The sequence below is a fragment of the Symphalangus syndactylus genome, chromosome 10 (assembly GCF_028878055.3).
Source record: "Symphalangus syndactylus isolate Jambi chromosome 10, NHGRI_mSymSyn1-v2.1_pri, whole genome shotgun sequence".
NCBI lineage: Eukaryota > Metazoa > Chordata > Mammalia > Primates > Hylobatidae > Symphalangus > Symphalangus syndactylus.
The window spans coordinates 92950129-93022217 of record NC_072432.2 but is presented as its reverse complement, the minus strand read 5'-3'; the positions used below and the strand labels follow the sequence as shown (position 1 = coordinate 93022217).

Genomic DNA, 72089 nt, shown 5'->3' with positions numbered 1-72089 from the left:
GATCCAGTAGTTCAACTCTGTTTTCATTTGCATTTTCTCAGTGTCCCCAAGCCAGTATTTCCACTCCACTAATAGATTTAATGTCCCAAAAGGCAGTCCGTAGCTGCTGTGAGTCTCTTGCCTTTAGTGTCTAAATTATTTCCCAAAAAACAATTATTATTAATTTTCAGTAGTGCTCTGTTCAGTAGTGCTTCAAAACCTTGCATACGTTTTGAAGTCTGCGTCTCCCTTTGTTTTCTAATATACACTATTATTTTAGTGGAAGATTTACAAAATGCATTGTTTTTATTCCCAACAGGTGTTGTGGTGAGGAAAGCAATTGGTGAATATAGGCTAATAAGCATTTAATTTTTTCTATGGAATTAATAGTTAAACTTTCAAAAGTTTTTCCTTAAATATTATAGTTATCATGATGCAGCATTCCTTAATTTAAAAGTCTTATTACAATATTGTATGTGTTGTAATTTACTTTTTAAAAGCATTATACATTTTTGGATAAAATATAATGTTTGATCAATTATATTATCTGTGGCATTAATTATTCTCCATTTTTAAATATTGAGAGACACACTGAACACTGAGCAAAAAAGTTATTCTATATTCAACACAGAATCAATGTTTTTACACATAGTATCATTTATTAAATTAAAATCGAGTTAAAATTTTAACTGGTAAGATACCCATTATTCTTCATTACTTTTATTAAGAAAATGTGTCTAAATTATTTTTTCTTATAAAAATACCTATTCCATTAGTGCAAACATATTTATGAAAAAAGAAATTTTCTAAGTCTTTATTCTAGTAAAACTATTCTAATAGACATTCATGATTGTCCTCAAGGTTATATTTTTCTTCTTGCCAAGAGAAGTAGAAAAAAGCAACAGATTGTAAATGTTTGGCCTCTTTCCCTTCTCCCGAAGAGGAGAAAGGGGGAGGGAAGTGGAGAGATCCACGATGCTTTGGAATGGAAAAAAACACCAAGTCTGTGTGTAATGAAAGCATTTATTATGCCCTTGTGAGAGAAAAATGGGTTTTTGATGCAGCCACTAACACTGAAGTTATGAAAGGGCTACTTGTAGAAGTTGATTGAACATATTACATCCACTGTTAAATTACCCATGAAAGAAGTAAGAAAATGTTTGCATCCATTTGCCAAAGCCTCCTTGCATACTACTGCAGACAGATCTTGGCAAAGATGGTGAATTAGATCAATCATGCTTTCCAGAAAAAAAAAAACAAAACAGTAAAGCAATATCTCATGTCTAAGAAATGAAATGTAGGGTAATTTGGAGTAGCTGAGACAGTCCTGTATAGCTGGGAAGGCTCCAGACACCTTTCTGATGGACAGATCACAAGCCCCAAGTAAAAAGCACAGGACCCAGGCTGATGTCTGTGTAAAACAACTTTATGTACCTCAGTAATCCTGAGATACAGATTTTCAAATATCCTAACATATATGAGATCATAGCTTGTCTTTTGATGGCCTCTCACAATTGCTATTGTAGAATTGTGACATAGTTGTCATTACTGTTTGTGTGCAAACTTGGCTATATTTTCATTATTTCAGTTTAGTTTCATTCATTGAGTTTAATTGCCATTTACAATGATTTCCCGGTTGATGACTGAAAACTTTATTTTTATGCCATCTGTAAGGATTAAGAGAGTGCTGACATTAAAATTTTTATTAAGAGTGACAGCGGCTGAGAATAGAGTTTGAAAGCCCAAAGGTGAGCATTCTTTCATAAAACGCAGTATTAAAATGCTTTTGATAACACAGAGAACAAAAATGCACAGAAAAATTATGTGCAGTAAGAAAGCATTTTGTCATAGTTGAACTGATAACATTTTTTTCTTTCCTAGCATGTACAATAGGAGTGTATCTTAGTAATGACAACATAAGATTCAATGAAATCTAGTATTTTGGGGGAGAAGGATTCAGCAGCAATGGGTATTTAACAACAGTTAATGATCCCCTCACTACAAAGCTCTAACCGAAAACCAGTTGAATAAGCTGTTTCATGTTTAAATTTTAAATATTATTTTATATTTTTATCACACTAGTTTTCCTGTGAAATGGAAGCCTGCACTTCTAGGTTTTTGATTCCTTAAAAATTACTCACATCACTAATTGCCAAAATGCATAATAGAAGAATAAGAATGGGCTTTGGTTAGTTAATTTTCAAAAGTAAAGCCTTCTCTATACTTTACTAGATGGTTTACAAAATAAAGTAGATGCCATATAATTTGCTAATGACAAGAAAAGATACATCAGAGAGAAATAACGTCTAAGACAGAGAATATCAGAAAGAGAAAAACACCTTTAATTACCTCCTGCATTCATCCAACAATGATTTATTTATTAACCTATTTGGCAAGCAAAGCTAGAATATTATCTAATGCATAGGAACACTCTTTTCCAAGGTACATATCCACTGCATATTCATAGTAATAAAGCCTCAACTTGCAGATTAGGAGAAAATTATATATTCCTCGGACACTATGAGGGAGTAGCAAAAGTAAGAGCCGAAATGTCTTCACACCTCATTTGAAATTTCTAAATGGTTTCGTGTATATATGGAATCAGACCCTCAAATTTTTTATCATCTGGGCCTATGCAACTGACATGAAAGAAATGGGGGTCCTATGGCTTCTCCCAGGATTTTTTCTATCAATAACAAGAATGAGAAGATTCTTTTGGCATCACATTACTCTTAAATTTTTAACTGAGAAATCATTTCATAGTTTAAATGCCCAAATCATCTCTAGTTGGCAACTTTAAAGATGGTCCCTGGAGAGCTTTCTGAGAAGCAGCTCAGCAGTGGATTTATATGTGGTTTCCTAAGTTGAACTAGGAAAGAAAGCACCACTAGGTAATACCACATATTGATAACAAACTTGAATGAACATAAAATTATCTCTCTGCATGGAATCAATATATAAATAGAATAAATGCCCCTATGGACATCAATAATTTGGAGATTGGGACACTGAAACATCTTTCTGTCTGTTGTACATGGAAATGGGATGATTCCTTCCCAAAAAAATGAATGGTGCCGCACACTCACCAAGGGGGTATGAAAAAGTTTACGACTCATCTAATAAGCTATGTGGAGAGACGAAGCTCTCAGGCAGGTAGGAAAACGTCTTCAGAGAGCAAGGAAAGGAGACTGGCAGGGAGTTTTTATGGCGGTTATGGGGTGGGGCTGGGCTAAAAGTTCCCATGCGTGGTTTGGACTTCCCACTGGCACCAAAAGAGGGAGCCTCTGGACCTCACTGTCAGCCTGCCCACGTGTGGGGCAGAAGGGAAAGAGGGAGGAATGAGGCTTAAAAGATGTTAGCAGTCAAGGCCCAAAACATGGACTCAAACTATATTAGCCTTTTTCTGCCCTTTACCTCTTAAATTCTGAGTTCAGGCTCTTCAACTTGACTAGTAGTACTTGACTCTGCTTGTAGACTACTGTTCATTACTTATTTCCATGGATCGATGATTTTAACATGTCCTTGCTACTAGCCAGGGTCCAGTCAGAAAAACAAAGGCCACAGCAGCTAGCTCAAAAGAGAAATTTTTCTTTTCATTTTTCTTTTTTTTTTTTTCTCCTTCTTTTTTTTTTGAGACGGAGTCTCACTCTGTAGCCCAGGCTGGAGTGCAGTGTTGCCATCTCGGCTCACTGCAACCTCCACCTCCCGGGTTCAGGCGAGTCTCCTGCCTCTGCCTCCCGAGTAGTTGAGATTACAGGCATGCACCACCATGCCTGGCTAATTTTTGTATTTTTCGTAGAGATGGGGTTTCACCATGTTGGCCAGGCTGGTCTTGAACTCCTGACCTCAAGTGATCCTCCCACCTAGCCTCCCACAGTGCTGGGATTACAGGCATGAGCCACTGCGCCCAGCCAAAAAAAGGGAATTTAATGTAAGTAACTAGTCACACTGATACTGGAGTCACTGAGAAGCCAGCCTGCAGTTGGTGAAGGAACCTAGAGACTAGGAACAGGCAGCTGGAACCATGGCAGAGGCTACCCTGAGGGAGCAGGAGCTACAGAACTGGTATTTCCCATCATGGAGCTAGAACCAAGTGGAGACACAGACGCAACCAGAAATGTCAACATAGGCAAAGAACAAACATGGATTTGCTGGGAAGCCATTGAAACTTAAGCTTCTGGGCCCTCACAAGAATCCTCAGAAGTGTGTTTACATGATTCTGAGATTTGAAATGGTTAAGTTTGAGGAATTCAGTAGGACTTATTAACTGCAGTTGGTTAAGACCGTGGTCTACTTTTATTTCCGTTTTCCTGTTATCAAACTTTCCTCATGTCAGATGCCATGGAAGAAGCTGCTAGGATTTAGATCCAACTAAGGAAAAGTTGAGTTGGAGATACAATTAATGGAGTTTCAGTAAACTATAATCTGTGGCTTGTAGTGACTTTCATGTATAGTTAAGTTATTGCCAGCTACCCTGGTGTAAGATTGGCTTTTGGGTACTCCTCTACTACCCACTGAGCTGATTAATCTGTTGTCCTGATGGGAAAAGGATGTACTGCTATATGAAAGCATCGTAGGGTGCCCTGCTCCAAGTATATGGGTTGTGGAAGAAAAATTGCATTTGCAGTATGTGGAGCCAAAAATTTCTTTGTGAAAAATTCTTCTAATCATCAATCATATAAAATTCTAAGAAAATTAGGTTACCTATAAAAAACAGAAGTTTCCTTTTTTTCACGAATGTACTTGATTATGCATTGCATATATTCATACTTGTGTAATGCATTTTTAATAAAAATGTATGCAAAGTAGAAAAAATTAGAATTCCTTTGTTGTACAAAATCCATAGCAGGACTACAAATAATCAAAATGTCTGCTTGTAGAGTCACATGTCTGTGCATCTCAACTATAAATAATAAAAGAAGTTTTGATCAGCCATGCTAGAGGAAAAGCTGAATAAATGTGTACTCTCTTTAGATGAAATGTTACAAAATCATTGTCATATGAACAAGTGATTTAAGGTATGTAGTTAATATTTATAGGAAAAGAAAAGATTATGGATGTGTATCAGTAAGTTAATAAAATTTTTATGTCATTTTCCTTAGTATTTTTATGTTTGTGGTATTTGCTAGCTTTTTAAAATTATTAACTTGTAGTGATTTATTTCCTAATGCTAAATAAATATTCACTTTTCTATCTAATTTAATGTAAAATTGTACAAAGTTTTCCTGAAAGAAAGCTCAAAAAGTTATATGAACTTCAGGTCTCAACAATCTTTTATCCATGTCTGTCGCAAGAAAAATCCCAGACTGCCATCTTCCATTGGCTTCCAATCTCTCAATAACGCTTCATATTGACTGAATCTAGCTGTGAGTCTGTTGGCAGGGCAGCCTAGGAAAAGGAGATTGGAGGAGCCAGCCCCCTGAGATATAGAGCAGTGCTGGAGAAGGGCAGTGAGAAGTAGATTATCCACGAGCAAACGGAAACGGCCAGCACAGCCTCTGATTTGCAAACTGTATTTAGGAAATCCCCTGTCTTGCTGCCTCCACTGGCACTGACTGTAGTAACTGGCCACCAGAATTTTTCATGTTCTCTCTCAAATTTCTAAATCAATGCACAGTTTAATTTTTAGTCAGGTTCAGAGTAAGCTGACCTGTTTCATTACTGTTATTTATTTATTTATTTATTTACTGACTTATTTTGCAGAGCCTAAATGCAGGTTTGAAAAAAAGAAGAGGAGGATGAAATCTCACTTTCACCTTCACATTTCACCATCTTGGTCACCAATGTGAATCTAGTCTGTGAAAAAAAGCCAAGTAGGCAATGCTTTCCTGAGTTATGATGAGTTATTATTAATGACCCTTATTTAATAAGTAAAAATCACATTTATCTGAGCTCAAAAAGTCCTAAATTTCCTAAAATGAGTCTAATAAACTTCAGATCCTCCTATGCACATTTATAATGTCTTATAGATAATAAAAAGAATCCTTTGAAGACAAAAGTAAACATAAAACATTGCTTTGTTTAATTTTATTGCTCTCAAATAAGTTTACAGATGGTCAGGGAACATATTAGTGACCTAGTTAAATTTCAGTGTAATGGTCAAACTAATATCAGAAAAATAAGGGAAAAAATATGTTTACCATTAAAGAATCCACATATCAGTGTTTAACTTATCATTTTAAACACTGATGGTTATGAAAAATTTGTGATAAGAGTTTGTTATAAAATAACATTGGTTTTATGAGATGAAATTATAGAGTTCTCTGAAATATATAGCATTCATGAATGAATGTGATTAATATCATAAGTAAAATTCTAGTTTCCTTTGAATTATATTTAAAATTCTATAAATTTCAAATATATATTATATTTACTATATAATAAATATTATTTTATTAATCATAATATATATTTATATATTATTACTTTATCTATTATGTATTTATTATATATTATATTTATATATTATATATACATTATATTTTATATCTATAATATATATCATATATAATATATATATTTTTTGAGCTCAGATAGATTTTTACTTACTATATATAAAATAATATATATTAAATAAATATTTATTATCAAATTTAAATTGAAATTATATTTAAATTTTAAATATAATTTATATAATTTTATATGACTACAATGACTATATCTATATTTGTAATGTCCCCAATTCAGAGGTTTTAAATGTTGAGCACAAAGAATTAAAGATACCAATATTGTGAATCATGTTTTAATTTAAATATGGCTTTAAACGTGAGCAAAAACACTATGCTATATAAAAGATTCATTCATCATGTATTTAGAAACATGTTATCGCCTACAATGTACTGGACTGTTGAGGACTTTATGGAGCTCATGCTACTATTATTTTTCTTATTTTACAATCAGTATAGTTAAAACTAATGAAACTCAACTGATTCTTCCCAGGTCACAGAACTACTAAATTATAGACTTGGACCTCAAAAAAAAAGCAATATTTTTCTTATTCCCATATACTGATTCTTAGATAGGGTAAGCACTAAAAATTGTATGTTTATTGTATAAATATAAGTTGTTCCTCTTAGGGAGCATCATTAAAATTATACTTTTTTAATCTGTAAAGGACAATAGACAAACTTGGCTACAATTTTTACATAGTCCTCAACCATCTTTCTCAGGGGCTATGTTCATGCATAAGGAATCTATCATTCCTATGGGATTCATAAGCTCCTGAGGACCCAGTTCTGTATTCATTTTTTAAGACCTGAAATGCTGCTTAAGCTTTTCTTTTTTTATTTATTTTGTCCAAACGTGCTCCCTTAACCACTTGCATCAGAATTGGTCAGGGATCCTGGCAATTAAGAAAAGAAAAAAAATACTATACAGATTGGAAAGAAAGTTAAAGTATTTCTGTTTGTGATGATATAATCTAGTATTAGAAAACCCTAAGTGATTTATTAAAAACATTAGAACTAATAATTAAGCTTAGTAATGTTATAGGATACAAAATTAACATATAAAAATCAAGTGTATTTCTATAAACTAGCAATGACAACTCCAAAAAATATATTAGGAAAACAATTCAATTTACTATAGCAACAAAAAGAACAGAATGTATATGTATAAATTTAACCAAAAAATAGTAAAAGACTTATACACTAAAAACTAAAGGTAGGAATTAAGGAAGATCAAAATAAATGGAAAGGCATTACATTTTTAGCTATCAAAAGACTTGATATTTTTAATATGGCAATATTTTCCATATTGCTTCACAGAATCAAAGCATTTTTTTCTAAATCCCAGCTTCTTTGCAGAAACTGACAGGTTAATCCTAAAATTTCTATGGAATTACAAAGGATCCAGAATAGCAAAAAGCATTCTGGAAAAAACTTAACAAAATTGGAAGACACACACTTTTCAGTTTTAACACTTAATACAGAACTACAGTAATTGAGAGAGTGTGGTGCTGGCATAAGGATAGACATAGAGACTGACAGAAAAGAATGAGAGTTTCAACATAGATTCTGACATTAATGGTCTATTGACTTTGAACAACAGTGCCAAGGCTGTTCATTGGGGGAAAGAATAGTCTTTTGATGGGACAACTGGATATCTACATGAAGCGAGATAAAATTGGACTCATACTACACATCATATGCAAAAATTAACCCAAAATGAACTACAAAAATAAATGGAAAAGTTAAAATTATAAGAAAATGGAAGTCAACATTTATGATCTTAGTCAATGGTTTCTTGTATGTGACACACAAAAAAACACAAGCAACAAAAGAAAAAGCAAGATAAATTGGACTACATAAAAATTAAGAGTTTTGTGCTTCAAGAACTACCATTAAGTAAGTGAAAAGACAACCCACAAAATGATGGAAGAAAATATATGCAAATCACATAACTGATAAAGGACTTATATCCATAATACATAAAAATTCTTACAAGTCAATAACAGAAAGACAAATAAATTAACTAAATCCTGGGCAAAATTTTGAATAGACTTTTTTTTTTCCAAAGAAGACATACAAGTGGTTAAAGGCACATGAAATATGTTCAGCATCATTTGTTATCAGGGAGACGCAAATAAAATCACAGCCATTATGATGGCTAAATTTTTAAAAAATTGATAACAAGTGTTTATTATGACACAGAAAAATTGGAACTCTTATATATTGCTGGCAGAAATGTAAAATGGTACAGCTGCTTTGGAAAAAGAGTTTGGCAGTTCTTCAAAAAGTTAGTGTTAGCACATGACCCGGGAAAACCACTCTTAGGTTTACACCCGAAAGAAAACATATATCCACATAAAAACATTTATAACTGCTCATGGTAACGTTATTTACAATAGTCAACAAGTGGATACAACCCAAACATCCATCAACTTATGAATAGATAAATTAAATATAGTATATTCATACAAAATAATATTTTGGCAAATAGGAATGAAGTATCAATACACGCTGCATGATGCAATATGGCTGAACCTTGAAAACATTATGCTAACTGAAAGAAGCCAGTCACAAAAGATTGCACTATTCCATTTATATGAAATGTCCAGTTTAGGCAAATCTAAGGAGACAAAATTAGTGGTTGTCAAGAGTTGATGGAAAGGAAAATGTGTAGTGACTGCTAATGGGTACAGGTTTTCTTGAAGGAATGATAAAATGTTATCAAACTGACTGTGGTGATGGTTGCACAACTCTGTGAAAATACTAAAAGCCAGTGAATTGTAAATTTTATATGGGTGAATTATATCTCAGTGAAGCTACTTTGTAAAATGTCATAATTAAGAAAAAATTATAAAAGTAACTCTGGGAGCTTCTTTACTCCCAGATTACTTGACCCCACTACACACATCTGAAAACAGATTTCTCAGAATGCCGTTCAAAAAGTCCGCAATGGTTATCACAATTTCACCAAGCATTTTTCAGGTACCCTGAAACCTGAGAATCCTAATTCAATAATTTCAGTGAAATTATTTCAGTGAAATTATTTCCAGAGCAATGAATCTCCCTGTTGTTAACTATCAATCCACCCTCAGCATAATGATAACCCTCATGATGATTTGAGTTTTTTGATCTACAATAAGCTAAGAAACCGTCAAAAGAAGGAAGCCAGCACTTGTGGATGAGGAGCACTAAGAGTAGAGGGGACATAGAGTTGGAGTCTGGAGGTCTCAAGAGACAGAGTTACTCACTCACAACTATTCTCCTAGGTTAGCCACATGGCTTCAGAAGCATTAGCGGGCAGCACCACAGCCAGCGCCCTGGACTTCACTGCTCTATTGCTGGTCCAGCTTTTAGCAAAGATAAAAACACTGAACAAGAAGATCACCAAGGATGTGAAAGATCCCAATTGTGGATGTTAAGATAATGACAAAAAAAAAAAAAACCTTTAGCTTTATTTTTTTCATTATTATTATTAGTTTTTTTGTTGTTTTTTGTTTGTTGTTTGTTTTTTACTTTAAGTTCTGGGATACATGTGCTGAATGTGCAGGTTTGTTACATAGGTATACATGTGCCATGGTGGTTTGCTGCACCCATCAACCCATCCTCAAGGTTTTAAGCTCCGCACGCGTTAGGTATTTGTCCTAATGCTCTCCCTCCTGTTTCCTCCCATCCCCCAACAGGCCCCAGTGGGTGATGTTCCCTTCCCTGTGTCCATGTGTTCTCATTGTTCAGCTCCCACTTATGAATGAAAACATGCAGTGTTTGGTTTTCTGTTCCTGTGTTAGTTTGCTGAGGGTGGTGGTTTCCAGCTTCATCCATGTCCCTGCAAAGAACATGAACTCATTCTTTATTATGGCTGCATAGTATTCCATGGTGTATATGTGCCACATTTTCTTTATCCAGTCTATCATTGATGGGCATTTGGGTTGGTTCCAAGTCTTTGCTATGGTAAATAGTACTGCAATAAACATACAGATGTGTGCATGAGTCTTTATAGTAGGATGATTTATAATCCTTTGGGTATATTCCTATTGTTTCCAGATTTTTAATGATCACCATTCTAACTGGCATGAGATGGTATCTCATTGTGGTTTTGATTTGCATTTCTCCAATAACCAGTAATGATGAGCTTTTTTTCATATATTTCTTGGTCACATAAATGTGTTCTTTTGAGAAGTGTCTGTTCATATCCTTCCTCACTTTTTGATGGGGTTTTTTTTTCTTTTAAATTTGTACAAGTTCCTCGTAGATTCTGGATATTAGACCTTTGTCAGATGGATATATTGCAAAAATTTTCTCCCATTCTGTAGGTTGCCTGTTCACTCTGATGATAGTTTCTTTTGCAGAGCAGAAACTCTGTAGTTTAATTAGAACCCATTTGTGAATTTTGGCTTTTGTTGCAATTGCTGTTGGTGTTTTAGTCATGAAGTCTTTGCCCATGCCTATGTCCTAAATGTTATTGCCTAGGTTTTCTTCCGGGGTTTTTATAGTTTTAAGTTTTACATTTAAGTCTTTAATCCAACTTGAGTTGATTTTTGTATAAGGTGTAAAGAAAGGATCCAGTTTCTGTTTTCTGCATATGGCTAGCCAGTTTTCCCAGCACCACTTACTAAAGAGAATCCTTTCCCCATTGCTTGTTTTTGTCAAAGATCAGATGATTGTAGATGTGTGGTCTTATTTCTGAGGCCTCTGTTCTGTTCCATTGGTCTATATATCTGTTTTGGTACCAGTACCATGCTGTTTTGGTTACTGTAGCCTTGTAGTATAGTTTTAAGTCAAGTAGCGTGATGCCTCTAGATTTGTTCTTTTTGCTTAGGATTTCTTGGCTATATGGGCTCTTTTTTGGTTCCATATGAAATTTAAATTAGATTTTTCTAGTTCTGTGAAGAAACTCAATGGTAGCTTGATGGGAATGGCATTTAATTTATAAATTATTTCGGACAGTATGGCCATTTTCAAAATATTGATTCTTCCTATCCATGAGCATGGAAATTTTTTCCATTTGTTTGTGTCCTCTCTTACATCCTTGAGCAGTGGTTTGTAGTTCTCCTTGAAGAGGTCCTTTACATCCCTTGTCAGTTGTATTCCTAGGCATTTTATTTTCTTTGTAGCAATTGTGAATGGGAGTTCACTCACGATTTGATTCTCTGCTTGCCTATTATTGGTGTATAGGAATTATTGTGATTTTTTCACATTGATTTTGTATACTGAGACTTTGCTAAAATTGTTTATCAGATTAAGGAGTTTTTGGGTTGAGACGATGGGGTTTTCTAAATATACAATCATGTCATCTATAAACAGAGACAATTTGACTTCCTCTCTTCCTATCTGAATATGCTTTATTTCTTTCTCTTGCCTGATTGCTCTGTCCAGAACTTCCAATACTATGTTGAGAAGGAGTGGTGAGAGAGGGCATTCTTGTCTTGTGCTGGTTTACAAAGGGAATTCCTCCAGCTTTTGCCCATTCGGTATATTGGCTATGAGTTTATCATAAATAGCTCTTACCATTTTGAGATATGCTCCATCAATACCTAGTTTATTGAGAGTTTTTAGCATGAAGTGGTGTTGAATTTTATTGAAGACCTTTTCTCCATCTATTGAGATAATCATGGGATTTTTTTCATTGGTTCTGTTTATATGATGGATTACGTTTATTGATTTGCACATGTTGAACCAGCCTTGCATCCCAGGGATGAAGCCGACTTCATCATGGTGGATACACATTTTGATGTGTTGCTGGATTCGGTTTGCCAGTATTTTATTAAGGATTTAACATCGATGTTCATCAGCAATATTGGCCTCAAATTTTCTTTTTTTGTTGTGTCTCTGCCAAGTTTTGGAATCAGGATGATGCTGGCCTCATCAAATGAGTTAGGGAGGAGTCCCTCTTTTTCTACTGTTTGGAATAGTTTCAGAAGGAATGGTACCAGCTCCTCTTTGTCCCTCTGGTAGAATTTGGCTGTGAATCCATCTGGTCCCGGGGTTTTTTTGGTTGGTAGGCTATTAATTACTGCCTCAATTTCAGCACTTGTTACTGGTCTATTCAGGGAGTCGATTTCTTCCTGGTTTAGTCTTGGGAGGGTGTATGTGTCCAGGAATTTATCCATTTCTTCTAGATTTCCTAGTTTATTTGTGTAGAGGTGTTTATAGTATTCTCTGATGGTAGTTTGTATTTCTGTGGGATCTGTGATGATATCCCCTTTATCATTTTTTATTGTGTGTAGTTGATTCTTCTCTCTTTTCTTGTTTATTAGTCTGGCTAGTGGTCTATTTTGTTAATCTTTTCAAAAAATCATCTCCTGGATTCATTGATATTTTGAAGGGTTTTTCTTGTCTCTATGTCTTTCAGTTCTGCTCAGATCTTAGCTATTTCTTGTCTTCTGCCAGCTTTTGAATTTGTTTGCTTTTGCTTCTCTAGTTCTTTTAATTGTGATTTTAGGGTGTCAATTTTAGATCTTTCCTGCTTTCTGATGTGGGCATTTACTGCTATAAATTTCTCTCTAAACACTCCTTTAGCTGTGTCCCACAGATTCTGGTATGTTATGTCTTTGTTCTCATTGGTTTCAAAGAACTTCATTATTGCTTCCTTAATTTCATTATTTACCCAGCAGTCATTCAGGAGCAGGTTGTTCAGTTTCCATGTAGCTGCCTGGTTTTGAGTGAGTTTCTTAATCCTTAGTTCTAATTTGATTGCACTGTGGTCTGAGAGGCCGTTTGTTATGATTTCCGCTCATTTGCATTTGCTGAGGAGTGTTTTACTTCCAATTATGTGGTTGATTTTAGAAAAAAAGTGCTACGTGGTGCTGAGAAGTATGGATATTCTGTTGATTTGGGGTGGAGGATTCCGTAGATAGCTATTAGGTCCACTTGGTCCAGAGCTGAGTTCAAGTCCAGAATATCCTTGTCAATTTTCTGTCTTGTTGATCTAATATTGACAGTGGGGTGTTAAAGTCTCACACTATTATTGTGTAGGAATCTAAGTCTCTCTGTAGGTCTCTAAGTACTTGTTTTATGAATCTGGGTGCTCCTGTATTGGGTGCATATACATTTAGGACAGTTAGCACTTCTTGTTGCATTGATCTCTTTACTATTATGTAATGCCTTTCTTTGTCTTTTTATTTTTAAAAAAAAAATCTTTGTTGGTTTAAATTCTGTTTTATCAGAGACTAGGATTGCCAGCCCTGCTCGTTTTTTTTTTTGTTTTTTTTTTTTGCTTTTCATTTACTTGGTAAATATTCCTCCATCTCTTTATTTTGAGCTTATGTGTGTCTTTGCACATGAGATGTGTTTCCTGACTACAGCACACTGATGGGTCTTGACTCTTTATCCAATTTGCTAGTCTTTGTCTTTTAATTGGGGCTATTAGCCCATTTAAATTTAAGGTTAATATTGATATGTGTGAATTTAATCCTGTCATCATGATGCTAGCTTGTCATTTTAGCTGGTTAGTTGATACAGTTTCTTCATAGTGTCATTGGTCTTTATATTTCCGTGTGTTTTTGCAGTGGCTGGTACCTGTTTTTCCTTTCCATATTTAGTGCTTCCTTCAGGAGCTCTTGTAAGGCAGGCCTGGTGGTAACAAAATCCCTCAACATTTGCTTGGCTGGAAAGGATTTTATTTCTCCTTCACTTATGAAACTTAGTTTGGCTGGATATGAAATTCAGGTTGAAAATTCTTTTCTTTAAGAAGGTTGAATATTGGCCCCCTCTCTCTTCTGGCTTGTAGGGTTTCTACAGAGAGATCTACTGTTAGTCTTATGGGCTTCCCTTTGTAGGTAACCTGACCTTTCTCTCTGACTTCCCTTAACATTTTTTCTTCATTTCAAATTTGGAGAATTTGACAATTATCTGTCTTGGGATGGCTCTCTCAAGGGTAATCTTTGTGATGTTCTCTGTATTTCCTGATTTTGAATGTTGGCCCGTCTTGCTATGTTGGAGAAGTTCTCCTGGATAATATCCTGAAGTGTGTTTTCCAACTTGGTTCCATTCTCCCCATCACTTTCAGGGACCCCAATCAATCATAGGTTTGGTCTTTTCACATAGTCCCATATTTCTTGGAGGCTTTGTTTGTTCCTTTTCAATCTTTTTTTTTTTAATCTTGTCTTCACATCTCATTTCAGTAAGTTGATCTTCAATCTCTGATATCCTTTCTTCCGCTTGATCAATTCAGCTATTGATAGTTCATGAAGTATTGATACTTAATGCTTCACGAAGTTCTCATGCTGTGTTTTACAGCTCCATCAGGTCATTTATGTTCTTCTCTAAACTGGTTATTCTAGTTATTCTAGTTAGCAGTTCCTGTAACCTTTTGTCAAGGTTCTTAGCTTCCTTGCATTGGGTTAGGACATGCTCCTTTAGCTCGGAGGAGTTTGTTATTACCCACCTTTTGAAGCCTACCTCTGTCAGTTTGTCAACCTCATTCTCTATCCAGTTGTGTGCCTTTGCTGGAGAGGAGTTGCGATCATTTGGAGGAGAAGAGGCATTCTGGTTTTTGGAATTTTCAGCCTTTTTGCTCTGGTTTTTCCTTATCTTCATGGATTTATCTACCTTTGATCAGACCTTTGGATGGGGTTCCTGTGTGGAGGTTCTTTTTGTTGATGTTGATGTTAGCTATGCCCACAGCTGCCCCTTCCCCCAGTTGCTCTGTCCCAGTAAGATGGGAGTTTTATCTATAAGCCTTTCTCTCAGAGATGCCCTGCCCAGTGAAGAGGAATCTAGAGAGGCAGTCTGGCCACAGCCACTTTGCCGTGCTTTATTGAGTTCCACCCAGTCCTTAGCACTGTAAGGGGAAAAGCAAATACTCAAGCCTCAGTAATGGCAGTTGCCCCTCCCCACAACAAGCTCAATTGTTCCAGGTCGACTTCAGACTGCTATCCTGGCAGTGAGAAGTTCAAGTTCTTAGCTTTCTGGGCTCTGTGGGAGTGGGACCCACTGAGCGATACCACTTGGCTCCCTGGCTTCAGCCTCTTTACCAGAGGAGTGAACGATTCTGTCTCGCTGGGGTTCCAGGAACCACTGGGGTATGGGAAAAAAAAAAAAAAAAAAAAAAAAAAAAAACTCCTGCAGCTAGCTCAGTGTCTGCCTGAACAGCCTCCCAGTTTTGTGCTTGAAACCCAGGGCCTGGTGGTGTAGGCACACAAGGGAATCTCCTGGTCTGTGGATTGCAAAATCTGTGGGAAAAGCAGAGTATCTGGGCCCGATAGCACAGTCCCTCATGGCTTCCCTTGGCTGGGAAAGGGAGGCTGCCCAGCTCCTTGCACTTCCCAGGTGAGGCAATGCCCCACTCTGCTTCTGCTTGCCCTGCGAGGGCTGCACCCACTTCCTAACCAGTCCCAATGAGATGAACAGGGTACTTCAGTTGGAAATGCAGAAATCACCCACCTTTTGCATTGATCTTGCTGGGAGCTGCAGACTGAAGCTGTTCCTATTCAGCCATCTTGCCACACCAGCCTAGCTTTATTTTTTAAGATAGTCCCTTTTATAAGAGATTTATTTTCACTAGACAATGCACTGTACTTTCCAGGAGATTCATTAATTTCCTTTTACTTTTAAGTTTATTATCTTTGCAGAGTATTTTATGTATATATATATATATATATATACACACACACACACACACTATACTTTGCTGAGTATATATATACACATACACTATATATATGAGTGTGTGTGTGTGTGTGTCAGACAGTAAACTCTAAATTATCCATGGAGACTTCTGTAATCACCTCTTTTGATGGACCAAACTGGATTCACAAAATATAAAGTTTTGTTCTATTAATATGTACTGAAACACACTTGTTTCACGTCGTATTTAAAAAACTAATTTATTTAACAAATTGTAGCATATTCCTTTTGGCTCTCTGTCCCTAACAATCATTTTAATCAGTTTCTCAATGGAGGTTTGGAGAAATAGTATTTTTTAAGCTATGAATTTTTATTTTTTTAAGAGAGTAGCAAGAAGAAAGAAAACCTCTCCAGTCATTTTGTCAGTGTCAAGGTCAAATGTCAATGTGAAATTTAATAACTAATTTGTAAAAAGCAAATGAGTTACATTTATTGTCTCACCATCACACTAGGGCAGGCTTCCTCTGGCTTCACAAAATTACCATCATGTTGAAAAAGACTCAGGAATCAAGATCTTTGCCCAAGAATCTGAGATAATATTAGGACCTGTGAAAGCTTTAAAAAATGTAATGTAATAATTAATTTAACAGTTTGTATACTCAGAAGAGGCATTTCTTCTTAGGGCAACTTGAAAAGAATGAATTTTTATCATTGTTTCAGCTCACAGCAGGAACATTATAAGAACAAGAATTTTATAAAGCTGTCTACATCAAACTGAGTCTATTTATCATTGACTATTTTAAGTCCAACTCTTACCTCTTAATTTTGTAATTTAACATGAATTTAATTTGGGGTTCTCAGGCTCCTTTCAGGTTTATAAAAGGAACTTTCATGGAAAAAATTATGCTATTATTTATCAATTTGTTGTTGATTTAAAATAAAAAACTCCGGAATAGTTTAAAGGTCACTTTAAAATTTATACTTTGGTACCACTTTTGACATTTTAATGCAGTGATCCTCTTCTTTATATCTAGTAAAAATTTGAAAAAGGGATATTAAACAGTTCCCTATACATAGAGCATTTATCTGAATTTATTCAAAGAACCAGATTCATCAAAGTATAACTAGTAACTCTTTAGTAACTAGTGAGTAGTTAATACTTCTACAATTTTATATGTAGACAAAACCTACAATTGCCCTGCTTTGCAAAACAGTGATGGAGGACAGGTTGCTTTTGGAACACATATATTATGTATTTTATGTATGTCCTGTAATCTCTAACAACTTCCATAAAGATTTCCAATCAATAAAATATATTTAGTCAGTATAAAGACATTATAAAGAAACACAAAAGAGTGGTTTTGAAGATTAATAAAGTTTTTGCTTACACCTTAAATGTCATTCTAAACATACTGAATAGGAAAGGAAATAAAATTCATTATAAATGTTATATATCTTACTTTTTATAATTTTGTCAGTAGATTTTATTGAAAATAAATGTTAATTTGATATAAAAATTACCTATAATCTTACCTATGAAATTAAGTATAATTCTTATTTTCCTATAATTTTGTCTATTTGGATGTACATATAATTTCCATATTTATGTTTCAAATATATAATGTATATATTTTATATTTTGCATTGAAACAGGAAGATTTATTATTTTGTAATTAAGAAATTTTCAAATGTACATTGAATTAGATAAACTACTACAACGGACCACCATATACCCTTCCCTGGAGTGAACTCTTACCAGGATTTTGCTTCTTGTTTCACATGTCCCTTTCTCTCCTTTACTGCTGAATAATTTTAAGGCAAATGTCAGTTATCATATTATTTCACTCTTCCATAGTTTCATATGAAGGCATAAAAAATGGACCTTTATATTATATAACCTTAACTCTTAACAAATTATGAATAATATTTGAATATATTCTAATTTCCCATGTTGCCTCAAAAATGTTTTCACAGTTGTTTTGTTTGAATTAGGATTCAAACAAGATAAACACATGATATTTCAGTGTAATGTCTCAGAAGTCACTTTTAGTCTAAAATAGAGCACGCACCTTTCTTTTTTCTTATTTTCTGCTATTGACCTGTTAAAGAAATTGGGTCATTTGTCCTGTAGAGTGTCCCACATTCTGGATTTGTCTGTTTCCTTTCTTGTGACATGTTTCATTTGCCTATTGCTGAAAATCTAACAATCCCATAATTAAAAACAACAACATATTATTATCTCACTGCTGGGGGTCAACTGGGCTCAGCCTTGGGATTATTAGTCAGGGTGTCTCATGGAGTTTTTTAGTTAGATGATGACTACACGTGAAAGAATCAGAAGGCTTGACTAGGGTGGATATCCAGCTTGATTCACCCAAATGCCTGGAAGTCAACGCTGGCTGTCAGCCTGGAGCTCAGTGGGGCTGCCAACAAGAATGACATCTTTACGTGGCTTGAACTTCTTACAGCATGGAGGCTGGATTTAGAGAGGGTAGATGCCAAAGCAAATGTTCTAAGAGCAAATGCTGCAAAGCTTCTCGTCGTCTACCCTTTGATATCAAACAGTGTCACTTCTGCAGCATTCTGTGGTCTTAAAAGCAAGTCGCAAGACCACCTAGATGCCAGGGAAGAGGATTATTGCGAGAAAGTAAATGCAGGATGTATGCATTGTAGAGCAATGTGTCTTTAGCAAATACACTGTTGTTTTTTAATGTGTTCTTCTAGTATCAAGATTCTTAAATGAAAGTTAACTCTAGAGGCTTAATCATATTTAACCTTTCGGCCAAGAATATAGGCGAATGATACTGTGTACTTTAAAGCATATCAAAAGGTACATTGTGTCGGGTATGATTTTAGGCATCATACAGCGTTGTGTGAATATAGCAAAAAGTAAAAGAATGAGTGAAATATTAAAGATAAATATTAATAAGAGTATATAACATACTATGAAAATTGAGTGCATAAAAATATTCATAAGTGAAGAGTCTCCAGCTGCACCCCCTCCAGTTTCTATCCTTGCTATGGGAGGACACATCAGAATATACAAGAAGAATGGAACATGGGCCTTAAAGGTGTCTTTAAAGATTATCTTATTCACATGATTGAGCTCGTTAATAAGTGCATCTATATTGTTGGTAAAGAGAATCACATACATCACATATCAGATGGCCACTCAACGTGAGTCATTAAGAAGCTACCTTGTAATTTAGGCCAAGATGGAGGCCTGCCCAGTCCATCCCTGAGAGAAGTTACTGGCTGCATTGGGTGAAGGACATTATTTTTCTCAAAAGAAAGATTCTGAAACCACTTAATTCATTGAACAAGTGTTTTTTCAAGTACAATGAGACTCAACAGATAGATTTGTCAGGTAAAATACTTGATTTTCAATTACATTTGAATTTCAGATAAACGATGGTTTTATAGCCTAATTATATTTCATGAACTGTTTGGACATACTTATACCAAAACAAAATTGTTATTTATCTGAAACTCAAATTTAATCTGGTGTCTTAATATTTATCTTTGCTAAAGCTGGCAAGAATTATCCCTGAGGGCATAAAAAAGGCTACCTGGACTTGATAAATTTAAGAGCAGAACTATATTATATTGATTTAGTTATAAAATATATACATTATATGTATTTCATATATAGTATATAATCATATATGATTTCATTAGTTTCATATATAGAATTGTCTGTATATGAATATGCATATTCATGTATGTGTGTATATATATATGCATACATATGAAAGTTTTGCATTTCTCCTTTAGTGCATTTTGTTCCTAGAAAATATTATTGCAAGTCACTATTCAGTTCAAGACATTACAACCCAATTCAGGACACATAGCCATTCTAGAAGCAGTGTGTAATTAGCTATATGGTTGCTGATTATACCGTTGCCTAGTAACAGGAAAAGAACAAAAGCATGAGTAACAAAAATATAACATGACCAAATGAAGGATGGATAAAAGGGTTACTCTAATGATGAAGTAATTATGGTCCAAAATATCTTAGTAAACCAACTTTACCACAACCAGCATTCAAAAGATAAAACAGTTTGCACTGGAAAAAAAAAAGTAACACAAACATTACTGAGAGAGAAATATGTTCATTATGAGACCCTTACAAGATTTCAAACAATACCCAATTTAATACAATATAATCTCAAAAGTGAAGTTTAGGATTCAGTCTACCAAGTTTTATATTCTGCTTCTCCCAAAACTGTTTGTCTTTACATAAATTTCTTAACTTTTCTAACTCTCAATTTCTTTTTTTTGCAAAACTGAGAAAATAGTATCTACATAACGAAACTGCTTTGGGAATTAAGTGAGATACTCCATGCAAGGCATTTAAACTTGTGCTAGCACATAGTGGGCACTCAATCAACTTTGGCAATAATGATGATGGAGACGGAAATGGTTGGAAGGTAAAGATAGTGGTGGTGATACTGAAAATAAACATGTATCAAAAAGAAACATAGGAATGCTATCCATCATTATTTCTAGGCAGACTTGGTTTTCTTTCTTATTATTTCATTAATCATGAAATTTTCTAAAATTATGTAACTTTAATAATCAAGCAAAACTAATATTTTAACTGACCATACAATAAATAATTAGAGTACTTTTTTCTGGTACAGCTTGAGCACAAGAGCTGTCGTTTACCCAATCAATTTCCTAATCTTCTATAGTGTCTAACATGGCAATCAGGCCTTTAAAAACAGAAGTGGATCTGTGTCACCTGGAAAAAAAAAAGAGGGACTATAGATATAATCAAAGTAGTGTTCATTAGGATTGAGTAAATCATTCATTCGATGATTTAGCTGATGTGCAGGGAAGAAATAAGAGGAGAAATAGACAAAATATGAAGTTTGCATGGAGAACAACTGGAGTAAAGAGGCTAACCAGCAGAGCTCTGAAATCCCGGGGGCTCGGTGGTGTAAGCAGGTGGGGAAAAGGGAATGCTGGGTGTAGTCTGAAGGCAGAAGCATCTGGGAGTGACATGATGCTAGAAGGGTTTTGACCACAAAGTTGAAGTGCCAAGAAAGTTATCGATCGGATTCTCTGCTTTGCCTAGTGAAGCCATCAAAGTAATGAAGTTGGTAAAAATGATTATCCATGGTGTTTGGTTAATCTCAAACTACTCACATATTTTATGCTTTCAATTCCTTGTTTTCTTCTTAAACTTTGTTTGAAAGGCAGTGCATAACTTGGAGGCAGCTTTAAAAAAAATCTAATGTCTTGTTTTATGCACAAGCCTCTGAACACATGTTTTTCAGATTCTCTCAATTTATAACTCAAATAATATTCAATTATTTTCATATCACCTCTAAAACAATGATCTCCAAATCTTTTTCTCTAGCTTAAACTCCTCTTATGAGCTCCCGGCATATAGACATTTGTCTGGATAACCCTGAGACATCACAACTTCAGCATGTTCTAAAGATAACTCATGGTCTTCCTTTCCCACTATACTACACTCCACGTGAACAATATTAGAGACTGGAAACCCCCATTGTTTGTTTCTCTTTACACAATCCACAAAGCTGTAAATTTCCCACTTTCTTTTACGATTTTATTCCATGAAATTTTTTTGGTTGTTTTCTTTTTTTCCCAATGCGCAGTTATTTCGACCATAGGAAAAAATGTAAACTCCACCCTTGGAGACTACCCACATTTTTTTAAAATGTGGCACTGACATATATTTAGAAAATTTCATTTGTACTTTCCTAAACAACCCATTTTAAGCATCTCAGGACAACTTCATACAAACATATTTCTTTTAAAGGACACTTGGATATCTTTAGTGTTTTATAAAAGTCAGTTGACCAAGGAGATATTTTGGCACCAAAATTTCCAAACACATAGAATACTTCTATCAATAATTGAATGCAATCTTCCAATTTGAAAAATTATGTTCTTTTATTTTTAGATGAAGAAATAAATAGAATACAATGAAAATGTGGTAATATATAGACCAAGCAAGTCTTCATGTCGTGGATTTCAAAGAACATACTTTTTGAGGGGCAGACTTCATAAAGATCATCTGCCATTAGGTAGGTTAGTGACTTTTCTTTAAAAGAAACAATGCCTAGAAATAATGACTAACATCATTATATAAATTTCAAAATAATTACCAAAATAAAATTGATTGGCTATAATAATTTATACCTTGTTCATCCTAATGTGTACCTCAGCCTTCCTCTACCACCTTCTGAATTATCAGCCTTTGTAATGATTTATTTTGTAACAATCAGGCAGTACTTTTTCATTTGAATTATATGTATTATTTTCTATTCATATTTTTCTCATAATCACTGCATAAATTTTCTGAGGCAAATGAGGAAATTTGAGATGAAATGATATTGCGACGTATCACCCATTGCTCTTTCTCATATTTTTACTTACACTCTGTGACCTCCTCCAACTGAGCTGCAAGATATAACTACTTTTGTACTTCCAAGAAATTCTCAAAAATTAGTGGAAAGGGAGACAGCCAGTTATTACAAATGTTTTGTCCCTTGTGGTAAGCAAGAAAGGCCCTCTCAGTGAATGTGCTGGTTTTCATCTGACTGGAGAGCAGCTGGGGATGTGAACATTCATTCAGGTGCCAGTAACCATGATTCACTGCACCCAAGATCCAGACTGGATGATCTGTGTCTGAGCAAATGTCAGTGTGGCATACATAATGGTGCCAGCAACCACAATCCTTTTCTAAACAACTCACTACCCACCAATCCATGTGGCCAATTCTATAGAATCTCATGAACATCCTGAAATTTAGAGACCACTTCAAGAAGTAAGATGGTAGGGTGATCCTGAATAGCATGGACACATCCCTAAACTTAACCCATCTTCTGGGATCTTTCTACTCACAACGCTTCAAATGGAAACAAGACAATTTTCTTATTCTTTTACAACTTTGAATTGGTTTTCCTTTTACTATATGATACATTTAAATCCCTATTCAATGTAAGGAAAAGTATTATGTCCTCAGAACCAAAGAACAATGTTTTACACTTATCCTTATTCGTATTCCTCTTCTTCCAAGTATAATTGTAAGATGGTGACCATATACATCTAAATATCCTTTAGTTAGTAGCACAGTGATTTCCTGAAAAGAACTCTGAATTGGGAGCTGGGTGAATGCACCACCACTCCATCTTTGCCACAGCTCTGTGACCTTGTGTTGGGGAAATATTAATGAAAACAAAATCTCTCCCCTCCTAACCCAGAAAATTTCATCCCAAAAGTAGAAGAGAAAGAAAACAAATTTTATTTTTTTAATAACCATTAAACTAGAATGTGATGAGTATCCAGACAATCCACGAAAGAGATTGCAAAGACCTGTAGAAATCTCGCTCTTTTATATAGCCAAACAGATACAACGTATTCTGCACATGTTCTGAAGATAAAGAGTAACTAGTCCTCATCTGACAAAGGGCTAATATCCAGAATCTACAATGAACTCAAACAAATTTACAAGAAAAAAACAAACAACCCCATCAAAAAGTGGGCAAAGGACATGAACAGACACTTCTCAAAAGAAGACATTTATGCAGCCAAAAAACACATGAAGAAATGCTCATCATCACTGGCCATCAGAGAAATGCAAATCAAAACCACAGTGAGATACCATCTCACACCAGTTAGAATGGCCATCATTAAAAAATCAGGAAACAACAGGTGCTGGAGAGGATGTGGAGAAATAGGAACACTTTTACACTGTTGGTGGGACTGTAAACTAGTTCAACCATTGTGGAAGTCAGTGTGGCGATTCCTCAGGGATCTAGAACTACAAATACCATTTGACCCAGCCATCTCATTACTGGGTATATACCCAAAGGACTATAAATCATGCTGCTATAAAGACACATGCACACGTATGTTTATTGCGGCACTATTCACAATAGCAAAGACTTGGAACCAACCCAAATGTCCAACAACGATAGACTGGATTAAGAAAATGTGGCACATATACACCATAGAATACTATGCAGCCATAAAAAATGATGAGTTCATGTCCTTTGTAGGGACATGGATGAAACTGGAAAACATCATTCTCAGTAAACTATTGCAAGGACAAAAAACCAAACACCGCATGTTCTCACTCATAGGTGGGAATTGAACAATGAGAACTCATGGACACAGGAAGGGGAACATCACACTCCGGGGACTGTTGTGGGGTTGGGGGAGGGGGGAGGGACAGCATTAGGAGATATACCTAATGCTAAATGACGAGTTAATGGGTGCAGGAAATCAACATGGCACTTGGATACATATGTAACAAACCTGCACATTGTGCACATGTACCCTAAAACCTAAAGCATAATAAAAAAATAAATAAATAAAAAATAAAAAATAAAAAAAAATTTAAAAAAAAGAGTAACTAGTCCTCAAGTAAGAGGATTTGACAATATAATTTGTCACGCACAGGTCATCCTAAATTCACCTGGTAACTAAGATGATTATCTGTATTACTTAACTGACTTATCCAAAGGAAAATTAAATTTCATATGTCTTTATGACAGAAAGTAGTTTTGCAACTTTGTGGGAGCCGACGATAGCCTCCCACCCTCCCATAGAAACTGGGAGACAGGAACACTGTTGTCCTTGAGATTACATTTTACAGAGATGGCTCCCAGGTGCTTGAGAAAGACAATCCTGAATCATAATGTGGCAAGAAGTTTATTTAGCTTTTAAAAGGATTTATATATATTTCAAAGAGATGAAGAACTGACAAGTTTTTCAAACTATACGCTCTAATAAAATGGGAATGGAAGTCTCTCATTTTCAACAGGGAAAATAAGCCTCTTATTTTTCATTTGTATTTGACCTTATACTGGGACACATAATTAATTTACTCTAGACCTTTGTCACCGATTTATAAAAGGTAAGTTTGTATTTTATAATCTCTAACCTATGTTTTATCTCTAGTGTATACATTGTCTTTTTTTAAACTTTTTATTTCTAACTGTGGTTGTCTATCTTTTGTCAGCTTGATGTCATCTACAAATTTGATTAAGTTGCCCTCTAGGTACTTTTTTAAATAAGTCATTGAGAAAGAGAAAAGTGTCCCCTGACATCCTGGTCTGTTGCTTACAGCTAAGCCGTGTTGTTCTCTTGCTGAACATAAACCATCTCACAGTACAGCAACATCAGAAAGGTCACTCTGAGAGTATAATAAAGTGAAGCAAAACAAAGTCACTTGCAACTCACAACATAGTAAACTTTATCTGCTCCTGGCTAGTATGAGTGACTGCTGCTTCCTCATCAATTATGGCTTTATCCTCCTCTAGTGTGCTTTCTTTTTAGATAAGATTGATTGAGGTGCCTAATCATAAAATTGCCCCTGGATCCTAATAGCATCCAATCCAGAGCAAAGCTCCACTTCCTTAGAACCTCCTGAAAATTACTCAGCTAAAATCTGAATCCTATACAAGAATTCCCCATAATGAGCACTCTCACTCACTGAAACAAATAATAAATCCAAACAAATATTTTTTTAAACTACAGGTATGTTACTGGTGGTCTTCAGGCAAAGAGAATTGACATCATTGATTTAAAATATAATGTGGAATAGGACAAAACCAAGGGCAGATCCTGTGAAATAAGACTAGAGTCTTCACTGTGTATTGCCATTGATCCTTTAATCAATAACTTTGCGGTAATTCAACCCAACACATACCCACCTGACTATACAATTACTCACTTCATTATTCCATTTTCTTTACAAGGATATCAGTGGAGGCTTTCTCAAGTTAACTTGTTTGACAATTTATGTGGTATATTTGACATTGTCCTGACTTTTCACTTTTGAGTTTTTTATGTGTGTGTGTGTGTGTGTGTGTGTGTTTACAAATTGTACATATTCTTTAATTTGGGGTGAAAGGCAATCAAGGTAGTTTGGCTTAACATTTAACTTATTTTTATTAAACTCATGCCAATACTTACTGCCTTCATACATGATGTTTAATATGATGTCTTCTACCTTGGTGGTAAAAGTCTATATTTTCCATTTTTTCCTTTTTGCCCTATCCTATTCTTACCTAAAATATCTTGAGTTTCTTTTATTTCCTCATTCAGTTGGGCTCAATTCTTTTATTATTTGTTCTGTCCTTTCAATGTAAAGTTTTTTAAAAACAAAAAAGTAAAATGACTTGTTGAAAGGTTCTCTTTTTTTTCTATAATGTTAGGTTTGCAGTATCTATTATAATCAGTGGAGCTGAGTCCCTAATACCGTTAATATTCTGTTTATTACAAGAAACCCTTAACAATTTACTTAAGTTTTTCAGCAAAATTAATTTATTATGTGTTTAAGAATTGTTAACCAGATCTAAAGCTGTGAACCACAAAAGCATCAAAGTTTTCATGGAAGTAGCAACTGTGGGGAACAATGACCACTCCCATGAGTCAGGGAACAAAGGGAAACAGTTGTCATTATTGTGGCCTGGAAGCTTGGAAGAGCGATCAGTGGGCCTGGGACTCAGACTTCTGAAGAGGAGGTGTCAGCTGGCTGGTTCTGGTGTCCCCGAAGGAGTCCCTTGAAGCCAGTTCTGCAAGTGAGAAAGAAACTGCAAATTGGATTCAGGTGCCTCTGCCTGGGTGAAAAGCATTGCTGATGTAATGCTCACAGGAACAGGAAGCAGATACAAGGCCGCAGAAAGAAGAAAACCCCTTCTTCACCCTCCAGCTTGTGTGATCTGGTGTCCCTATTGCCAGAGTGTAGCAGGAAGCAGGTGTCAAGGCAGAAATACTGTCTGCAGAGTCCCAGCCCAGCCCCACAAGCTGAGTACAGAAGGGTGAGTTTGGAACTGAGAGCCAATCATCAATACCTGACACAAACACTCCTGAGGTGTCATGCCAGGCTTTTGTATTGGCCTTTGATTCAATGCGCCCCTTTTTCTTCTTATATATGTCCTATCACACACAATGAATTGTTTACGGTGCTTTACTAATGCCAAGAACCCGTCTGAACATTCCCAGTCAAGGCTGTGATTTCCAGTGTGGTCACTCTCTCCAGGGCTTTGTTTACTTCCTTTTGATCAAGTTTTCCCAGTAGGTCATAATTAAACATAATTACGCACAGGAAATAATTTCCTTCATCGTTTTTCCTTCTTTGTGAAATATGTCACTTTACATTTCCTCATAGTGACACATTTACTCACAAATCTGTTTATCTCCTGATTCCATCTCCGTGATCACACATCTTGCATCCTCAATGGTATGTCTCTGGAATATTCCCGAAAAGTGTTCATGAAAACCCTGGCTATCTTCTGAGAAGCTCTTTCGCTAGCAATACATATAAAATATCCTGATATTACTTCTTCATTGAAAATAAATTTTCTTTTTTTTTCTCTGCCATAATTGGATTTATTATATGTTAGAAACAGCAGTTACATACTAAATGTTTTATAAAATGTTTTTTATAATTTTTATTTCCTTAAATATTGCAATTTAGAAAATTTAGAGGTCAAACATTTATTTAAAATTTGGCTCTTGTAATTTACAAACAACAGAAAGCTTATATGAGTATCTATCTTTAAACCAATTAATTAAAAATGCCTTGGGGTTAACTGGGCACCAAAGTATAAGACCATTTTAGTTCAGTGAAAAAGCCTGAGTAATGACCAATTAAGAAAATAAAAAGGAAATTATACTTTCAACCCCATTTCCCCCAGTTGCTCTATTTTTTCTTTTGCTGAGTTGTACAATTTTATTTTTGTCCTTGATAATTGTACTATATTTTAATGCGACTAGATTTTTTTATTTATTTTATTTTATTTTACTGTATTTTATTTTATTTTATTATACTTTAAGTTCTAGGGTACATGTGCACAACGTGCAGGTTTGTTACATATGTATCCATGTGCCATGTTGGTGTGCTGCACCCATTAACTCGTCATTTACATTAGGTGTATCTCCTAATGCTATCCCTCCCCCCCCTCCCCACCCCACAACAGTCCCCGGTGTGTGATGTTCCCCTTCCTGTGTCCAAGTGTTCTCATTGTTCAATTCCCATCTATGAGTGAGAACATGCGGTGTTTGGTTTTTTGTCCTTGCGATAGTTTGCTGAGAATGATGGTTTCCAGCTTCATCCATGTCCCATTAAGCCATTTTTTGACTTAGTTACCTTGCATTAAAGCAATCTGCTTTTATTCTCTCAAAGTTTAGTAATTACATTTCCAGCCTTTTGAATATCTCTGTCAATTTGAGGATATGCTCCCCACCCCCAAATTCTATAGTTTCATTTTGTTTCTAATTCGGCTTTAGTATTTTCTCTGTTTGATGCCCTTTATGCTTAGATTCCACCAGCACTGTTCTTCCTGTTCCTATTTTGCTTGGTCTTGTCTTCTGTTACTATTTCTCCTACACCTTTTCTTTCTTCCTCTGTGGACTTCAGACAATACAACTCTTTAGAGCTTGACGTTCTATTTCTTTCCTTCAGCAAGAACTCTCTTCTCCTTGCTGTGTCCTCACCGCTCTTTTTGTGTCACCTCAGGAAGTTCGCTTGCATCTGTTCTCAGTGTTCTCACCACCACATCACCTGGAGCCATTTCTCCCACCTTTTTAATTTTTTCAAACTGAGGATTTGTTCTCACTGACCTCAGGTGTACAAGTTCCAACATTCTCTCTGCTATTTTGTTCTGCTTCATAGAAAACCATCCACTTGGCTATTTATTTTTATCAGTTGCTTTTCAGTAATGTCAGAAACAAATGCGTTCTTCATCACTAACAGAATACACAATTTAATGGATGACACTAACCTTCCTTTTATTTTACCTGTAAAACCTGTCCTCATTACATATTCAACTCAATTATTATTTTTACCTCACGTATATAATTTCTGTTTGGTTTTAATATATTGTGGCAATATTATGTTCTTTTTCAGAAAAATTTAAAGCTTTTGATAATTGCATAGCCTCATCTTCCCCTTTCCAAAACTATTACAGAGTTGGATTCCCCAGGACAAATCTAAGCTGGCCTACCATGTGATGGAATTGCTAAAATAATGCAATATTAAGAGACAAAAATGGGCAAATTCTGCCTTATGCAAGAATAGAATCAGCCTAAATTTCTCAGGCAACATAGAGCTATGTTCTCCTGATGCAGTTCAAAATAAATCAAACCTCTCTGATTACATAAATCAAACATCAGACTCTTCAATTCCCCTGTGTTGGATTACTACGATTCTCCTTTTCATTTTATTCTAACTGAACTAATAACGATTACAGTAGTTTGCATTTTCTAAAATTCCTTCAAGTATTTGATTAATACAGTACTCTGTAAACGGTAGAAAAGTAAATATTATTTCTGTGATATAGGTAGAAAAAGTAGAAAAAATAATTTTCAAGGTGTTAAATTATACCCCAACCTGCAAATAAAATGGGCTCCCTGTGGCTAACTCAGATGCTCAAGTGAAAGCAGAACCAGGCAGTCAAAGCAGGATAAGGGGCACTCATGACCTCTGTGTTCTGGAAAAATGTTGCAAAAATATCACAAAATTTCCCTTTCTGCAACTGAGCTACACTAGTTCCCCTCCTCAATGCATATTGATGCCGAAAGACTGTACCCAGAAATTCCCCAGCTGACCAACTAGAGTCAGTCAATGAAAGATACTTGTGGTTTTAGGCCTAAGGTTCAAGGTTCAATCAAGGTTGTTACTTACTCCCCAGATCCCCCTTCATGACCTTGCAGTTTTTTGCCTTTATAATCTCCAACTCTGCAACCTCTTCTTGGAGCACACTTTCACTTTGTCCCAAAGGCTGTGTTTCCCCAATCTATAGATTGCTTTAGGCAAATAAAGCACCCCTTTTTTGCCTCTGAAAATATTATGGTCTTCTGTTAGCAAAGGTCACGGAGAAGTGTCAAAGGCAATATTTAATTTTGCTTTTCTGAGTACACGCTCTTTGAACTACAAAAGGGAATTTCGGAGTCCTCACCACATTATCTTGCTAATGAGATCCCTACACAATTTGAGACACAAATTGAAATGAAAAAAAAAAATCTCCCATTAGATATTGCCATAAAACTCTGTTACAAATCCTTCTGGAAAGCTATTTGGCAATGGCCATCCAATATCATAAATATTTTCTTACTATTTAATCTAATTATCTCACTTCCAAAAATCCATCTTGAGAGAATAATCTGAAATACAAAAGCAATTCATGCACAAATATATCCATTCAGAGTTATTTATAACTGAAATCAAACCACATGCCAACAATTGTGAAGGTTAAACAAATATGGGAAATCCACAAGGCGGAATTGTGCACAGCTGTTAAAATAAGGCTTATTATGAGTTTCTATTACCATGAAAAATTATTGTTCTATAAATGTTTATTGAACAGAACAGGATTCCTTTGAATGCACAAATTATGATCACGAGTACCATATATCCTCATCCAATATATGTTTTCATTCATATAAATTCAAAGTTTTCAGTTTTTTCCTGTTTTGTTTTCTTAAAATGTACTATTAAATTAACGCTACATCTTATAATCCATAGAGTTTTATACTCAAGGGAAACTATTTTTAAAAATTTACAAAAAAAGCCTTCTGAAATAAAAGTTAAAAAATGTTAAAAGTTATCTGAAGTAGTGGAATTGCGGATGAGTTCTTCCTTTTACTTTTCTGTATAACTTAACAAACAGTATTAACAACACAAACTGTCTCAGAGGAGTCTGCCTATTGTCCATTCTGTCACATAATAGAACACCTTTTTGTATCATCTATTTTCGTTCCAATCGGCAATATTTTATTTTTTAGTTAATTCTTCTAATATCCCACATTTTTCCTCCCCTTTTTCAGTTTAAATTCTGGTCTTTGTTTGTTTGTCTGCTTGTTTATTTTCTTCCTATTTGTTTCCCAAGACTGCAGTAACTCACTAAAGTTTACTCTTGATCCTCCCTTTATTCTCCTCATGGAAGCCTTTCTCTGATCTAGTCTCACAGGTCTCTAGACTGATAATTTCTCACATGATCTCAAAAAGTGACATCTTGGCTGGGCGCAGTGGCTCATGCCTGTAATCCCAGCACTTTGGGAGGCTGAGGCAGGTGGATCACCTGAGGTCAGGAGTCCAAGACCAGCCTGGCCAACACGGTGAAACCCCATCTCTACCAAAAATATAAAATATTAGTCAGGTGTAGTGGCACGTGCCTGTAATCCCAGCTACTGGGGAGGCTAAGGCAGGAGAATTGCTTGGACCCGGGGGGTGGAGGTTGCATTGAGTCGAGCTCCTGCCAATGCACTCCAGTGTGGATGACAGAGTGAGACTCCTTCTCAAAAAAAAAAAAAAAAAAGTAACATCTCAAACTGACAAAATTCTTTAGTGTCATAGCTCAGTTCCTGACATCCTGTAAGAACAAACCACCAGGAGTCTGTTTTCATGAAGAAATGAGGAGTCTATTGGGAAGAAGTTTATATGAAGTGGAGAGAATATCCTGCTTATGTCTATGAATAATAGGAAAGCTTAAGTTTATATTATAAAAGGCGTGTGTTTGTCACTCAAACATGTCTTAGAAGGCTAGCACTCATCCGTAAAACATGCCAGCACATAAGATTACTTTTTCACCGTTGAACTTTCATAGTTATGTACAATGCCCCTCCAAGCAGAACAAAACAGATTTCATAGAAAGTAAATTTTATGTAAGGAGTGGAGGAGAGTCGTCATCTAGGATATTAACTTACAGTATGATAACTAGCTGAGCCTCTAAACTAGCTTAATTATACTGAGGCTAGAGTACAATTTCCCTTGTCTGTGAGATTGCTGGAAAAATGGTAATGAGTAACAAGTGTTGATGGCTCATCAAATAGCACCAAACCCCAAACAAACGTAGTAAATGTGATCTGAGAGTCACAGTTGTAAAATGAGGAGAATATTCTGTCCAGCACTGAACCGACACTATACTATATATTACGTCAATGTAATAATTAAGAAAATATTTTAAAATTTATTCCTAAAATGGATGAATAAAAATTACTATTTTCTCAAACTCCACAGAAATGCAGTTTTTAAAGAAATTCGAATGTACTTGAACCCACAAAGGACTGCGAGGCATAGTAGTAAGTACAAGAGTTTAAGTGTGGGACTGTCTGCATTCTCTATTCGCTCTGCTAACTTGGGCAACTTGCTTAACCTCTCTATACCTCGATCTCTTCATTGGTGAAATGGGAATAATAATAATAAAACCTAATTCAAAGCATAATTATATTAATTAAATAATTCGTTAGTTATGAATTACTTAGAAAAATGTCTAGTATATTGTATTAGTCAACGTTCTCCAGAAAAACAAAACCAAGAGGAGAGTTACTATGGAAATTAGCTCACATGATTATTCAGGCCTGGAAGCCCCATAATATGTCATTTGCAGCTGGAAATCCAGGAAACTATAAAGTATAATTCAGTCTGAGTTCAAAGGCATGAGAACCAGCTGAGCCAAGGTTGTAACCCTCAGTCCAAGGTCGAAGTGATGAGAACTGGAGGAGGAGGGGTGCTGGTGTTAAGTCCTAAGATCTGAAGGTTTGAGACCAGGAGCTTTGATGTCTGATTTCCAAGGGCAAAAGGTGATGGATGTCCAGCTCAAGAAAAGACAAAGAATCCACCCTTTCTCTGCCTTTTCGTTCCATCTTCAATAACTGAGGGTCAGGATTGGATGATAGTCACCTAAATTGGTAAGGGTGACCTTCTTGATTCATTCTATTGTCCCAAATGCTAATCTCTTCCAGGACGCTCTCATAGACACACCCAGAAATGATGTTTTACCCACTGAGCATTCCTTAGCCGGATCATGTTGACACATACAATTAACCATCACATAGGTAACACATACTAAATAAGTTTTGTTAAATCAATTAAGAAAGGAACCTTGAAAGAAGGTTAAGGTTTTGTTTTAGATTATGTTTCACTGGTTGAGGTAATCACCCAGAGGAGTCTGGACCCAGCAATGGACTATATTACTGATGTGGTCTACCTGTTAACAGATATGGCAGAAAAATTACTGTAATGGTCATTTGTATGTGTCAGCCTGACTATGTTATAGTACTCAGTTGTTTAATGAAATACTAATCTTGGTATTGCTATAAAGATATTTTGTAGAGGAGATTAACACATACAATCAATCAACTTTATGTAAAAGAGAATATCTTTCATAATCTATCTAGAGCTGACTCAATCTGTTGAAAGGCAAAGCAGAACTGCAGTTTTCCTAGGAAGAAATTCTACCTGAGGGCAGTAGTTTTAGCACCTGCCCAAGTTTGCAGCCTGCCCTTCCTCCAGGTTTTTACTGCTACAGACTTCAGATTTGCCTAGCCAGCTGTGACCCTTGCATAAGCCAATTCCTTGCACTAAGTCTCTCTCTCTCTCTCTCTCTCCATCTTTCTCTCTCCCTTTTACTAGTTCTGTTTCTCTAGTAGAACACTCACTGATGTAATTGTCAAAACTGCTAAACCAGATATTTGTGTTGGACTTAAAACATATTGCTAGGAGAAGAGAAGAATAGACCAGTCCAGAGGGTTGTTTGTGGGGTTAACCATAAATGTTGATGTTTTTGTGAGGAATATGTCACTGTTTTGAGCAATTTACAGCAAGATGAACACGACTGGGATCTAGGCACTGAATTCATAACCGTGAATCAATTACTTACAGAAAATATATGTTTGGCCTAGGAGATAATACTACAGTAGCCATCCACGGGTTGGCAGTGATTGTGTTTCCTATAGGCAGGGAGATGGGGAGATACAGTGTGAGAAGAAAGGAGTCAGAAGTGACCATTGTTGAACTTCACTAGTTGGATAATCTGCTTGAATTATACTCTTTAGGGAAAGTAATCAGGCTGACACATTTCTGTAAGCTTCTAAGAATCAAAACAACAAAATACAAACCCAAAAGCCAGAAGTAAACTAGGTACAACAGAAGAGTAGTTGGTTTTACTTTTCCCCTTGAAGACAGAACCCGGCAGGTAAGGCCCCTAGTGGGTGGAGTTAAGCCCTGATTTCAGCCTAGAGCAGCCCCAAATCCGGTTAAAGTATTATGTTGGTGCAAAAGTTATTGAGGTTTTTGCCATTACTTTCAATAGCAGAAACTGCAATTACTTTTGTACCAACCTAATAGTTTACCTTTACATTGCTTCCACTGTAAGAGTTGATCATGGGTTTAAATTCTCTTGGCAAGTAGGAATTTTCCAAATGTAAATATTTTCCAGGACATGTTAATAAATGTCACCCACTAAAAATAAAATTATTCTGAAATAATATTGTGATCATGAGATTTTGAAAATTACCACTTTAGAGCAGGATTGGATTCAAGCAAGTAATACCTAATTCTTATATTTTGGTATATTTTTCCATTCTAGGTATTTTTAATCTGCTAAATTTCATACTCTAAAACATTTTATATTCAGCGTTTCAACTTTAAATATCAAATTCAATATTATTCAATATATAGTAGAGAAATTATTTTATACAACACTGACAATTCATTTTTTTTCTCTTTTAAATATTAATCTATCAGTTTTAAGCACTTTGGGTGTAAAATACTGACTCAATGTCATCAAGAAAAAATAAACAAAAAAAACCCACAATTTAAAAAAATGTTTTCTTTAAGGGGTAAACTTAAGTTTAAAAATCCTGCCTTATGTCACAAAAAGCAAATACAATCTGAAATTAAAATTAAAGTTATTTTTTAGAAATCCTGAGTCTGAAATATTCAAATTCCAAATTAACTGGACTATTTTAAAAAGGAAGAATGCAAAATCTGCAAGATCAAAGTCATAAGTAAGACTGAATCCAAAATCTCACCTCATATAAAACGGGCCACTGAGTTAATGTATCCCCAGAGTCCGAATCTGAAGAAAGAGAGAGAGAAAAAAAGGACATGTTGCCAGCTACAAAAATGCCTGGAACAAAGTTACATTTTTACAGGTCTTATGGAAATCCAAAGTGGGTGATTTGTAGGCTTTATAAAGTATGCATCACCAAAAGTTACTTTCTCAGGTATGAAATAAAACAGGTTTCTACAAATTCAAAGCATATGCTGCTCTCAGGTGAAAAAAATAAAATAAAATAAAAAGAAAGCCATTTTGATCACTGTGAGAAAGTGTGGTTTATCTTTTTATTTTCAGTGAAGCATTATGTAGGGGATTCTATATTTTAGAACTATCACTGAATAATTAGTGAAGGCTGTATTTACAGCTAAAAATGGGTAACAGTGAACAAATATTCTGACTGAATAAAGTTCGGGTTTATTCTGATGAAGAACCATAGTTCCTGCCTTTGATAAAGAAATAACAGTAACTTGACTTATTTTGTACTGTCAGAGGTTTGGAATTGCCCTGTAATTCAAGAATTATCTTTTGAAATGCAAACCTTTACAAATCTACATCTTTTCAGTGGCCCAACATATGCTCCCAGTTAGAGGGTTAGCTAACTGTGAAATGTTACTTTCACTCTTTCAGAATCTCCTGATGGTCAGAATCCCGTGACAGGGGCTTGCCTTGGACTGTGTGTTTCATGACTGCCTAATTCAGCATAATTAATCTGATGCTCTGATTTGTTTTGACCTCTTTTGTTGTTTTAGAGGCAACAAGAAGTGATGACTAATATATCTTATTATATGTTTAACAAAAAAGATTGTCTAGACATTAAGGTTAGAGAGTTAACCTCTGTCTAGAGCTTTCTGAAAGACTATAGTGTTATTGTTCCTTCTATAGTAACAGCCATACTTTCCCATTCGCCTCTGCCAGGCATTGCCTGCCACTGTATGTCTCTTTCTCTGAGACTTCCCAGTTCCACCAATGCCCCTAGCCTGCCAGGAAGAAACATTCTTTGCCACCTATAAAGCTAAGAATCTATAAATACTAGAACTATACTAGACAGATTGCCTGGAAGAATTAAAGGCCTTGTCTCCAAAAGCCCTGTCCTTCATAATTCTCAATGTAATAAGATTTGCATTTCAAATAATTTTTATTATGATGAAATATAGTGTAATTTGCCATTTGTTTAAGTTGTTGTAAGAACATTTAGCGTGAGATCTATCCTCTTAACACATTTTTAAGTGTAGAATACAGTACTGTTAGCTCTAGGCACAATGCCGTACACCAGATTTCTAGAACTTACTCATCTTGCATAACAGAAACTTTATACCTATTGAATAACAATTCCCCATTTCCGCCTCCTCTTCTAGCCCCTGGCAAAGAATATTCTACTCTCTGTGTCTATGTGTTTTTAAGAGTACAATTCAGTGGCATTAATTACATTTGCGGTATTGTGCAACCATCACCAGGATCTATTTCCAAAACATTTTCACAGCCCCATACACAAACTCTATCCATTAAGCAACAGCTGCCAATTCCCCCTTCCCACCAGCCCTTGGTAACTTCTAATCTACTTTTTGTAATGAAATTTACTGTTAAATGATAACTTCTGGAATGGTCCTGTTTATACATCTTGGTTTGTTAAATCAAATTCTGATGGAAAAACTGATAGAAATGTTATTGAATGTATGCAAATAACTGCATTGCTACAAAAAGTTTTTTTAATAATATTTGACCATTTATCTGATTAGTATTGAAGACAAAGATAATCAATATATGGTTACTATTTTTTATAGATGAACCATTTTTAAGTTGTGATGATGATCATTAGATTAAAAATTATATTAAAATTTTCCTATAGGATGTTTTCTCTCAAATTCTGAGGTTAGTTGGGGAAAGGCACCATTTAAAGAGGCTGTTGATTTCAGTTTGCACAAATATGACCTGTTAATCTGTGTGCTAAAAATAAGCCAAGGAGAAAGAATATTGTTTTATAATATATCCATCAGAAAATGTAACATTACCTATAATTAAATTTCTCTCATATTAGTTATAATCTATCCTACATAATTAAGTCTTTACTGTCAAGACTTGGCTGAGCAGGCTGCTTTCAATGAGTCATCTGTTTCTTGACCAAAGGTCTCCTGGGGGCCCTGATACAGTCCCCTGATACTTTGAGAAGCATCTGTTCATGACCATGAAGTCAACTGACACCTGGAAACCTGCACTCTGAATTTGGGAGGGTCAATATCAATAGCAGGTATCAGAGGAGACACCCAAAGATGAGAAAAATGGTTACAGTTTTGACGATAATTGTAACCAGAGTGACAGTATTTTGAAATAAAAATGGCAGAAAGGAACAATAATTGCCAGGAGTGTGAGCTCTTTCTGAAGAAAAGAATTGATTTTGGCTTTGAAATGTTTCGTAAGCATGACACAGTCAGCACAAAGGCACAAAGAGGTAATAGATCCCTAAACACAGACAGTCTCAAACACCCAAGTGTGACCGGACTAAAATCATTCCCGTGATACAGTTACAAACGAGTATGTGCAGGCGCTGGGGTTTTCTTGAAGTTCTATAAACAAAACACAGAGTAAAGGCAGACCCAAATATAATGTTAGTGGGGTAAACTCACATGATACCTAAGACAAAACCAATCCAGATCTGTACAAAGAAGAAATACACTAGAAATAGATGGAAGGAAAGCAACAGCTCTATCACCCTTTTTAGATTTTTCTATCTGAAAATCACCTCAGAGATCAAGAAAGAAGCCTGGGCACCAAATGTCCATGAGATGTCTCTACTGAACAACTTATTTTGGTTAGTTTCATTGGGTAAATCTTTACGGGAATCTTGATAGGTCCTTCAGAAACTATAAAACAAACAAACAGATAAATAAATAAAGAAGCAAGCCAACAGGGGAATTCATAAACAATTTAAATCAATGAGTGAAGATTGTCTTACCTGCGATAAAGTATTGTTCAAGCCAGTTCAGCTTTCAGAACAACTGGGTTCCTGGAATAAGGAGCAAAGGCTGTATTTGGAATTTAAAGAAATATATTCTAATTCTTACTGGAGAGCATTTGGGTCAGTGTCTATACAAAAATAAGTTATATAGCCTTTCATAAGAAAAAAACTAATCACAGCATACTTCAGCTTGTAGTTTTCAAAATTATAGATAGTAAGAACTAATTGAGGCAAAGAGAAAAAGAAAAAATGCACACACATATACATATTTAATATACGTTCTATTTCACATATAATGTGTGTGTATGTATATATATATACATACATACATTATATATATATATACACACACATATATAATGAAATGTGAATGCATTTTATTTTAAACTTCTGTATATGTGTTATATAGGTAAAGACTTTTTTAAAACAATATTATAAAAATTTAAAATAAAATCTGAGCTAAAAAATATTTTACATTAATTTTATATCCAAACCACAGTTTTTCTAACTATTCAAGCATAAAATAATACACTGGGCCTAATACCTTTATCTGGATTTTGGAAACAAATACATGTTTTTCCATGGTTGTTTACAATTCTTCCCTTCAGCTGTCCCACAAAATAGCTCTAGATCTGAAGGGAGTTTGCATTCTAAAACCAAACTGAATCTGTCTAACTTCATCACTGCCACATTAAAATTATTCTTAATGATCATTTTTTATTTAACAATATATCTAACTTCGTTACTCATTTTCTTCAAAAAATGTAATGTGACAAGTATGTTTCTACATATAAATCTGCAATGAATTGCTTATTTAAAATATTCTGTTCTTCCAAGAAGAGACAAGCCTCATTAATTCAGACATTCAAAGGGGCAAAGATCAAAACAGTGACATATTTACAAATACATAAAGAAGTTATCACTTAGAAGACATTTACTGAGCACTTATTTTGTGCCAGCCATTATGCCAAACACCATTAATATGCAAATGTGAAACTAGCAACATTATCCTTGAATAGCTTCTCCATAGTAAAGAACACAAACATAACCAAGAGTAAGCAAAATACACAGAAAGTACCACAAAGCAAATATAAATGAAAAGCTGTGCATGCTCAGAATGATGACAAACTACCTCAGCCTTAGAACTTTTGAAATTACTTTATAAGGTCTTCAAGAGTAGTAATGATATTGCCATCCATGAGCAGGGGAAAGTACTCCAAGGAGAGGCATGAAGAAAATGAAATGATCTAATATATTCCCTCATTTAAAAAATCTCAAGTATGCCCATTCCTATCGACAGCCACTGTCTAGTGTAAGCCACTGCCATCTCTCACCAAGATTCCTATAATTCTTGCTAACTGGTCTCCATCATTCAATCTAGCATCCTCCATCCCCACTGCCATAAATACTATACATAGCAGCCAAAATAATTTTTTCATTTTGATTTTTTAGTATATATTGGATCTTGTCTCTGCTCTGCTTAAAATCCATCAAGGTTTTCCACTGCATTAGAATAAAATCTATCTTTATAAGAGCATACGTAATCTGCTAATTCTTCTCACTTCAAGCTCTATAATACTACTACTCAGGCCTCATATAGGGATCTTCTTTAAACTCTATTCCTCAACAAACTTACTTATTTGTAAAGCCATATTTTTAAATGCTCACATACATTGTAGAATCAGAATCTATTCTGAATAACATTTTTTAAGTTGTTCAGTTGATTGTTCAGTACCTTCTTTTTTATTCTATTAGCAACATAAACTTGAGAGAAAAGGTTGAATTATGGGAATCTACATTTATTTGCCAGATGTGCTTCTGAAAAACAAATAGAAATAGTATTTCTTTAAACTTAGAATCATAGCAGAATTGCAAAACAAGACTTCCTGTACTCATGGACTAGTTAATTCAGACAGATATTTCCAGTGAGAATAACTAGAAAAGGCACTCTAAAAATTATATGTCTAAGCTTATAGAAAATAGCAAGCTAAAATGGCCATCATATAGAATTATTGGGCTAAAGTATGAGAGACGATGGGAATTCAGGGATGTAATTCAAGTATTTGAGAGCATGTTCCTTTTGGGACTTCATTATTCCAGAGGCAGGAGGGAGGCTGAATGGCTGAGCAGGTTCATGAGGCTAGGGAGAAAAATGTGAGTACAAAGCAGCCGAGAGGTTTGTTTCTAAACTCTCATGCTCAGGATAGGAGCTGAAGGGTTACACATTAGCGATCTATCAGACCACATAGGGATTGATTGCATCCCAACTTGGAATTACTTCACTTATTAAAATTGGATTACAGAGATCCCCAGGTGGTGTAGTTACTATAAGTATCATGCATAAGCAAACAAAAGCCCTCTGCGAGGAGGCTAATATCATCTTAGGCCTCAAGTTAATACTGTAAATAATTTTTCAAATACAATGTTTGGCATGAAATGAAAAATAATCAAGTCTATCGATGGCAGCAGCGGGCAGTCTGGAGTGGCAGCTGCCATCACACCAGCTGCAGCAGGGAGACATGGCTGGGGCTGCATGCTCCATGGAGCCTGCAGGAGCTGGAGAAGAGTGAGCCCCAGACTTTCCAAGTTGGAGCAGGAGCCCCCTGGGTGCCGCCGCTGCAGCCACCCAAGCCATGGCTGCAGACCGGGTATCCCTGTGCTCTCGGGGCCTGGGAGCAGGTGGGAACCCAGGGTTCCCGGGTGCAACTGCAGCTGCTCAAACCATGCTGCGACCTGGGCCTCCTGCTCCACAGAGCAGGCAGGACCCCCACACCCCTGTCCTGCCCGTGCAGCTGCATCCACCCAAACCGTGACTGTGGACCCAGGCATCTCTACACTCTAGGGGGCCCAGGAAGTCCCCCTCTGCCCTTACGGGCTTGGAATTTCTTGTTCCCACTGCCTGGCTTTTCCCTGATGTCGGCACTCGTTCCAATCTTGAAGCAAAATTGGGCCAAGCCCAGGGCTGTCACAGCCTGGCTGGGTGTGCACACGCTGGAGGCACTGTTGACATGCCAGCCCGCTACATCAGCCTCCTCCAGACTTTGGGCACCAATGAGCAAAGGAGGGATGCCAATGGGGAGCTGAGAGCAGCTCAGCGCTGGCCTGCAGGCACCCCATGGCACCTACAGCCTGGGTGCCATGAATGGCAGCAGCAGTCAGACAGGTTCCTGGGCAGAAGGTTGTTGTCTCCAGTGAGGGCCCACCTTCAGGCCATGGACGGCGTGAAGGCTGGGGCCAGGCTGCAGACTGGGGACATGTGATGCCCTTTCCTGGTCTGCCCGTGGTTGCCCATGGACCCAACTGCACACACTTCCTCCCCTCTGAAGTCCATAACAGCGGCTCAGCCAGAGCTGAGCAGACGTCAGAATGACCGACTGCAGAGAGGGACAACCCATTCTAGGGCCTCCTCTCTGCCGAGAGCTGCACAGACGATGGGATGACCAGCTGCAGAGAGGAGCTTCCCTCTCTGCTGATAGCTGAACACTTGTTGGAATGACTTGCCTAGCAGAAAGGAGCTACCGTCTCTGCTAGGAGCTGAACACTCGTTGGGACACCCGGGCTGTGGAAAGGAGCTGACCCCTGTGGGTTTCCTCTGAGCTGTTCTATCACTCAATAAAGCTCCTCTTCATCTTGCTCAGCTGCCACTTGTCTGCATACCTCATTCTTTCTGGTGGCAGGACCAAAACTCTGGACCAACTGAATGGTGAGGCTAAAAGAGCTGTAATACAAAAAGGGCTGAACCATGACCCTTGCTTGCCACGTTGTGGGTGAAGACTGGGAAGGAAGAACTGCAGCCCTTCAGAGAACCACATCTGGGCACTCTCCGAACCAAGGCTGTGACCCCTCTTTAGGGCCCTGCGGTTCCTGGCATCTCCAAGTTTCTGCGTTCCTCTGTATTCCCCAGGTCACTGTTGAAGCTCCTTGTGGTGCGCCTAGCCTGGCCACAGCCTCACAAAGAACCAGCACTCCTGCCGGCAACAGGAGCTGCACACCCCTCTGCAGCACTCGGTATGTCTGATTGGGCCCAGTGGCCATAACCCATGCTTGTTCACACACCCCTCACCATTCCATGCCTGACTCGCCCTTAGCCGGCATAGGACAAAGGCTGGTAGTGTGATCCAAGTACAACCTGTCAGACTGAGTGAGTGAAATAAGCCCAGTGGGCTGAAGCAAAACTCAGGCAAAGGCGTCACTGGCCATGCAGATTTCTGGCCAGAAAAATGACACCCCAAAGATTGCATAACACTGTGAAGAGATTAAGCACCATGAAACGAGAACTATAGAAATAACAAACAATAGAAATAGATCCATTATCTGGTAATGGAGCAAAAGTACCAAAACACATTAAACTTTGCTAAGTAAAGGATAAATGCCGTAATTCCTAAAATAATAACTAAAGAAAATTGAACGAATGTATCACTTCTAAGGTTAACGAAGGCAAAAAAATTAGAATAATAAATCAAATGCAAAGCAGTGTGGAAAAAAGAGAAAAGAAAATATCAAACAAGTGAGAGCAATAGAAAACAAACAGTAGTGTAATGTATTTAAAATAAACTATACCTGAAATTACAATTAATGTGAGTGAGTGCATTAAATACTCAACTTCAAAAACAAAACTTGTCAAAATGGATAGATGCTGGAAAGAATGAAGGTAGGGACAGAGTCCCTGGGGTTAAAGGACAATCAATGCCTTTTGATAGATTTGTAATGTTGGGAAAATTGTATCACCTCTCTAAGTCTCTCTTTTCTCTCTGTAATCTTATGAATAAAATATATACAATCCACATCCCTGGGGATAGTTAGACTGTGAGTTCATTTAGGTAAGGCCACTAATAGCTCCTAGTCTTCATCCTGTAAGATAAACATATTAGTTAAGATCAAATTTTCTTATTTCAGATTCACTTAAATTGAGGTGCATCTTTAATTTTAACAAGGCTTCACCTGATGAGGTCTACTCAGCTCTAAAGAGGACTAAAGCTATTATAATATGTTAATTGGGTCATTGAAGTACATGGCATGAAGCTTGGTAAATAATTAATATGACTAAGTAAATGCTAATATATCCCTTTACATGTTTTATTGATATCATAGACTGAGTGTGGGAAGTAAGTGTGATTTTGCTGTTTTTGTGGGTCAGATTTTATCATATAAACATTTCAGTTTTAATCAGGCTGTTATTATGTTAATATATTCCATTAACAGTGGATATTTATTTTCTACACCTAGCAGTCTACAATCTTGAAAACTAATTTAAATAGATCTTTTTATAGCAAATCTGTGAAAACTGTATATATTCATTAAATTAAGGATCACTTTGCATGCCAGTACAACCAAATTGTATTTTGAAATGATGCAGGATAAACAACAGATGTGTCCAATATATTTTTTCTTCAGTTGCTAAGGCAACATTGTTCAGTCTTTAAAGGAGTTTCAAAAAATAATTCCTTTGAGCATTTGATTCAGTAAGAATGTGTCCTTTATATTTGCCATTTCAAAGTGGCCACTGTGGTTCTGAAATATTCTAGTATTATATTATCTCTCCTAGATTATATGTATTTGATTATTTTTGTCAATATAACAAGTTCTGATTCCCTTGGTACAATTTTGAACAGCTCTCCATATGTTTCCACCTTTCATCCACTATTTATTTACCACCCCAAAGGTGATCTAATATTAGTCTTACCATTCCTCATGCTGAGGATGGTAATTCTGATCATGGCCACGAAAAATTCTGAGAATTACTGACTACATGCTGATAACATGCAAATTATCACGCAGTCACTATTTTCTTTTTTGTTGGCAGGGTGAGATGGGTTAGCAACAAACATGGGGCCTCCCCCAAGAGCCCAGAGTGGAAACTTTCTGAGAACTAGTGAGTGGCTCCAAGTTCTCTGAAAATAACAACATAGCCTAAGGGAAGTAATGAGAAGAGAACCATCTCCCTTAACATAAAAAGCTTTTACAAAGCTAGACAATATCAGTAGAAAATCAGATAACATAACCATGACTCTAGAAAGAATCTGTTGGCTTACACAATTTGGCCTTATTACTTGAATGTCCTTGAGATCATTTTGGAATTTAAGAAAGACTTATTTGAACCATATTATAGAAAGGAGGTAAGAAAGAATTTTTTAAATTGTGCACAGAGTCAATATGCTTATATGCACAAGGCAAACTTAGGGTTAAATATCCCAAAATATTTTTTAGAAATAATTTTACCATAAAAGAAAAGCTCTTTATAAGTGGTATTACTCTGTGTGAGATTGTGTGATATTAATACTTAGTTCTTTTCTGAGATACTTAAAGCTTCAGATAAAAATGATGTGTTATTTTAACCTCTACACATATTACCTGTGTTAAGCATATTTTCATAATTTCATTACCATGTTAAACAATTTCTTTGCTCTTGGAAAGTAAAAATAAATAAATAAATAAATAAACTCATTAGAATTGCCTTTTACTAAAATGTGCATAATGCTAACAATTTTAGAAGGTGAATAATACATTTCATTATGAAAACATTAAAACCCTTTATCTGTTGCATATCAGTATAAGATTTATAAACAATACATTACATATCTTCTTCATCATGCAAATTTTAAAGGTAGAAATTCAGAAATATGCAGAATATTTTGAAGACTTCTCACTTATATAATGGGGGGAGAAAAAGTTCTGTTCATTTGTTAGTTTATTTGAGTTTTCAGATTAAATTTAACGTGTTTTAGAGGTGAGATTTTGACAGTTGCATTTTCTCTAAAATGAATTCCTTTTTCCAAATTGGGATTTCAATATTTGTAACAAATCAAGATGTCTGGGGTTTATAAGAACAAAATAATTACTGGGGTAATGATAGCAAGACAGCCCTAAATTTTAGCTAAACAATTTGTGGGTTAAATTCCAATAGAAAAATAAAGAAATATTAACAGAGATGCTGAAATACAAGATAATAAGCCATTTCTTTGAAATAGATAAAAATAATCAGCTAGAGAGATAAGAGAAAAAGAAAATGAAAAAATTAGAATTTAAATATCTATTTTGAGGATAATTAAACTAAGAATTATAATTATTTTTATTGACTTGGAACAGTTCAAAAAACTTGCAACCCATTAATTCTTTAAAAGTTCTAAAATCACATGGAAAATGTGACACATTATTTACAAATTTCTATATATTTAACCTTAGAGACTTGTTAGAAATCCTTTTTAATGTAGGGAAGAAGGATGTTTTAGAAGCTATTCAGCCCAACTAAGTCCCATATTCCCACACAGACAGGAAGAAAATAATAAGGAATAGGATAAAAGGAAGGTGAGAACGGTAAAAGATTTTGGGGGCAAAAAGAGAAAATAAAAAGGAAGGAAATAAAGAAGGATGTGATAGAGGCCTCATGGAATACAAGCCAGCTCTTGTGCATCACTAGATACTACAGATAATCTTGCAAATTTGATCAAGGAAAAAAAAGAAAGAAACAAACAATTTAGAAATTAAACGGAAGACCTAACAATATACAATTTTTTTCTAACTTAAGTACCTTTCATAGCTTTACAACAATAAATTTGAAATTCTATCTAGAATCTTTTTTAAAAAATACCAAATTCAAAATTTATCTCATGAAGAATAAGCAAGGTACTCACTATGGAAAATAAAAGATTATGGTTAAATGCTCCCCAAACCATGAATGAAAATTCAAGTTATTATTGACAAGTTCTACCAAACCTTCAGAAACAGATTCCAGAGCAGAGAATATATATGAACCAATGGCAAGTTCCAGAATTCCTGTTAAGACTCCTGTTATGGAAAAGGTGAACTTAGGATTTATTAAAAATTCCGAAACTGTCAAGGAGATGGCACATGCCACCATGACACACGCCAATGCAGTAAGATCAAAAACAGACAAAAACACACAGGCATAAATATTTGAAAGTATTAGTCTTCTTAAATATAATACTCTATTTAGCAAATCCAGGAGAATAGTGTGTTGAATAAAATAGAACGAATGCAAGACTTCAGCCAACTCACTTGCTTCAGAATAAACATATAATTGGCTAGTTTCCTATATAGTATTAACAAGAATCAATCAAAAATGTATTATTCAAAAGGAATCCGATTAAAGTAGCAACAGAATATATTTCTGAAAAACTCATTGTAGTACATCTAAAAAGAAAGATCTAATAAGGATATAAATCTCAACTGAAGGACATTAGAAAGGCACAAAATAACGGAGATGCAGAACATGACTAGGAAAAATACTCAATATTTTAAAGAGATCAATTTTTTCTCCATGAAAACTCAACAATAATTCAAACATCTTTTAAAACAAAACTTATCAAATCGATGTCCAACTTTATAAAAAAATTCAATCTGAGCCAGAAAAGATTTGAAGAGAAAAATGAGAAAGAATTTGCGCTACCAAAATTTAAAACAGGCTATAAAATAATAAAATTTACACACTAATCTGGTTTTTGGTGAATAGCAGACAAATATCAATGAAATAGGATAAAGGTGAAGAAACATATTTATATATTTGAATTTAATTAATAATAAAAATTACATTTTACATCAGTGTGTAAAATAAAGACTACTCAATCACAATTGTTTGATAACCTATCTATGTGAAGAAAAATAAAGTTAGACTGTTATTTTGTTTTCAAAAACTTAACTCTCAATGGATTTAACATCTAAACAAAAAATTTTGAAATGAAATATAGAAATATTAAACTGAAATATAGGCCAATTTGTTTATGTCCTTGGCATCAGAAAAGCTTTCAATGACAAAATATTAAGTGCAAAGTTTATGGAGCATAAGGTTTATAATTTTATGTATCCCTAACTTTAAAATGTCGACATGACTAAATAAATCTTAAATAAAGTTCTAAAGTAAATGAAAAAAAAGGGGAAGATACGTTAAATGGATAAAGAAAATATATTCCGTCAAAAAGGTAGAGGTTAGGCAAACAAATTTTATTATCAGTAAATTCACAGAGGAAAAAATGTGAACTGAGTTATATTGTGTTATTTTTGCTCACTGGATGAGCAAAAATGATAGACCACATCAAGTGTTTCTGAGCAAGTAGAAAAAAGTGTACTCATACTCTGATGATGCAACTTTAATTCATACATAGCCACATTGGCCAGCTCTATTAACATTTAGAAAGTGTAACCCAGAAATCTAGTAGTTATCCATCCTACATGATTATGCATATACGTAAAAGACAGCAAACACAACAGAATAAAAAAAAGAAACAAGAGAAATTTCTATCCATAGGGATATCTAACTAACCTATGGTATACCCAAATGTTGAAATACGATGCAGCAGTAAAAAGGAACACAACAATATCATATTGTGATGTGAAACAATTCTTCAAGATTTGTAGGAAATAAAGTTATGAAAAAAATTTCAACATTTTTTCGAATATATACAAAATACTTCTCTATATGTATTTATGTCTCTCAAGTTATGTAGGAAATAATAACAATACTGAGGTTAACTTTTGAAGAGAGACTGGAATTTTTAAGTGGGCATGCATACTTTGATTTATCTTCATGGTCTAACAGTTTTAAATGGAAAATATTCAAAATATTATTTTTATAAATCAAAAATAAATGATAAAATAACTTTTACAATGTCAGGACTGAGGGTAAATTTTACAAAATTAAATCCATCAGGCATTTAATGAGCTGGTAACTATGGGAAAAATTGTATCTCATTACTTAAAAAAGCAATTCATTTTTATATGGCAATCCACACAAATTATGTTATATCAAGGCCATGCTTTCATGCATGGAGACCATCTAAAAATATTCAAAGTTATTATTTATACCTCCATTTGGAGTACACACAGTACATCTGGACTTATTTTTAATGTTATAGCAGGGCTTTTTGCAATTAAAGAGGGTTAATGAAAACAAAATAAAACTTAAATGACTTATCTTTACTCTGAAAGGTCCAAGAGAAAAACATACTGTTAAAAAATGTTACTCCTTGGGGTAATTGACTATTGTAATATTGTTCAATAGACCAAGAGAGAAGTGAGTTGATTACTTGGAGCAAGCAACTTATGTAAAGGAGGGTGATTTTTTTTTTAATAGAGATTGTGTCCTTGAGGAAATACAAAGGAAGGTGAAAGTGATAGTTCCAGAATCAGTGGGGAAAATTACTTTTTAAATTATGAAGTAGCCGCTTAAAGCTTTGTCAAAGATTTATGTAACTATTTCAGTTCAAGCAGTGTTTATATAGTGGATGTCTGTCAAGATACATAGGCATGATTATTCTTAGAATCTGTAATTCATAATCTGGCTGGGGAGATGAAGACTACAAGTACTAAATAATTAAGGAACATTAGAAGACTATATAATATTCTCAAGTATTAATTGATACGATGAACTATGCAACGCTATAGTAGGTCCATACTGGAATGCATCATTGTTATCTGGAAATATTAATTTAATGAATAAATTGAAATGAGACAAGTTCTTATAGTCAAACCACCTACCTAAATTTTGATTCCTACCATATCCTTGTGGAAAGCATACTCATCCTTGGATTGACTAATTCCAGTGTGTTTCAGGAACTCACAAACCACAGGGGTCCAGCTGAGAAGATTTTTTCTTATGTGAGTCAAAATCTGTTTCCCTATGGTTTTCAGCCAAATATCCAAACATAACATTTCAGAACTGATCTATGCAATATGGTAGGTAGCATAACATGATGTCAGAGATGAAACTACTGTATTTCATTTAACAGATTAGTAAACTAGAGATAAAAGGAAATTGAATGTCTTAAAAATTTCCTAGTTGATTTTGTGGCAGAATAATGATGGTAACACGTTTCTTCTGAATCCTACTATAGCCCCACTGAAGAGTCTTCATGAAGAGATTTATCTTAAAAAAATGTTTCTGCCACCAAAATTTGAAAAAATAATAAACATTAGACTTCATGATGTAAAGGGAAGGCCAGAGAACACAGCCAAAGCCCTAATATTAAAATTATTTCATGGTGAAATATTATTGCTAGGACTCTTATCAACATACAAAATGTCAGGTACATGAAGACTTGCCTAACATAAATATACAACAAATTTTAAACTATACTAATATTTTGAATTAGAGAACTAATGCTTCTTTCCTATAGGCATTGTAAATGAGTTACATAGTGAAAACATCCAATAATTTTTAAAAGCCAAAGGGTTAAAATTGGAAAGGAAAAAGACAATTATTTTCTACATAATTTGTGAGTCTGATTTTGACTTTCTCTCACATTAATTATGTTTGCTTGTTCATTTTCTTATATTTCTTCTATATTGACTATATTTCCTATATTGTATTCTTCATATTCTGGTATTTAGGGCCTTAATCCTGTAGAGACTCCCTCTCCTCAGGCTAGCTTATTCATAGAGATGAAAAATTACTCCACTTTGAGTGTGCATTTCATAAGCACACCAACCAATCCAGAGCCCACACACCCAACCATCTCCTTTATCAAATTACCTCACACCAAGCCAATATTCTCTCTGCCCTAAATCGCCCCAGGATAAAGTACTGGAAAGTAGTTTCCACCCCTATAGCCCAGAGCCTGTTAAACTCTTTCAAACTAGCCTGTACTAAGCTTACTCAGTGCACTTACCCTGCCTTACCCATTTCTTCCCGTAAAAACCCCAATAAAACCTCGGGCCATGCTCTCCCTCTCCCTCTTCTGCCTTCTAACAGACGCTGTTGCTTTCCCATGCAGCCCTGCATAGAATGGTGTGTTTTCTTTTTCTAGGATCTGTAAGTATAATCTTTTTCCTTTATGACAATTATTTCCATGTCTACTGTCTTACCATACTGAATTAAAACACATCCCAGCTACACTGTAGAACACTTCTCTAACCTTAGAGATTTGGAATAAAAAATGGTAAAACTATAGTACTCAAAAGTGTACGTATTGGTCTGAAAAGATATTTATCCAGCTTAAGATTAAGAACTCCCAAACACATTTTTAAAAAATCTATTTCGTTTTTAAGGACCTCTAGGAAAGAAATTGTTCAAACTCCTTTCAATATGTTTTGAGTTTATTGACCTCTTTCTCAAGCAATTTGTCTTTACAGTTAACCTAAATCCCCCAGTTTTCTATTTAAAGTCTATGTGATGAGTTTTATTGTCTCCCTCAAGGCCAAAAAAAGTTAGCTTTCACCATGAGTTATATGATGGAAAAGAGAAAAAAAGTCCAGTTCTTCCTCCTGTCTTTTGCTCTCCTGAGTAGCTAGTTTGGGGCTTGTGTTTCACAGAGATCAAGTTCCTAAATGCTGATTAAAAAAAAAAAAAAATCCAGCTACTTTTTCAAACAAATCACTTTAGAGGCCTCGGCATTAATCATTCATGGCCAGCATGGTCAATGTGCGCATTCTACCCTAAAATGCAGGACAAGGAAAGCTGTTCTCTAACCCACACACCCTCAACTCATCAGAGGCACATCAGTAGAATCTTCACACACATTTTTACTTATCTAATGTAGATGTAGATACAACATAATTCATGTTAAAGGTTAAGAGAGAGAACAAATAATCTCTGTGCAGAATATGACAGATTTTTTTCTGACCTAGTAAAATCTTTTGATCCATAAAATGTGTTTTGACCATCCACTTGATATTTAGTACTTTACATTTACATTTTGACAATTTTAATTTTATATACATGTTAAATAAAGGAAACCATTTAATTACTTGAGGTTATTTAATTTTTATACTAAAATGTGATTTAGATATATTTAGGACATACTGTAGAATTTTGTATAAGCTGACAGCCTCCTGAAAATGCATTTAAAATAACCAATAATATTAAAGCCAAGCTATGGGCCCCATCCTCATAGAGTTTCTAAGTCAGTAAGTCATACGGCAGAAGATATGCAGGGGACTGTAAAAGCACACAGTGATGGCATGCAACCCAATCTAGGAGGGGCAGGGAAGACTTTGTTAAGAAATGGCAGTAAAAGGTGGAGCCAAGATGGCCGAATAGGAACAGCTCCGGTCTACAGCACCCAGCCTGAGCGAGACAGAAGACAGGTGATTTCTGCATTTCAGTTTAAGGTACCAGGTTCATCTCACTAGGGAGTGCCAAACAGTGGGTGCAGGACAGTCGGTGAAGCGCACTGTGCACGAGCCGAAGCAGGGCGAGGCATTGCCTCACTCGGGAAGTGCAAGAGGTCAGGGAGTTCCCTTTCCTAGTCAAAGAAAGGGGTAACAGATGGCACCTGGAATATCGGGTCAGTCTCACCCTAATACTTCGCTTTTCCAATGGGCCTGGAAAACAGCACACTAGGAGATTGTGTCCCGCACCTGGCTCGGAGGGTCCTATGCCCACGGAGTCTCGCTGATTGCTAGCACAGCAGTCTGAGATCACGCTGCAAGGCAGCAGCGAGACTGGGGGAGGGGCGCCCGCCATTGCCCAGGCTTGCTTAGGTAAACAAAGCAGCCAGGAAGCTCGAACTGGGTGGATCCCACCACAGCTCAAGGAGGCCTGCCTGCCTCTGTAGGCTCCACCTCTGGGGGCAGGACACAGACAAACAAAAACTCAGCAAGAACCTCCACAGACTTAAATGTCCCTGTCTGACTGACAGCTTTGAAGAGAGTAGTGGTTCCCCCAGCACGCAGCTGGAGATCTGAGAACGGACAGACTGCCTCCTAAAGTGGGTCCCTCACCCCTGAGCAGCCTAACTGGGAGGCACCCCCCTAGTAGGGACAGACTGACACCTCATTCGGCCGGGTACTCCTCCGAGACAAAACTTCCAGAGGAACTATCAGACAGCTGAATTTGTGGTCTCACGAAAATCTGCTGTTCTGCAGCCACTGCTGCTGACACCCAGCCAAACAGGGTCTGGAGTGGACCTCTAGCAAACTCCAACAGACCATCGAGGCTAGGAAGAAACTGCATCAACTAATGAGCAAAATAAACAGCTAACATCATGACAGGATCAAATTCACACATAACAATATTAACTTTAAATGTAAAGGGACTAAATGCTCCAGACTGGCAAATTGGATAAGGAGTCAAGACCCATCAGTGTGCTGTGTTCAGGAAACCCATCTCACATGCAGAGACACACATAGACTCAAAATAAAGGGATGGAGGAAGATCTATCAAGCAACTGGAAATCAAAAAAAGGCAGGGGTTGCAATCCTAGTCTCTGATAAAATAGACTTTAAACCAACAAAGAAGGCCATTACATAATGGTAAAGGGATCAATTCAACAAGAAGAGCTAACTATCCTAAATATATATGCACCCAACACAGGAGCACCCAGATTCATAAGGCAAGTCCTGAGTGACCTACAAAGGGACTTAGACTCCCACACAATAATAATGGGAGATTTTAACACCCCACTGTCAACATTAGACAGATCAATGAGACAGAAAGTTAACAAGGATATCCAGGAATTGAACTCAGCTCTGCACAAAGTGGACCTAATAGACATCTACAGAACTCTCCACCCCAAATCAACAGAATATACTTTTTTTTTCAGCACCACACCACACCTATTCCAAAATTGACCACATAGTTGGAAGTAAAGCTCTCCTCAGCAAATGTAAAAGAACAGAAATTATACCAAACTGTCTCTCAGACCACAGTGCAATCAAACAAGAACTCAGGATTAAGAAGCTCACTCAAAACCACTCAACTACATGGAAACTGAACCACCTGCTCCTGAATGATTATTGGGTACATAATGAAATGAAGGCAGAAATAAAGATGTTCTTTGAAACCAGCGAGAACAAAGACACAACATACCAGAATCTCTGGGACACGTTCAAAGCACTGTGTAGAGGGAAATTTATAGCACTAAATGCCCACAAGAGAAAGCAGGAAAGATCCAAAATTGACACCCTAACATCACAATTAAAAGAACTAGAAATGCAAGAGCAAACACACTCAAAAGCTAGCAGAAGGCTAGAAATAACTAAAATCAGAGCAGAACTGAAGGAAATAGAGACACAAAAAACCCTTCAAAAAATTAATGAATCCAGGAGCTGGTTTTTTGAAAAGATCAGCAAAATTGATAGACCGCTAGCAAGACTAATAAAGAAGAAAAGAGAGAAGAATCAAATAGATGCAATAAAAAATGAAAAAGGGGATATCATCACCGATCCCACAGAAATATAATCTACCATCAGAGAATACTACAAACACCTCTATGCAAATAAACTCGAAAGTCTAGAAGAAATGGATAAATTCCTCGACAAATACACCCTCCCAAGACTAAACCAGGAAGAAGTTGAATCTCTGAATAGACCAATAACAGGCTCTGAAATTGTGGCAATAATCAATAGCTTACCAACCAAAAAGAGTCCAGGACCTGATGGATTCACAGCCGAATTCTACCAGAGGTACAAGGAGGAACTGGTACCATTCCTTCTGAAACTATTCCAATCGATAGAAAAAGAGGGAATCCTCCCTAACACATTTTATGAAGCCAGCATCGTCCTGATACCAAAGCCTGGCAGAGACATAACCAAAAAAGAGAATTTCAGACCAATATCCTTGATGAACATTGATGCAAAAATCCTCAATAAAATACTGGCAAACCAAATCCAGCAGCACATCAAAAAGCTTATACACCATGATCAAGTGGGCTTCATCCCTGGGATGCAAGGCTGGTTCAACATACGCAAATCAATAAATGTAATCCAGCATAAAAACAGAACCAAAGACAAAAACCACATGATTATCTCAATATATGCAGAAAAGGCCTTTGACAAAATTCAACAACCCTTCATGCTAAAAACTCTCAATAAATTAGGTATTGATGGGACGTATCTCAAAATAATAAGAGCTATCTACAACAAACCCACAGCCAATATCATACTGAATGGGCAAAAACTGGAAGCATTCCCTCTGAAAACTGGCACAAGACAGGGATGCCCTCTCTCACCACTCCTATTCAACATAGTGCTGGAAGTTCTGGCCAGAGCAATCAGGAAGGAGAAGGAAATAAAGGGTATTCAATTAGGAAAAGAGGAAGTCAAATTGTCCCTGTTTGCAGATGACATGATTGTGTATCTAGAAAACCCCATTGTCTCAGCCCAAAAATCTCCTTAAGCTGATTAGCAACTTCAGCAAAGTCTCAGGATACAAAATCAATGTACAAAAATCACAAGCATTCTTGTACACCAATAACAGACAGAGAGCCAAATCATGAGTGAACTCCCATTCACAATTGCTTCAAAGAGAATAAAATACCTAGGAATCCAACTTACAAGGGATGTGAAGGACCTCTTCAAGGAGAACTACAAACCACTGCTCAATGAAATAAAAGAGGATACAAACAAATGGAAGAACATTCCATGCTCATGGGTTGGAAGAATCAATATCGTGAAAATGGCCATACTGCCCAAGGTAATTTATAGATTCAATGCCATCCCCATCAAGCTACCAATGACTTCCTTCACAGAATTGGAAAAAACTACTTTAAAGTTCATATGGAACCAAAAAAGAGCCCGCATCGCCAAGTCAATCCTAAGCCAAAAGAACAAAGCTGGAGGCATCACGATACCTGACTTCAAACTATACTACAAGGCTACAGTAACCAAAACAGCATGGTACTGGTACCACAACAGAGACATAGATCAATGGAACAGAACAGAGCCCTCAGAAATGATGCCGCATAGCTACAACTATCTGATCTTTGACAAACCTGACAAAAACAAGAAATGGGGAAAGGATTCCCTATTTAATAAAGGGTGCTGGGAAAACGGGCTAGCCATATGTAGAAAACTGAAACTGGATCCCTTCCTTACACCTTATACAAAAATTAATTCAAGATATATTAAAGACTTAAATGTTAGACCTAAAACCATTAAAATCCTACAAGAAAGCCTAGGCAATACCATTCAGGACATAGGCGTGGGCAAGGACTTCATGTCTAAAACACCAAAAGCAATGGCAACAAAAGCCAAAATTGACAAATGGGATCTAATTAAACTAAAGAGCTTCTGCACAGCAAAAGAAACTACCATCAGAGTGAACAGGCAACCTACAGAATGGGAGAACATTTTTGCAACTTACTCATCTGACAAAGGGCTAATATCCAGAATCTACAATGAACTCAAACAAATTTACAAGAAAAAAACAAACAACCCCATCAAAAAGTGGGCAAAGGACATGAACAGACACTTCTCAAAAGAAGACATTTATGCAGCCAAAAAACACATGAAGAAATGCTCATCATCACTGGCCATCAGAGAAATGCAAATCAAAACCACAGTGAGATACCATCTCACACCAGTTAGAATGGCCATCATTAAAAAATCAGGAAACAACAGGTGCTGGAGAGGATGTGGAGAAACAGGAACACTTTTACACTGTTGGTGGGACTGTAAACTAGTTCAACCATTGTGGAAGTCAGTGTGGTGATTCCTCAGGGATCTAGAACTAGAAGTACCATTTGACCCAGCCATCCCATTACTGGGTATATACCCAAGGGACTATAAATCATGCTGCTATAAAGACACATGCACACGTATGTTCATTGCGGCACTATTCACAATAGCAAAGAGTTGGAACCAACCCAAATGTCCAACAACAATAGACTGGATTAAGAAAATGTGGCACATATACACCATGGAATGCTATGCAGCCGTAAAAAATGATGTGTTCATGTCATTTGTAGGGACATGGATGAAATTGGAAAACATCATTCTCAGTAAACTATCGCAAGGACAAAAAACCAAACACCACATGTTCTCACTCATAGGTGGGAATTGAACAATGAGAACTCATGGACACAGGAAGGGGAACATCACACTCCGGGGACTGTTGTGGGGTTAGGGGAGGGGGGAGGGATAGCGTTAGGAGATGTACCTAATGCTAAATGACGAGTTAATGGGTGCAGGAAATCAACATGGCACGTGGATACATATGTAACAAACCTGCACATTGTGCACATGTACCCTAAAACCTAAAGTATAATAATAAAAATAAAAAATAAAAAAAAAAGAAATGGCAGTAAAGTTGAGGTCTAAAGGTTGAATAGCCATTGATCTGGGGATGGGTAAGTAAAGAAAAATGTTCCAGTCATGGGAAAAGTTCCAAAAGCAAGAGAGAATGTGTGGTAGATGATTGCGTTCATAGTCCCAATTATTCAGGCTTCCCTGTAGCCACAGACTTTGATAGTTATTCTGACCGTGAACTTGGTCATGTGACTTGCTTTGGCCATTGGGATAGTAACCAACTTGGTGTAAGCAAAGAAGTATATTTGCATTCTTGGTTCCTATCTTGAATTCCTGTAATCATGATAACACGACCAAGCAACCCTACTGAAGAATGAGATCCTGGAGACAGCCAAGGACATCCTAAATGAGCCAATACTATAAAAACCACCAGTTTTGTGAGTAAATCCCAACCAAGACCAGAACTTCCACCTCAGCTAATACTGACAAGCAAAATTACTCAATTGTCCAGAAGAAATAAAAAAATGGTTGTTTCATAAACCACTAGGTTTTTGGGTTTTTTTATTATGTAAATGATTGAGGCAATAGGTAAACAATAGAGAAGATAACACACTGACAGGCGAAAAATAAATGCATTTCACTATTTCAACATGTTTTATTAAATTTCTGTAGAGGCTGAATCTTCTTTTGAATAGATCCTTCCTATTTCTTTAAACCTAGGTATTCTTGGAGAGTCTGGCTAAAGCAAATGGAATACATACAGCTATGGCTTCACACTATACCATGGCCTCACACTATATATTTATTCTCTTCCTCTGGCTTTACTCTCATGTATGTGACCTATTGGAGCTACTTTTTAGGGCTTTTTGACCCTCCTGCCTTTGCTAAGCTTGAACCTCTTCTATGCTCCCTTGATTTTGTCTTCTATATTTTCCAGCAAGAAACACACCTACTGCCTACTGGCTAGTCTACACAAAGTCCATCAACCACGCTTTCAGGCTGTCAACCTTTGGGGTGCTGTCCGCTGCCAGTCAAGGGGACTGTGTAGTATGAAGCTGGGGATTACTTATCCATTAAGGATATTGATTTTTACTTTTGGCAAATATTTTTCTCAATCGTTTTAAATCATATTTAATTTGGTTTATACTTATGCCAATGTCAGAAAAAAATGTATAGTTCAGTCAATTTTCTTTAGTATATTTTCGAAGTTTTTAAGGTTAGAAAGCCCTATGCTGATAGGCAGCATTTACTCTTCAGAGAAAAGTTAATTCCTAGATAGTAATATAACTTTTGGCCCAATAATAGCACTGCTAGTGATTTGGTGATTGTACATATTAGATAAAATAATCTGGAAACAACTTAATGTCCATTTATAGGTTAATATTTAAATAAATTGGGCTGTATGTTGCTAAAAGCTACTAGCACCTAATAAATAAAACTAATAATAATAAAACTGCATGTATAAACATTTGCAATTATGGAAATAGCACTATGACATTAGAAGTATAGAAAGCACATATTCTATAAACTCATGCATGAAAAATTACATAAATATGTAATTTCTATTTATGTAATACAATTTATAAAAATGGTTTAATAATGCATATATTTTTCAGTGAGGTCCCCAGAAAAAATACTACTGAAAGCAGGAGTTACATTTGGGTAAATACAATTGACAGGGATAGAAATGGGAAAGACAGGGTTACATTTTATATTTCCTTTTGAAGATCAAATTTTTTACTATCTGTATTTAAAATGTTTATTTTCAATTAGATTTTTAAAAGTATTTTTATTGTACAAACACTTTGTATCTGTTATCTTCCCAGGCTTTTTGAATGATTTCTTTTTTCAATCTAAAGTTTGTCTTACATTCGTGTTTATAAAGCAGAAAGTAAAATGTCACATCACAATGTACCATGACTTGACAAAACATGTCATTTTAAAATGTGTTTAGTAAGATGACATAATTTCAGTAATTTTGATAATATAGAAACCAATAACTTTTGCAAAGGTTAGCTTATGCCCCCATATTGCCATTTATCCTCAGATAAATAAAAAATAAAGTCAAAGTCTGCAGACTTCTAACCTTGCTTCCCTTCTTGGACTTGGTAACTAAAATGTCCCGTACTGTATCTGATTTGAGTAATTCTCTCCATTAGACTCTTCCACACACATACATATGCAGACACACTCCATATACACACAAAAGCAAAGTAATTATCAGCTTGCAAGACCAGCGTTTTTTTTGTTTTGTTTTTGAAAACGGTCTAGAGAGGCTGCACTATTCTGTAAAACAAGAATAGCCTGCCTGCCTTCCTGCCTGCCTGCCTGCCTGCCTGCCTGCCTGCCTGCCTGCCTGCCTTCCTTCCTTCCTTCCTTCCTTCCTTCCTTCCTTCCTTCCTTCCTTCCTTTCTTTCTTCTTTTCCCTCTCAGGCCCAGGCTGCAATCTACTCGGCTTGCTGCTGTCCGCGCCGCGGACTCCCTGGGTCTGCCGGCGCGCGCCACAGCTGCCTGCCTTTTCTCCTTTCCCTGCAGGCACGCGTTCGCCATCTTGGCCACGCTGGTCGCCAGCTCCTCACGCCGAGTGCTCTGCCCGCCTCAGCCTCCCGAGCTACTGGAACTACAGACGGAGTCTCGCTCACCCAGTGCTCAGTGTTGCCCAGGCTGGAGTGCGGTGGCGTGGTCTGGCCTCGCGGCAGCCTCCGCCCCCCAGCCGCCTGCCTTGGCCTACCAGGGTGCTGGGATTGCAGCCTCTGCCCGGCCGCTGCCCCATCTGGGAGGTGGGGAGCGCCTCTGCCCGGCCGCCCCGTCTGGGAAGTGAGGAGCGCCTCTGCCCGGCCACGAACCGTCTGGGAAGTGAGGAGCGCCTCTGCCCGGCCACCCACCGTCTGGGAAGTGAGGAGCGCCTCTGCCCGGCCACCCACCGTCTGGGAAGTGAGGAGCGCCTCTGCCCGGCCACCCACCGTCTGGGAAGTGAGGAACGCCTCTGCCCGGCCACCCACCGTCTGGGAAGTGAGGAGCGCCTCTGCCCGGCCGCCCCGTCTGGGAAGTGAGGAGCGCCTCTGCCCGGCCACCCCGTCTGGGAAGTGAGGAGCGCCTCTGCCCGGCCGCCCCGTCTGGGAGGTGAGGAGCGCCTCTGCCCGGCCACTCATCGTCTGGGAAGTGAGGAGCGCCTCCGCCCGGCCTCCCATCGTCTGGGAGGTGAGGAGCGCCTCTGCCCGGCCACCCCATCTGGGAAGAAGTGAGGAGCGCCTCTGCCCGGGCGCCCCGTCCGGGAAGAAGTGAGGAGCGCCTCTGCCCGGCCGCCCCGTCCGGGAAGAAGTGAGGAGCGCCTCTGCCCGGCCGCCCCGTCCGGGAAGAAGTGAGGAGCGCCTCTGCCCGGCCGCCCCGTCCGGGAAGAAGTGAGGAGCGCCTCTGCCCGGGTGCCCCGTCCGGGAAGAAGTGAGGAGCGCCTCTGCCTGGCCGCCCCGTCCGGGAAGAAGTGAGGAGCGCCTCTGCCCGGCCACCCATCGTCTGGGAGGTGAGGAGCGCCTCTGCCCGGCCACCCATCGTCTGGGAGGTGAGTAGCGCCTCTTCCCGGCCACCCATCGTCTGGGAAGTGAGGAGCGCCTCTGCCCGGCCACCCATCGTCTGGGAAGTGAGGAGCGCCTCTGCCCGGCCACCTATCTTCTTGGAAGAAGTGAAGAGCGTCTCTGCCTGGCCGCTCCGTCTGGGAAGTGAGGAGCTCCTCTGCCCGGCCGCCCTGTGTCTGGGTAGAAGTGAGGAGCTCCTCTGCCTGGCCGCTCCGTCTGGGAGGTCTACCACGGAGGCCAGAAGCAATGTGGGGGCTGGACGTGGTGGCTCACGCCTGTGGTCCCGGCACTCTGGGGGGCGAGGCGGGTTGATCACTTCGGGCTAGGAGTTCGAGACCAGTCTGGCCAACTTGGCGAAACATGAAGAATACAACAGACAAACCAACCAACCAACTCAGTGACAACAAAACAGGTCTACCCTGGAGTCATACTCTAATTTTTTCTATTTTCTTCCCTTTCTGATCCTTTATCCCACTTTCTTTTTCTTCCTCCTCCTTCTCCCTCTTCTTTGTCAAATAGAGGATTGAGTTATTATCACTGATCCATATAAAGTCCCTCTCTCATTTATTTTAACTCCCACCCCCCCATTTCTATTCCCCGACTTCCCATGTGCAACCTTCCTAATATGTTTGATACGCATCTTTTTGTTTGTATGTATTTTTAGAAAATGTTTATTGTTTTTGTATGCAAAAATTAATAAAAAAACAAAACAAGAATAAAGCATTAGTTCTGGGAGCTAATCATGACAATTTCTGACTGCTTCCTGATTCTTAAGCGTCTGATTTCACCTCATTTCCCCAAAACCCACAACATAGCTCTGTAGCATAGCCATTAAGCTGAGGAATGGCTTATCTGATACCATATAGAACTCAACCTCTATTTGCTGAGACTAAATTACTTTTCTGATATCCTCCACCTGGTGGCCAACCCTGTACCAAAGCTATCATGGAGCCCTATCTAGCCTCACAACGAGCTGCTTCCATTTCTGTTCCCTAGCACTCTGTTCATTCCTGTTAATTTATCTTTGTATTTAACACAGGGGTTTGCAAGAAAACTCAATGGTTAAAAGAATGGGCATTGAAGCTGGAATCGCTGGGTTTGATTTTTTACTACCATTTACTGTTTTGATCAATTTACCAAATTCCCCTAGTCACATTTTCTTTATTATTAAAACAGTATTTAAATATCTAATACATGATTTCTGAAGGAATTAAATGAGGTAACGTATATAAGAAGTTATTTAGAGTCGTGTTCCCCTCTGACTCCACTCAGTGAATATTGACATTTGCCTGAGTTGAATTTCACACAAACTCTCTGAAGCTGGAACTTGACATTTGAACACGGAGGATGAAGAAGAGTAGACAAGGAGTCACATATGCCCAAACCCCAATTACTTTCCTCAGTCATAGATATGCCCACAGTGGCAGCTTACAGATTTTTATCAACCTGCCCATCCATACTTTCCAAAGAGAATTTTGGGATTTGCTCTTAGTTTAAAAGAGTAAATAATAAAAATAATAAATATAAAATACTCTCACGACTCTTATTCCACATGGTACTGGAAGTCCTAGCCAGAGCAATGAGACAAGAGAAAGAAATAAATGTCATGTATGTTAGATAAGAGGAAGTAAAATTGTCCTTCTTTGCAGATGACATGATCCTATATATAGAAAAACCTAAAGACGACTTACCAAAAAAAAAACCTATTAGCTATACTAAAGGAATTCATTAAAGTTGCATAATTTAAAATTGACTTTTTAAAAAAATTAATGTATAAAACCCAGTAGTGTTTCTTGACCCCAATCACAAACTAGCTGAAAAAAATACAAAAGCAATCTTTACACTAGCTAAAATCCACAAATATCTAAGAATAAATTTAACCAAGGAGGTGAAAGGTCTCTACAATAAAAACCACAAAACACCAATTAAAGAAACTGAAGAGGACACAAAAAGATGTAAAAAGATTGCATATTCATGTATTGAAAGAATTGATATTGTTCATATATGCATACTACTTACTCCAAGCAATCTTCAGATTCAATGTAATCCCTATCAAAATTCCAATGCTGTTTTTCACAGAAATAGAAAAAGCAATTCCAAAATTTGTATGGAAGCACAAAAGACACATAATAGCTAAAGCAAAAACAACAAAGCTGGAGAAATCACACTACCTGACTTAAAAATATGCTACAAAGCTATAATAACCAAAACATCATACTAGCATAAAAATGTACACATAATCCAATGGAACAGAATAGAGAACCCAGAAATCTACAATTTACAGCCAACTGATTTTCTATAAAGTTCCCATGAACATTAGATAAAGAATCACCACTTCAATAAATGGAGGTGGGAAAACGGAATATCTACATGCAGAAGAAAGAAACGAGACCCTTGCATCTCACCATGCACACAAATCAACTCAAATGGATTAAAGATTTAAATGTAAGGCCCCAAACTATAAAACTACTAAAACAAAACGCAGGAGAAATACTTGAAGACATTGGGCGAGTATTTAATGGGTAAGATTCCCAAAACACAGGCAACAAAAACAAAAATAGATTGGGTTTACATCAGACCAAAAAGTTTTGGCACAAGAAATAAGACAATCAACAGATATAAAGAGACAATCTGTAGAATGGAAGAAAATATTTGCAAACTATTCATTTGAAAAGGGACTAATATCCAGAGTGTACAAGGAGCTCAAACAACTGAACAGCAGTAAAAAAAAAATCTGATTTTAAAAATGGGCAAATGAGCTAAATAGATAGTTCCCAAAGGAAGAAATACAACTGGACAACAAGTATATTTAAGAAATTCTCAACATCACTAATTATCAGGGAAATGCAAATTAAAAAGCATATGGAGAGATCATCTCATCCCACTTGGAATGGCAATTATCAAAAAGACAAAAAAAAAATGCTGGTGAGGATGTAGAGAAAAGGGAAGTCATACATGGTTGGTGGGAATTTAAGCTAGAGGAGCCATTATAAAAAACAATATGGAAGTTCCTCTATACCTAAAAATAGAAATACCATATGATCCAGCAATCTCACTACTGGATATTTATCCAAAGGAAAATAAATCAGTATATCAAACAGATTATCTGTACTCCCATGTTTATTGTAGCACTATTCACAATAGCTAAGATCTGGGATCAACCTAAGTGTCCATCAATATTCAATGAAATACAATTTATCTATTTAAAAAGAATGAAAGCCTATCATTAATGGCAACATGGATATGCCTGGAAGATATTATGTTAAGTGAAATAAGTCAGGCACAAAATGATAAATACCTCATGTTCTCACTCATGTGAGAGCTAAAATAGCTCAGCTCATAGTAGAAGAAGAGAGGAGAATTGTGGTTACTAGAGGATGGAAAGGATAAAGGGAGGTGATAATAGGGAGAGAATGGTTAATGGAGGGCTGCAGCTAAATAATAGGAATAATTTCTAGCACTCTATAGCACTGTAGAATGACTATTGTTAACAATCATGATGTATATTTTCAAATAGGTAGAAGAGAGGATTTTGAATGTCCCCAATACAAAGGAATGATATATGTTCGCAGTGATGAATATGTTAATTACACTAAGTTGATTATTACACATTGTATACATGAATCAATGTATCACCATGTACTCCATATGTAGTTACAATTATTACATTTCCATAAAAATGTTTAAAGGCAGGAAGACAGGAGAGGGGAGGGTCAAACACCCTATGTGAAGGAATTCAAGCAGCATAGCATTCTAGTACATTTAGATTAGGAGTAAATAACCCTTTACATTTTATGTTATTTTATTTTTTATTTTTTGAGAAGGAGTCTCACTCTGTCACCCAGGCTGGAGTGCAGTGGTGTGATCTCAGCTCACTGCAACCTCCTGCTCCGGGGTTCAAGCGATTATCCTGCCTCAGCCTCCCAAGTAGCTGGAATTACAGGCACATGCCACCACGCCTGGCTAATTTTTGTATTTTTAGTAGAGACAGGGTTTCCCATGTTGGCCAGGCTGGTCTTGAACTCCTGACCTCAGGTGATCTACCCACCTCAGCCTCCTAAAGTGCTGGGATTACAGGCATGAGCTACCACACCTGGGCAACCCTTTACATTTTAATAGTTTCTGAATCTGTGTTAAGAGCAGAGTACACTAATCAATTTCACAATCATGAGCCATTTCATAATGATGGTAAAGTGCTCTCTACTGTGGAAGTCATAAAAATATGATATATTTGGAAATGTTGCCATCCATAATAAAAATTAAAGTTTGGGCACCCTAAATAGAATTTTTTCAGTTATTAAAAAACTTCAATTTTGATGAGTTTCTTTCTAGTAATGGTGACTAAATTAAGTTTATTTCCAAATGAGAAACATTTCAGACATTAATCAATTCAAAGCCATAGAAAGGTCAATTTATTTCTCTGAATTACAAAAACTTGGTTTCCTTAATCCATTTAAATTTCTAATAAAGTCAAGAGTTAACTTGTTATCTGTTTCTAATCTTTTTAAAGGGTGCACAAAATCTTAATGTGATGGATTTTGATATCATTATGATTTCCTTCAAATTTACATTCAATTATTTATGAAAAATAAATATTCTGCCTATTTTGATGTCTTACAGAAATAAGGACAGTCTTAAAAGTAATCTGACGGTGGATCTAATGAAGATCTGGTAGTGAAACCTAATTACTATTTGTTAGACTTTCTAAAATGAAATATATATTTGTGCATGAGGCTTCTCTGTACAGACAGATGCATGTATTTTTTTTTTAACCATGTGAGAATAAGAACAATAGAAGGAGACAGAAGAAAACAATAGGGAATAGGGTAGAATTGACGAATGTGAATAGAGGCGATGCTAATTTTACAGACCAAATACTACTTTTATGGATAGAATACTTTCAGGTGATTTGCAGAGCTAACTAAAGATTTTCCTACGTTTGCTTTCTCAGCGTAAGGCAGTAAAATGCTCCATTAAAATTCCTGCAGCATTTTTAATGTAATTTTCCTTTCCAGTAGAAACAAAAGCATGTGCATGAATTTTCATTTACTTGAATCTTTTCACATGATGTAAAAAGAAAAAAAGAGACCTGTTGCCTATTAGCTGTGTGAGCTTCAGTAAGGCGTTTAATTATTCTGGGACTCAGGTCCCCCATCTATAAACTAGACATTATAATATCTACCTTATCAGATAATTATGAGAAAGTGTTTATACAAATATTTGCAAGCTCTAAAATATACAAATGTGAATTCATGTTATTATCTTTGTCTTTTCACATAGCCAAAGGGTTTATTTCTGGTTCAATTATAAAAAGAATAAATCCACATGTAGCAAACGTACACACACAGCTGAGTCAAGGTCTGCACAAAAGATATATGTATATTATTAAATAAGGCTCCTGATAGCAAGTCACTCATATTTTTCAGTCTCTGTAATGAGGGACCAAAATCAAATGCCTTTTGGATCCAGGAAAAGAACATAATGGTATAAATGCCCAATGTATAGTGACAGGATACAGTGAAAAAAAAAATGAAGAGAAAAATGTGTTCTTCATAAAGAAAATCAAATTTAATTTTACAATTATTGTGCCGGCAAACACACACATCTGCCCCTGCCAGTGTGTGGCTCTCATATGATGAAAGAGTTAAATACATATGAAATAAGAAAACAATCAAGATCCCAATGCTGTAGATGACTGACATTCAATGGAAGTTTAGTAAAGGGAGACCTGAGAGTAGCTGGAGCATTCAGAAGTCAGATCAAAAAGAGGGCACTAGAAAGTGACTTTGAAGATTGACTAATGTCTATATAGATGGATGAGGGAGGGGAGAGGCCAGAGGAGAAGAACCAACTTCTGAGAACTCATGCACCAAGCATAAAATGAATGAGTTTTCTTTGAGAGCTATCTTATCTTATAATACTGAAAAACTATTGAGGATAAGCAAAAGACAATGTTAGAAGATAGAACACAAATAAATATAAAAAAGATTGATAAACAAGGAACATAAATAGGATGTGGTAGCGTATAGGGTGTCAGTGCACATCTGGGGAAAGAGAGGTTTTGGTAAGAAAATTGTTACGATAACAATGGACTGAAAATAAAAAGTAAAACGTATTTCAACACAGGAATTTATTTCAAATGAGTAACTTATGGGTAATTTATCATTGATCAATTTTCTGATTTTGATTAAATTATAAAAAGACATTGAAAGGGCAAAAAAGAAAGAGAGAGAGAGAGAAAAAAACAGAGAAGGGTGGAGAGAGATTTCTGGGCATCCTATGGCATCTACCACAGGTTGTCCCAATCTATAGATATCTGCACCTTTTCATTTTTGGATTATTTTTTGACTCTGTATATTGTAGAATCCTAATTGCATTGTAAACAATTCTTGTCCTTGGAGATGCAAATGAATTTTGTCTGGAGAGAATAAGACAATTTCTCCTTCAAGAAGGTACATTTACATCACTTTAAAAAATTAATTTTGGCATTCCTGATTGCCTGAATATGATTTTCTGTTCTTTGTGATTTCATTAAAACTGGTTTTAGGTGTTTTACTAGTGCCCTCATGTATTAATTTCCCAGGGCTGCTAACGCAAAGTGTCACAAGATTCGTGAGTTAAGACAAAAGAAATTTATTATCTTAAAATTCTGGAAGCTAGAATTTTGAAATTAGGTGTCAGCAGGGCCACGCTCTCCATGAAAGTTATAGGGGAGAATTCTTCCTTGCCTTTTCCTAGCTTCTGGTGGTTGCTGGCAATATTTGGCCTTCCAGAGCTTGCAGCTACATCAATCCAATCTTAGCCTCTGTTGTCACATGGACTTCTCTCCTGTGTTGGTGTCCCTGCCTTCACATGGTCTTCTTATAAGGACACTAGTCATTTGATTTAGGACCCAGCCTAATCTAGTATGACCTTATCTTAATTTGATATATCTACAAAGACCCTATTTCCAAATAAAGTTATTTTCACAGGTATACAGATTAGGACTTCAACATGTCTTTTTGAGGGCACGATTCAGCCCACAACACCTTATTAATTAACAAATTAAGTAAAACTTGTAACATGTTCATTTTATGTTTTATTTGAATCATGGTTATATTGTGTGTGTGTGTGTGTGTGTGTGTGTATAGTATATATATTTCAACAAAATTAGCATTCTGTTAAAGAAGCATTAACCCCTCCCCCCCCAAACCCTTATATATTTTCAACAGCTAAAATCTAAACTGTGGACCTTCCAAGGACAGGGACAATATCTTTCACTGTTTCATCCCCAACATGTAATGTCTAGTACAATAGTACACACTTGGTAAACATCTGTTGCACTTAAACCAAAATAGGGGTATTTCAGTTTACTTTTATGTGTTTACTTTGTGAACAATCCATTCTACTCTCAGAAGGGTTCACTAGTAATAATTCTTTCTTTGTAACAATTCAGCATAAAGAGGATGAATTGTTCAGGCCCTGAGGAGGTTGCCGCCAGTGCTCCAGCTGTGAAGTCATCAGGCCTGAGTCAAAACAGCATGGAGCAGAAAGAGCAAACCTGAGTATAATGTCAGAGGAAAAAAATTCAGAATTTGGTTATACACACTAGGAAAGGTGAAGGAAGAATCTAGTGTGACACGAAAGTCTGGGATAAATAAAACAAGGATAAGCTGATATCACTTTACCAGTGATAGAAAAAACTCTGTGATAGAAAAACTCTGTGATAACTCTAATATAATGAGAAATACACATATCTGGACTCTTCCCCTGGTTCCTGGCACATAGCTCCTAAACCCTTGGGGTCTCCCAAGCGGTAAGAGTTTTGTATGCTTATGAAATGACTGGCAACTGGGGGGTCCCTGGACATCTTCAGGCTGAGGCTGGTCACCAGAAAGACCAAAGTCTGAGAAGAGGATTAGCACTTTCAGCCCCACCCTCCAACCTCCGGGAAGAAGAGAGGGGATACAGGTTGAGCTGATCACCAATGGCCAATGACATAATCAATCATGCCTGGGTAATAAAGCTTCCACCAAAAGAGCAGAATTTAGATGGCTTCCAGGTTGGATAACACATGGAGAGGGCAGCATGCACAGAAAGGTCATGGAAACTCCATGCCCCTCCCCAGCATCTCCTTTATTGCATCTCTTCCATCTAGTGTCCATCTGTATCCCTTGTAATATCCCTTCTAATAAAGGGGTAAACGTAAGTGTTTCCCAGAATTCTATGAGCTGCTCTAGCAAATTAATCAAGCCTGAAAAAGTGATTACGTGAACCCCCAATTTATCGCTGGTCCGTAAGAACCACAAATTACAACCTAGAATTTGCGACTGGCATGTGAAGTAAGGGGTAGTCTTGTGAGACTGAGCTTTTAGCCTGTAGGATCTGATGGTATCCAAAATGGAAGTGAATTAGAGGACACTCACCTGGAATCTGCTGGATAATTGCTGGATGTATGAGGAAAAATCCCTGACATTTGGTGTCTACAGTATCGTTTGAATGGTGTGTGAAAGTCGGAAACCATTTTGCTTTCCTTTCCATTCAGAAATAAACTCATAACATTTTAAAACCAGAGACTTTTAGAGTCAAGCCTTTTTATTTTATAGCATGTTAACTGATTTTCAGAGAAGTAGCGAAGTCACACAATCTAGCCAGTGGCACAACAGGACATCTTGACTCCTAGGAAAATGATATTATACCTAAATCTTGATTTCTCCCCATGAACATACCTTTGAGTTTTATGCTATTAACAGGGTTTCCTACACATCAACTTTCCCATCTACTCTCAAGTAGTAAAGAGAACACCAGAAGCAAGCAGTGCATACCCAGATTGGCATACTGTGTTAAGATTAAATTTTTCCCACTGGAATGGCTGTATCTGTAGCGTCATCATGCACTCCCCTTCTTTTGCATGAGGTAAGCTTTCACTCATCATTGCTCTACTGGCTTGGATCAGTGGAAAGAGCTATGTGATTCTTAACCTCTGATATTGCAGCAGAAATTCTTTATCTTTTCAGTTTCATCTTCCATCTTTTTTCTGTCTTGCTGGTCCACAGGTGGTGGGCCCTTATAGAATGTATCACCCAGATTTCTTGTTGTTTGGTTTTCAGTGGATTTGGCCAAAGGAAGGTATGGGCAGGAGATTATGGAGGGGAGGAGAAAGGTTGGGGTATTCAGGTAATTTTTTTTTCCCGTAACTATATTTTTTGACCTCCCCATCCCCAGCACACAAGGTCAATGTTTTCTGGCATTGCCTCCATGCCGCTATGATTGCAGCCCCTAAGAGGCAGTCCTTTATCCATGGTTCTACTTCTTACCAGGTCTTCAGTGCATTATTTTCTCCTTTTGTCCTTTCAGGCCTAGGAGTAATAACAGTTTTCCATTGATCCATAATGATCTTTGGTTGCCTCCATCTTACTCGTTGGCTCCCTTGTCCCTGCCCTTACCTCTGCAAGCAGTCCTTACAGTAAAGTCTTCAGTGGAACCATCTGAATGGAATTCTATTTCACACTTGGACACTGACTGATAGAGTGACCTTTCAAAACATTCAACATTAATCAGCACTGAATTTTCAATAGTTTAAATACATGTGCACATAATCATAAGCTACTTAAAGCTAGCTATTTGTAGAATAAAAGGTTAAATAAAAGAGTAAAAGAAAAAGTCAATCTTTCCAGATGGGTTTAATCATAGAATTCTGAGACATCCTTCTTACTCCATTTTTATGTATGTTTACCACATTCGTTTTACTTTCTAAAGTCTTCTTTCATCTTTTTAATGACATCTTGATGAAGCATAGATGTGTCATTATTATAGAGAACCTCAGAGTAATAGGCGGGTATAAAAATAGCATATGCAGTAGTACGGAATTACACAACACCCTCTGTCTTTCAGTACCACACAATCACATGCATCAGTTCATGTAAGCAGTCAGAGGACCACCCGTGACTTCCAGTTTCCCAAAGAGTAACCTTTTTTGAAAACTACCTACATATCTACAGTATGTGTTTCTGGAACTAATACTAGGTAAAAGCATCTACAAAATAGACACAGAAAACCATTTTAAAAACCGAACCTTCTAATATGTGAGCCTGTGGAAGCCCTGGTCAGTTACTTGGAAAATCAACAAACTTACTTCTATTATGTTCATTTACTACTTTTTTTTTAATGGAACAAGATTTGTTTCTCAATCTTCAATGTGGGTTTAATGACAAAGCGAAAAAACACATGTCTCATAGGGATTTTAACAAGAAGAAAAACATTTAAATAACATAGAGGATACAAAAATGTTTTTGTTTGGGCTTTTTTTCCATTCCACCTCTTCATCACTTCTCAGACAAGGGGTAGAGTACATTATCCTGCAAATGAAGTAAGAAACTATAATTTTCATCCGTACTCTCTTTAACTGTAACAATGTATAAGAAACAACTTTTCTAGGACAGTATTTTCTTTTTTTTTTTTACTTTTTTTTTTTCCTTTTTATTTTTTATTATACTTTAGGGTTTTAGGGTACATGTGCACAATGTGCAGGTTTGTTACATATGTATCCATGTGCCATGTTGATTTCCTGCACCCATTAACTCGTCATTTAGCATTAGGTGTATCTCCCAATGCTGTCCCACCCCCCTCCCCCCACCCCACAACAGTCCCCGGAGTGTGATGTTCCCCTTCCTGTGTCCATGAGTTCTCATTGTTCAATTCCCACCTATGAGCGAGAACATGAGGTGCTTGGTTTTTTGTCCTTGCGATAGTTTACTGAGAATGATGTTTTCCAGTTTCATCCATGTCCCTACAAAGGACACAAACTCATCATTTTTTATGGCTGCATAGTATTCCATGGTGTATATGTGCCACATTTTCTTAATCCAGTCTATCGTTGTTGGACATTTGGGTTGGTTCCAACTCTTTGCTATTGTGAATAGTGCCGCAATAAACATACGCGTGCATGTGTCTTTATAGCAGCATGATTTATAGTCCTTTGGGTATATACCCAGTAATGGGATGGCTGGGTCAAATGGTATTTCTAGTTCGAGATCCCTGAGGAATCGCCACACTGACTTCCACAATGGTTGAACTAGTTTACAGTCCCACCAACAGTGTAAAAGTGTTCCTATTTCTCCACATCCTCTCCAGCACCTGTTGTTCCCTGATTTTTTAATGATGGCCATTCTAACTGGTGTGAGATGGTATCTCACTGTGGTTTTGATTTGCATTTCTCTGATGGCCAGTGATGATGAGCATTTCTTCATGTGTTTTTTGGCTGCATAAATGTCTTCTTTTGAGAAGTGTCTGTTCATATCCTCTGCCCACTTTTTGATGGGGTTGTTTGTTTTTTTCTTGTAAATTTGTTTGAGTTCATTGTAGATTCTGGATATTAGCCCTTTGTCAGATGAGTAGGTTGCAAAAATTTTCTCCCATTGTGTAGGTTGCCTGTTCACTCTGATGATAGTTTCTTTTGCTGTGCAGAAGCTCTTTAGCTTAATGAGATCCCATTTGTCGATTTTGGCTTTTGTTGCCATTGCTTTTGGTGTTTTAGACATGAAGTCCTTGCCCACGCCTATGTCCTGAATGGTATTGCCTAGGTTTTCTTGTAGGATTTTAATGGTTTTAGGTCTAACATGTAAGTCTTTAATCCATCTTGAATTAATTTTTGTATAAGGTGTAAGGAAGGGATCCAGTTGCAGCTTTCTACATATGGCTAGCCAGTTTTCCCAGCACCATTGATTAAATAGGGAATCCTTTCCCCATTTCTTGTTTTTGTCAGGTTTGTCAAAGATCAGATAGTTGTAGCTATGCGGCATCATTTCTGAGGGCTCTGTTCTGTTCCATTGATCTATGTAGGACAGTATTTTCTCTGAGCGAGTTGGAATATAAATTTTTTAAGATCCCTTCCAGATTTTGATTTGTATATATACAAATCTTTACCATCTTAGGGGAAGGCCTGCGGGATTCTTAGTTTCACAGAAGGGAATTGCCTGGGGACAGATAAGGGAGAAATTGACTGACATTTAAATACAGTTTTAAATGCTTAGTGGCTCCAAATAAATACATTCACTCCTTTAGTAGTAACATACTTCATTCAAACAGCTGTGGATGGCCACCTGCCATGCAAACATGGTGAGAGAACAAGCAGGATCTACAGCTTTAGTTTCATTGTGAAGACCTTCCTCAGACTAGTTCTGTTCCTTCTGTCTATTAATAATGATGAGTCCAATCTCTCTTCACCCATTACCTAATGAAACTCTTTGAAAAAATGCCTTCCAGCTGTCTCTAGCCTGGTACCTGAATTCTCTTGTGATCTCCAAGGGGGTTTATGCTCACCTTTAACCTTATAAAACATAGAATTACTTAACCATCCTTTAACCTTTGATCCTTCCAAGCACTTGGTAAGTTTGTGCTGTACCTGTTAACATGCCTGATTCTCTTTAGCACTGCTATGCTAGATAACATTTGAGCCACTACCCAAGCTGAAATGCTGCTCCCTCTGCCCCTCTCCTTCTGTCATCAGGAATGAGTAGAGAAAAATCCAACTGGATTCTCTTTGATTCCCAAATGTCACACCGTTTAACCAACGAAGGTGGAGGTTTTCAACTGTTCCTGTGATCTATGATCTTCAATATCTCTGTTATTCACTGTTCTCCAATGATATGTACAAATGTAGTGAAGATCAGTATTCCAGAATTTTCAAAAGCAAGCATAGGCCCTGTTAAGAGAATAAAGTACTCCCTCATGATAATAGAATTTTTACTAAACTCATAAAAAATAATGAGTTTAATATAATTATTAAAGGAGTGAATTACCTAAAATCCTACGAAACCTCATAGTTGGTCATTCACCTTAGAAA

The 72089-nt window shown here is 36.7% G+C and overlaps 1 protein-coding gene across 1 annotated transcript; it reads left to right on the top strand.

Moving 5' to 3' along the window:
• The first annotated feature begins 26621 nt into the window (after positions 1-26621).
• LOC134731566 (uncharacterized) lies at positions 26622-60006 on the top strand. Its single transcript, XM_063611015.1, has 3 exons — positions 26622-26797; positions 31999-32060; positions 58230-60006. Exons 1-3 carry the CDS (start codon positions 26622-26624, stop codon positions 58745-58747), a joined length of 756 nt encoding a protein of 251 aa, XP_063467085.1. The 3' UTR covers positions 58748-60006.
• The last annotated feature ends 12083 nt before the right edge of the window (positions 60007-72089 follow it).

Coding starts and splice junctions, on each gene's coding strand:
- LOC134731566 (XM_063611015.1), top strand. CDS start 26,622: ATGCTCACAGGAACAGGAAGCAGATACAAGGCCGCAGAAAGAAGAAAA. Junction 26,798..31,998: donor CACAAGCTGAGTACAGAAGG/GTGAGTTTGGAA, acceptor CAAACTCCACAG/AAATGCAGTTTTTAAAGAAA. Junction 32,061..58,229: donor AAGGACTGCGAGGCATAGTA/GTAAGTACAAGA, acceptor CTTTCCCTGCAG/GCACGCGTTCGCCATCTTGG.